The sequence below is a fragment of the Poecile atricapillus genome, chromosome 1 (genome assembly GCF_030490865.1).
Source record: "Poecile atricapillus isolate bPoeAtr1 chromosome 1, bPoeAtr1.hap1, whole genome shotgun sequence".
Taxonomy (NCBI): domain Eukaryota; kingdom Metazoa; phylum Chordata; class Aves; order Passeriformes; family Paridae; genus Poecile; species Poecile atricapillus.
The window spans coordinates 82820477-82892565 of NC_081249.1; positions in this window are offsets into that span (position 1 = coordinate 82820477).

A 72089-nucleotide genomic window follows, 5' to 3' on the forward strand; every position below is an offset into this window, starting at 1 on the left:
TAATATCCAGCCTAATTCTCCCCGACAACTTCATGCAGTTCCTTCAGGTCCTGTCATGAGTCAACAAAGAGAAGAGACTGGCGTGGGCCTCTCCACTCTATTCATCAAGAGCTTGGAGACCCTGATGATGTCCCTGCTCAGTCTCCTCTTTCCCTGGCTGAACACACTAAGTGGCCTCACCTGCTCCCTGTATGGCTCACTCTTTGTAAACTCCTTGAGATAAGGAAATCCTGCATATAACAGAAATACTTTTTGTGTGGCTGTGAACAACATGAAGCACCTGTACTATCATCTATATGGCAATAAAAGTAACTTTCCATTCAGGTGTAACAACATCAACATTTTCTATTACCATCAGATAAATAATCAAAAGTTTCCCATAGGTCTAGGTTGAGATAATGGGGGATTACAATACACAAAAGTAACTGTATTTTTAATAATAATAATAATAATAATAATAATAATAATAATAATAATAATAATAATAATAATAATAATAAAAATAGTGTTGTAATTGAGAATACCCCAACTAAAGCAGTACCCAGAGGTATTCTCACTCATTTCTGCAGATTTTATACCAATGTTGTAACCATTTCCACCACCTGGTAACCAAGACTCTCTGGCTACTGTGTTTCAGTACTGTGTGTCCCACAAGAAAGATGCTGGAACAAGTTCAATGGTGGTCCAAAAAGATGAGTGGCTCAGAGCACAGAATACAGAGAGGTTCAGACAGGAGTTTGAACAGCCTGGAGAAAACAGAATTCACCAGACAAAAAGTATAACAGGGGTGGTCAAGCACTGGAACGGGTCACCTGGAGAGGTTGTGGAGTCTCTCTCCTTGGAGATATTCAACACTGGACTGGACAAGGCTTTGGAGAACCTCATTTAACTGATTGGATGTAATTTCAGAATTCAAAGTTGTTTCTACTTTGACTAGGCATTGCACCAGACAACCACCAAAGATCCCTTTCAACCTAAATTTTTATACAATGCCAGGATTTTTCAGAAAATAATGATTTTAATATTTCCTTTTAGCCTGAAGGATTATACATGATATTTTCTTTTACTTTTCTTTTTACATTTTTTTTAATGCTATAAAATCACATTAGCCTAGGGAAAAAAAAGAATCTTTGTCAGTGTAATTTAAAATCTGAAAATATTTCCAACTTTCACACATTGTCCCTTTTTTTTCTTTAAAGATAAATTTCTACAACAGTATCACATGGAGTGATACTTTCATAGCATGGCAAAATATTCATAAAAACCAAAAATTTTTATGATAAAATAATTACAGAGGAAAAAAATGCCTCTCCACTTCAGGCATTGTTCTGAGTCACTGCAAATATTGGTATTCAAGTTTTTTCAACAGTCCTGCCAAAATGAGGAAACAATGAAAGATTATTTGTATAAATTATATCCTGCTAGGCTTAAGATAAAATGTAAACCAAAGAAACAGACTCCTGCAGAAAGAATTGCTTTTATGAATAAAGTTTTGCAGATTGTTCTAACAGTCAGTGAACTCCATTTCTGAACACAAGAGCAAATTAATGAGCATACAGGCCTTGTACCATTGCTTTTCAGAGAAACCAAGATCTCCTCAGGGAAACTGTGACAAGTCCTATATTTGAAAAGCATATGAAACACTTCCCTTAACTCCCAGATATCCCAAATACAGATTTCTATCCATGAACTGGTGTAGGAGGGAGAGTATTATCATGACCTACAGAAGCTTATTTAATGTAGTGGCCAGTGCCCATTGTAGGCTGAAGGCTGTTCAGTGCAGCCTGTAGATGTTGGGATCTTTCAGACATAGCTGGGGGCTCGAACGACACCAATTCTGATGGACAGAACAGAGCCCAGGGTGACAGGCAGCAGTTGCTGACTCCTGGGAAGGACTAAGCTGCAAGCAGGAAATAGCAGCAGCTGCAAGGAGAAAATAAAATTATTGACAGGAAAGAGCAAGAGAAGAGCCTTAATGCAATATCCACAGAGTTGCAGTCTGAGGTGAGCCCTGTGTTCTTTTTTGCCCTGGAGCTAGAGAGCCTTGCTGAGCTACCTAAATCTCATTAGCGACCAACGGTACAAATAATCAACATCTGCTGCACTACAGCCAAATCCTCTCTTTTCCAGGCTACAAAGGCTGCCCTCCTTCGTGCAGGCAACATTTAAATGGTAACCTCTTCCAGACCTGCACAGGACACAGCTTCAGTTCTCGTTAGAGGTGGTTTAATGCTTTTATTTAATGTTTATCTCTTAATTTTCCCAGTCCACCTAATGGTGGAAGAAAACCAAAAGCCATCTGAACCCCTGGACTCTGAGCTTGGCATGACATTAATGGTGTGACATTTATGGAGCACTTCCAGAAGCATCGGCCAGGTGAGTGCACTGTGTGATACAGGAGTGATCTCTGTAAAAGCTCAAGGGAGAGGAAGAGGGTAATGGAAGTCCTGACATTTCAGGACTCCCTCCATGATTTCCCAGCACTGGGCAAATCCTTGTCTGGGGTGGTGACATTTAGCTCCATCTGCCACAAAGCTCTCAGCCTGAGTTTCCATGCGCTTAGCCTGCTCTCAGTGCGAAGTCTGGAGCTCTGCCATGTGGGAAGGAGGAGCCCATTGCAGTGGGAAAATAATTTCCATATCTCCAGAAGCCAGCATTTCCCATGCCACAGGGAAGAACATTAGCTGTATCTGTTCCATTCATTATTTTAACTAAAGTAGAAATGAAAGGAGCTTAATACCCAGAATCCCTTTTTTACAATTACTGCCATTTTAATTGCCCAGTATAAGCCATTTTCTCTAGGTTGTTGTGGCCAAAGAAATTGAAAAAACAATGTGTAAAATAGATATTTCTGTTTAATATGTATTTAAATTAGAAAAAAATATTCTCATCTAAAAATAGTGTAACAAGTCAGTAATGGCAAAAACAGTGATGAAAAGAAAACATCATTTACTGATGTTTTGTTTAATTGTCTTTTCCTGCAGTCATGATGAATAGAAACCCTCCTTTAAAAGGAAAAAAGAGATCTTAAATCATCATCCATTTCCATTAGCTGGGGAAATCAGAAAAAAAATTGAATTGCTATGGAATAAAAGGGTCCAGATTCAAAGCAGAATATTAAGGGACAGGGTGAAAAGGAACTCTCTGAGTAATTTAGGAAAAAAAAAAAGTAAAGAGACTTTATTTGAAATGTTGTAATTCAAATGTGCCCAAGTCAAACAGCTACTTTTTTAGCTCAAAACACACTGAAGAGAGACAGAAAGTGCATAGTTGATGTCAAATGCTGCTGGCATCTTGTCATATTTATAAGTCTTAATTTACATATATGCACTTAGTTGCACTTTATAGGTGTGGAGGTCAATTCTTGCAAGTATAATTAACATCTTACTGCCAAAATTTGTTAAGCTATTAAGGCAAAATGAAGATTAGAATAACAGAGCATGATAACTAGATGCTCTATTAAAGGATGAGTAATAAAATCTTGGATCTGAAAATCTTGGCTCATTTAGAATATTGTTGCTTCCAAGAAAAAAATTATTTGACTTAGTAAAATCAGAAGTAGTAGAAATTACAGAATTCTGTAGCATAAAAAATGTGTGAAGCTCATATAAATTAGTATGAAACAAAATTAAAGTAAATGTTTCATGAAGAGGAGAAAGTGATGTACATCTCCCAGCAGCCAGAGAATGAGTGGGGGCACTCTCAGGGGCTGCTTTTCAACACCTGCAAGGAGGTAACCAAGAAGACAAACCCAAACTCTTTACCCAGATGCTCCGTGGGAGAACAGACAGCAGTCATCCACTGAATTGGGGGAGGTTCCATCTGGACCTCATAAGGGGGAAAAGAAGTTACTATGAAGTTAATTATGAACTACGAAGTTAATTAAGAACAAAGTCCAGTGAGGTTGAGGGATCTCAACCCTTGCAGGTTTTCAGGATATAACTGGATAACCCTGCTCTGATTTCAGCATTGTCCCTATTTTGAAGAACAGGTTGTACAGAGACCTCACAAGGTTCCTTCCACTTCAGCAGTTCTGTGGCACATATGGTGATGAGAAAAAATGAAATCCAATATGGAAATTTCAGTATTGAAAGAAAGTAGATGTATACTATGTGTCTGTCTTTAAAATAGAAGCACTAGCAGTATTTATAGTCACAACCTCTCAGAAATGGTAAATAAGCTCTGTGCTTGAAAGAGGAATAAAAATCAAAGGTTTGCATCTGAGATGCTGATTGAGAAGTGGGCGTTTAGGCAAATTAATTCCCATATATTCATAATATAACCATATCATTGTTATTGACTTTAAAAAGTCCTTAATAGCCATTAAAATCTTACAGTCTGAGAGAAAATATGAATAATAAGTGATTAAAAAAGCACTTTATTTTTTAAAAAAAAATAAAGTAAAGCTGAATTTAGGTCTGAATAGCTTTCCAACTCAAAGCCCCTTCACAAATTCAAAATGAAATTATCCATAAATTCTTGGTTTTGCAACTTTGGAAGAATATTTAAACATATCTCACATTTCTAGTAACCTCTCCCTGGCACCCAGCTCAATTATTTTGGGCAAAAGGATCTAACTGTGCTGAGAAATAATGAACACAAATTTTGTCATAAGTATGAAATTATAAAAGGATGTTAGAAGTATAAAGACTGATGTCATGAAAAAAGGAAAAAGGGGTATTGCTCACAAGACAAGGAAACCAATTAATCACTACAGTTTGGTGTTTTCAGAACATGAAATATAATGGAAAAAGTCTGAAAGTCTGGATGAATCAAGTGGAGAGATGTCTGTTCTGTACAAATTCATTCAGCTTTTACCAGTTGCTGCTTTGACTCCAATGTCACTTGGACTCATAAAACAGAAAAAGTGAAGATGCTCGTTGCCCCTGGTAGTTCTGAGAGAAAGGCCAGAATATATTTTTATATACCAGGCACTCAAAAACTTTTTTAGAGAATCCAGAGGAAGAACATGATTTACAAGAGCAGTTGCAAATCTTAATAGAGTTCACACATTCTACTATGAGACAGACTAAAATATGTATTTTCTGCCCTAACATCACTTTTTCAAGTAAACACTCTGTACATTTTCTGGCCAAAAAGATGATCTGAACAGCTGAACTGGTTCATTATTTTAATAGAGAAGTAGAATTGATAATTACTATGTGTTACCTTTCAAATGACAAAAACATTGACCTCTAAAGGTACATTAATAATGTTACAGTTATGCAGATAGTTATAACCACTAAAAAAGTCCATGTCTGGACACACTTTCCAGCTAAAGTCAAAGTTCCTTATCTATTTTGATATTAAGCAACTAATAAAATATTCTAAAATTGAGTTATAATTTTATCATATTATGGGTGCAGCTGATGTTGAGATAAGGAGCTATTGAGAACCTTTAGGAACATTGTAGTGGAATATGAAAGCTGCACAGCAACTCTGTGAGGGATCATTAGAAGCCTATTGCTACATCTGGTCCTTCAGAAATTTAGAAAAAGGCAATTGATAGAAACCAGAGATTCTCAGTTGAGCAAAAATTAAAGAAAACTGCTAACTACTTGCCCCAGATTTTGCAGAAAGCAGGTCTTCCTAAACCTGTTTGCATCCTCTGTATGACTTTGGCTGACAAAAATAAGAGTCAAATGTAAAATATTCAGGCTTCTGAAAAGCTATTGCACACGAAGCAGTTAGAAAGTTAGCACTATTAAGTGTCATTAAAGCATGGACTTAACAGACAAAGAACTGGCTAGAAGATAAACAAAAAAATAGTCAACAGTGGAGCAACATGATTTCAATTAAAAGGTCTCTCATGTAGGTTTGTAGCTACAGCAGCACATCTTACACTACTCAACCATTTAATGAAATCTTCTGAGACACATAAAAGCACTTCCGATGAAAATTTTGGATGACAACAGGACTGCTCAGGTTAGGAATACTAATGGCTGAGTTGTAGATGTCCATTCCTCCTAAAGGGATGGGATTCCCTGAACAAATAAAAGTGCTTGTTTTGTAAATATCTTTGGAAATCTGTCTCACTGTACAAGCCACCTGTTGGTTTTTTTCAGCCAAAGGACAGAAGTAGGCACTTTTAGATGCCTATGTTAGTTCAGATTAGTAACACCTTAAAAGTGCCTATTTCTCACCTCTGATCCTAAAGAAAACACAGGCTTACTCAAGAAAGTAGTTGAAATTACTCCTATTCAATATTATTATTTTTTTTTTCTTTTAAGTACAAGTAAATTACATATTTAGAACTAAAGAACATAAGTAAAGTCTACAGAAAAAAAGGTTGAATAATGGAAAACAGGGCCTCTGGAAGTAATGGAAGGCTTGTGACAGGTGAGCAAAGAAATTCCTGCCACGTTTATGAAACATGAAAACCATGACAAACTGGACATGACCTGACAACATGCTCTTGTAACCCAGAAAGACAAACCTCTCCTGGGCTGCCTCCGAGGCAGCATGGGCAGCAGGGTGATGGAGGGAATTCTCCTTTCTCTGCCCTGGTGAGACCCCACCTGCAGTGCTGCATCCAGCTCTGGGGTGTCAACACAAGAAAGATGTGGACCTGTTGGAGTGGGTCCTGAGGAGGCCATAAGGATGATCAGAGGGATGGAGCACCTCTGCTATGGGGACAAGCTGAGACAGCTGGGGTTATTAATTCTTGATGGGAGATAACTCTAGGGAGACTGCCTTTCAGTATATAAAGAGGGCTTTTAAGAACTAGGGAAATAAACTTTTTAGCAGGGCCTGTAGTGACACAACAAGGAGAAACAGTTTTAACTAAAAGAGAGTAGGCCTAGACTGGAGATCAGGAAGAAAAAATACATGATCAGGATAGTGAGAAAAATGTGGTGAAAGATGTTGCTTTTGAAAGAAAAGAAAGAGAAGCTGTGAACACCCATCCTTGGAAGTGTTCAAGGCCAGGTTGGATGGGGCTTTGAATAAGTCTGTCTTGTGGAAAGTGTCCCTGCCCATCATAGGGGGATTGGAACTAGGTGATTTTTAAATGTCCCTTCCAACCAAACCCATTCTTTGATTCTGTGATTTACTGCTTATTTTGGAAAAAAAATTAATTTAATTGCCAGATATAAATTTGAAGAGCAATAGATCCATTTAGTACAAAGGACAATACAGAAGCAATTTTATTTCAGCAAGCAATTTATTTTACAGAAGCAATTTTATTTACTAAACGATAACTGGTGCAGGGATACTACATTTACATAAAAGTAAAATGTCAACAATTTAATAAGGACATTGTAAATCAAGACGAGAAAAAGAAAATAATCAAATGATAGGGAAACATTTTCTCTCAGTGAAAGTATTAAAAGAGCAAGATGTTTAATTTTCATCATGTCAACTTTCCATCAGCTGACTGAGAAATTATTTGAGTGCAGTGTTTTATGTAATAGAAGACGCCATAACAAGAACCACTGACTGTAAACTATTGCTGGACAACTTTACTCTTGTAAGGTGGGGAAAGGAGCCAGCAGAACAAACTGCCCAAGGAAGTAATGGCTTCTCTGTTACCTGATACCTTTCAGGACAGAAGGCTTTGCAAAGAGATATAAACCTTTGAAATGTGAATATTCTTTATTCCAGTACAAGTTAAAGCTTAAGGAAATCTGACTAAATCTAATGGCTCTTCAAGCAGCTCCTCCTGGTCTTAAACTCCCTGAGTCTTTCTTCCTATGGATTGATGGGTGGAGAATAAAAATGAGGCAAGTACACATGTACTGCCTGAGTTTCACTTCTGCCACGAGATCTAGTGACACCAAGTCCTTTAATTTACATGTGAATATGTTGCTTTCTAAAATAATTTAAACAGACTGTGACAAACTGAAAATTTAGCAGCATGTGCCAAAGAGTAAACAAAAGAACATCAGAAATCTGCTGCGAAGAATATAGATGGATATGTGAGCAGTGTTTGGTTATGTGATCATCTACACAAACACAAAGGAGCACTTGGAACAGGGATAAGAGGCAAACCCCTTGAGTTTGCATCTGAGAAGACCTCTTAGATGGCCAGATCAGGAAGATTGGCAAGAAACTGCCATGGAGAGGCAGCAGGTGGAGATCACAATTCAGTAAATAGAAGTCTCTCCCTCCTCCATCAATACTAGACTAACATGTGATGTGATGCTAAGGACAGCATCAGAATTCCTTACACTAGCATGCTAAAAAAAATGAATAGCATTTTCTAAAAGGTTAGGTATTTTAATACCAGTGCCCTGGGTAATACTAATTTAAAATTTAAATTTCATCAGCTGATTTCCCTGACAGTTTCACTTATTTTTACTTCTTGTTATGAATTATACGTGCTGTTCAAATAGTTGATTGATTTTTCGTCAGATATCTGTCAGATGCTTTTCAGTGCCTGGAAAAGTTTTCTATATATACTTATGTCTCTCTAAGTTCTTGTGCTGACGACATCACCTGTTAGTATGCAGCAACTCAGAGAGACAACAGGAGATTTCAATCATATGTACTAGGAGGTAACCAGGAAAAAATAAGATGTGATTTAAATTACACACGAGTATTCAAACTGTTCGCTTCAATGAAAATGACATCAAAAGTTAATCATTGAATGTCTTGGATCAGAAAAGACCTTAAATATCCAACTCCTCTGCCATGGCCAGAATCATGTTCCAGTAGACCAAGTTATTCAAAGCTGCCCAAACTGGCCTTGAACACTTCCAGGAATGGGGCACCAACAAGTTCACTGGGAAGAAAATGCATAAGATTGATCACATACTTGCATAGATTTCTATGTTAATTATTTTCTATTGTGTATTTATTAAAGAGACTGGCTAATGAGAGTCCTGAAAATGTAGGACAAAGAGTTTGTCTATTTTATGGATACTAAAAACGAATGTGTGCAAAGAGAGGTGACTGAGAATAAACACCGAGTTCATGGCTCTCCAGTCTGCGCTTCCAGAGAAAAGTCATTTCAACAGAAAAACACAACACCCACCCCTTCCCCTGGCTGATGCCACCACCCACTCTGACTCGAGCCACACATTCCTCTTCTGCCTGACTGCCACATTTACTAGAAGATGATCCAGTTTCTTCCTTTGTAGCTCATTAGGTCTCATTAAGGAGAGGGGTTTTTTTCCCACTGATTCTCAAGAAATAAGCCCTTCAAGTTCTGTGCAGATAATTTTGTGCTTTCTCAGCTGGTATCAAAAAAGTGTTCGTTCATAGCACCAAACCTCAGAATTCATATGTGTGAAATATATATATAATATCGTTTATGTATTCAATCCTTACTGTTGCAGGATCTGAAAATAATAGCAACAGCTCACAATATATTTTTGCAAGCAATATTTGCTTCTTAAGCACTCAGTTCATTAAATCTGAAAGCAGCAGAGATAAAAAGCTTGTTTAAGAAAAAGGGACAAAAGAGGTTTATGAACTAAGAAATGGTTTCAGGGGAGAGAAAAATACGGCAATAGGACTAAGAATGAAGGACATTATAATATCTTCTCTAAGGAAAAAAGAAAGGAAAGGAAAAAACCTGCAAAAAATGCAGATCAGGAAAAGTGTAACATAAAAACGAGGTGAATACTGAAAATGCACTATACCATCTGGATAATGTTTGACATCAGCAAAAGCATACAAGAATCTAAAGGAATACATGTTCCCAGTTATAATGATACATAACATAGATAGCTAGCAGAATGAACACTTCTATTGAGGTTGGATTCTAATTTCCTTGCTATTCCCTACTTTTTCAGTCACTTGCAACCTTCTGTTTCCTTTTGGCAGCATCACATCCTTTCCCTCTGACTAATACATTAAGAAAGTTCCTCTCACTACTATATCCTGGAAGTGTTTCACACAACTGGAAGATCCTTTCAGAAACCACTGAAAAAAAAGGTCACACCAAATGAGAAGAAATCTTGCCCAATTCCACAAATATTGTCAGAGTATCAGCCTTAACATTTTCATTTCTTCTGGCCCATGTAACATTTATATATAAACTACACTAAAATCTCAGAGAGTTTGGGCTTATTAATTACCTCAGCTGTTCCTTAGTATCTGACATACCCATGCTAAAATAGTAATCCCAGATTTTTTGGCAGCAGCAGGGAAAGGAGGACGCAGTTAGGCATCCTGAGGTGATCAGTGGCCTAGACACACTAAAGGCTGGATGAAGGTTGCTGTTAGAATATTCTGTGTTTATGAAAATCATCTGAAAAGTGTTAAAACCTTTTTCCCATGCCTTGGAAGAGGGAACCACGTGGAGTTTTGGATTTAATTTATAAATTGGTCTAGCCACTAGGCTGAAAAGCTGTTATCACTAGTTTAATCTTGAAATCTCACTCAGGTGAATATTAAATTGTATCTCTTCACCAGTTCACCCCATATGTTCAACAGTAGTAAATCAGAAATAATTTATTTATCCTTTGGAGAATTGCTGGTGCGTGGTTTTTATGAACTTTCTCACTGTGAACAGACAGCACTCACAACTGATACATTGTGAGCAGCCTCCCAGGACTAAGAAGTCTGGGTGACATTTTGCAGTCAAACAAAATCTCATTCTAAGACAGAATGACACTAACAGAGAGCAGAAGCTTCAAATTAGCTGCTCAAAACACACTGCTGAGCTGCTTTGATATCTTTTCAGTGTAGAGGCTAAGATGAATATTGCTCTTTGAACATTTTAATGCACATTAACACGTGTCTTCTGTGACAAATTTGGACACCATCTTCCCCTCCCCTCTTATAATATATGCAGAGGTGTCAAAGAATATATGAATATGTAAATATACAGATAGAAGAACACTCAGTGTGCTGGGCATCTGTACAGATATATTACAGATATAAATGGAGTGTTTATTTAGCTGACAACAAACTTGTAAATGTAAGTATTTAGGCAGAATAGTATCAAATGTCTGAGTGAGCAGAAAAGGGATTGATAAGATTTTATCACAAGTTTTGGTCATAAGTCTGCCATAATCAATGTTTGTTGTTATTTTAATTATGGTATTTCAAACCATACAAATTCAGCAATACCCAAGTTCAATTAAATGAGAAACAACCTGCTCTCCAGAAAAATAAGTAGATGGGCAACCAATGTACTTAATCTGGGAAGATATTTTCATCAAAATCTAAAGCATAATTTATGAGGAAGATGAAAATATCAGGTATTGTCCATGAGTGGAGCAGCAGAACAGATTAAATAGTGTGCATCTGGTTGAAAATGTAACATGTTTAACAAGGCATTAATTAGAATTTCCAGTTGAAGTTCCATTTAGTTAAAACATTTAAGTGCATGGGATATGTGCATCTGATATGCATGCATTTCAAATTATTAGAGCAATTTTCATTAGCAGACACTATATCAGTATGCTCCAGAGTGCTAGAAAAGGCTTTCTCTGATGCCTTTTCTGTGTATCATTTGATGCCAGAATTATCATTAATTTCTTTTAACCTCTTCGCTTTCAAAACGTGCTTTCACACAGGTTTGCTTCATCACCTCTCCAGGGTGAAATACACATTTCCTTGACAGAGCTGAATATCAGTAGTGATAAAATAACTCAAGAATCCTGCTGTATGGCCACTAGTGGAATGAGATACATGAGTGGGCAAGGAAGAGCTGTGGGGAGTCAATTTGTCCTGGTTAGTGGTGTGGCAGGAGCTCTGGCTGTCTTAGTGCCACTGCAAACCCCTAACAGAGGTGTGCTTCTGCACACCTCTGGTGTGGAGCAGTTTCCTCCAAGAGATCAAAGAGAATAGGATACTTGATGTGCTACCATTTTCTGAATACCCCTTTTTAAAACAAAATATCCTTTCTAAGGACTAACAGGGCATTTTGTACCGCAATAGAGGTGTGGCAATAACTAAGGAAATGCTGGAGTCAGTGGAGTTCGACTCTTTACTGACTTTTTGGAACAATCAATGTCAGCACGTTAATATAAGGTGGAAACAAATGACAAGACTAGAATAAGCCTTCAGTTGGAAGGTCTTTATCTCTCCCTATGTAGTATGTATGAAAATCTTAAGCTTTGTGACAGCAGTGACTAATTTTAAGTGAGCAGTTTACCGCTAAACTAGCAAAGCAGCACCATTCAGCAGCACTCCACTGAACCTAGCTCAATGCAAACTGTAAAATTTATGCTTTCTCCACAAAACTATTTATACTTTCTTCACATCAAATGCCCAAGGACCCAAAGAAATATTCCTTTTAATCTGTGGGGTACTCCTACATATAAAAAGACATTTGTCACCTGGTAAATCTGGATTTAAAGCTGAAAGTTCACAAAATTATATTAGATTTGAAATTATTTCTCTTGTAAGACTCAGAGACACCACTTGTCCAAAGCCTTAAACTCTGCTTTTCATCATGATGAGCTGCAAGAGAATTGAGGCACAGACTTCTCAATGCACCTGATACAAAGAAGTTTTCATAACCTCTTAGCCTCACTATGATAAGAAAATTATCCAAAATTCCCTTCCTGAAAAAACAATTTAAAAAATACAAAAGCACAGAGATGAACTAATAGAAATTCTGTCTTTTTTATGAAGTTGACCTATTTTTTTCTCATGTTACTTCTGAACCTGCTTCCTCTGAATGACATGCTGTATTATGCCATTAGACCTACAGAGCCCCAGCATGTTAGGAATATCCATCACCATGCATATTTCTGGTACTCAGCCACCATAAACAGATGGTTTGTGCACACACAATGTCACTTTGTGCTCAAATATTCACAGAAAGTCTGGAAAGAGGAAGGGCTTCACTATGGTTAGAGCTGTTGGTCAACAGCTACATTTAGCTCAGCATCTTTCAAGAAAGCAAGCAACCATTTTCTCTTTCACCTGCAAGTGAAATCTAAGCTTTGTTTAGCCAAAGACAGGCAGTTCTAATAATCCATACAGTCACCTCTTTTCCCAGCATTTCCATTGCCATCCTGCTCTTCATTTGATTTCAGATTCTCAGCTCTGTAAATGAAGTGCAGTAGAAAATTTCTGCAATATAAGCTTGTAATAAGGATAAATTACAGGCTCAAGACAAATGCTTCAGGCATCAGATTAGATGATTTATAGCAGCTAGGTTTGAATAAGATCAAGGCTTTATTCATCCAGTTTGTCAGTTTCACAAAATTGATAATTGGATAAAGTTCAGGTCACAGTTAACATACTGTAAAACATCCTCTTTTTTTGGTTTGGTTTGGTTTTTTAACAGAAAGTTCATTAGTAAAAAGCTCTGGATTATTCTGCATTATTTCTCATTTCATCAGGTGACAGTCTCAAGTAAAGACAGCAGAAGAGCAAACCCCAAATTTTCCCTCTCCCATCAGAAGAATCAAGCTGAACTAAGCAAGTCCTCTACCAATATAAGAGATATATACTTTATATTTTATTATATTTTATTATATTTTTTATATATATTTTATAATTATATACTGATTTATCTTTTAGAACAGCCAGTATCTACACAGCGGGCAGAAAGAGCTGGTCTAATTTAAGAGCGTCTCTGAGCAATGCTCTGCATGCCTGTGAGGATACATATTTCTCTCCACTCCTAAGAACTGTTGCCTAACTTGCAACTGGGTAATCTCATCACTTATACAAAAACATTTAAAAAAAGAAAAAAAAAAAAAAAAAGCAAAAATACATATTCTAAGGGAATTATTTAGCTGGTTTGTGAATATATTATACAGCTATAAGCACACATTGCTTATTTTTAATATGCAATATTCCAGCCTGTTCAATTACATAAAATGCAATAAATCCTGGTGATATGATACCTCTTAACTTCCTCCAAATGTCTGCAGGGCATTGTAATATGGAGCACTATGCTGAAACTGTATCTTACTTTAAATATTTGTTTCACCAACCAAATACTCTGTGATACAGCTTCATGCTATTCTCTCCTAGAATTAACTTTGAAATGTTACAATATCTTTATTTGTAGCAATTTAGAAAGTATTGCAATAGCCTGTTTCCTTACATGACCATAGCCTGTGCACTAAAACCAGACCCACTGAAAAGAAAACCAGTTGATGTCAAGGACATGAGTTCTCATGTACCTTTAAAAATTGGAATTAGATCAGTTTTGAGTTCTTTGGTCCACTGATGCTGAAGAACCACAGACAGGCAGTTGAATCATTACTTCTTTGGGTTATTTAACCAGAACAAGAGATACCTGGCTGTGGCAGCGGCCTCAGGGAGACAAAGAGTTACATTGTCCCACCCCAAACCCCTTGTGAAGGGCGGCCCAGGAGTTCTGATTGGGTTTGAGTCCCTGGGGGGTTCTCCCTTGGTGTGTTTCTAATGGTCCCTGACCCTGAACTCCACCCTCAAAGGTGTAAACCCTCAGGGGTTCTGTCCCTCAAAAACCCCTGGTGTGCCTCTGTTCAGAGCTCTCTGTTCTGGACCTGAGTTTGTTCCCATGCTGAATAAATGGTTTCATGAACGGGAGCCCATCTCGGTGTTCCATGCTGGTCCCCAGAATCCTGTGGCTTCCTGGACGAGATCCTGAGGTTGCGGACTGCAACACCTGGCCACACTTATACTTAAGAAGCAATCTGTTTTAGAAGGTCTGAAAATTCACGGAACAGCAGAAACAATAGAAATATCCTGTGTACTCATTTTTCAGAAGAGTCCCTTTGCATGAACATGCTAAGCCTCCACTCACAAAGCCTACATTTTAGCTTGAGCAAATCTTTACTTGAAAAAAATCAAATAAGATTAACAAATAATGAGTTGCATCATATGAAGATGTAGGAAGGACAAGTTACACAACACCACTCTTGGGCATAGAGAACTTCTGTTTGCCTACTAACATAAACATCAAGCCAGGATGAAAATTATGTTTTGCTGCAGCTTACGGGGTCTCTTTGCATCATACCACCCAACTAATTCCTATAAATGAGATAGCACTGTTTTTATGCACAAAGCTTGATGTAACTATAAGTTTTATTTTTGCTGTCTTTTTAATGTTAACTTGTTCTGATTTTGTGGGTCTCAAGTACCACCACAACTGCACAGATACTGTAAGTTTTCACACACTGTTGCCACATAAAATCATTTGTCTTTAGATACCTGATAGATAATATAATAATACAGACTATTTCTTGACTGGACAGTATAATCCTTGACTTTTCAAATCTCTGAATTTTCTGCTGTCATCTGCTTCAAGACAGAAAAAATCCCAGTCTACATCCCCAGCTTTTCCTACCTCAACCAATAAAAGCTGCTCTCTGGATTTAGATGTGGTTCAGTCTTAGTCTTGCCGCAAATATTATTGCATCTCTATTAAACACATAAATAAGAAACCAAGAAGAAAGGAACTTCAACCAGTGGACATTATAGATCCTTTACTAAGCAAGCACTTTTTCCATAGGCAATTTATAAACACATTTTCCTTCTTTCTTTTCCTCCCTTCCCATAATTTCTTGGCATTGCTCAGTCTCACTTTTCTACACGTGGTGCATTTCTGTAGACCATTTTCACACATTCCTTTAAGTTTTTTATCAATCTCTTCTCCAATATACCCACTGACACTCTCTCATCCCAAGTTATCTTTCCAAACAGATACACAGACATGGAAAGAAAAGTCATCAGTGCTATTAGGAGGATAAACTAAGACAACTAAGGCTTTCCTCTTTGAGATCAATTACTCATTCAAAAGCCATCTCCTTCCCAGCAGCTAAAGAAGGCAAGTGCTGCATTCACAGAAAAACTTTGCAATTTGCTCAGCAATCTCCTAATTTTAACTGTTGAATTACTAGGAAGTAGCAAAGGAAACATTAAACCCTCAAAACATTAAAAAAAAAAATCTTAGAGCTCATGAAGTCATCTGTTTGAAAAGTTGTAGAAAAGGGTCTATACTCAGTAAGAATAGGGAAAATTTCTACCTGCTGATACCAGACTGCAACCATCTCCAAATTACACCAACGACCAGTGAGTCTTATTTAAAAACTTACTATGGATCTAGCTTTTCTTCTCCATTACTGCTTGGAATGGCCTTGTGAAAGCACCGTTAATTCATCTATAAAAGACTTTAAAATTAGTTATGGCCAGAAGAACCTAGAATAAGTTTAACTAACACACTTCCAGGCTGATGCACCAGCCCTTGGCCTAACGTGGGAACACAACAGTGGAAGAACTTTTCTTTCCCCAGAAGGTTTTTTCTGCAGTAGTAAAAGCAGTGCTAAAAAATACTTTAGGATTATCAGGGAGGAAGTTTTATCCTCTTTGTCCCAAAGTATCTGGTACACTATGGTCATGTGAAATTGTCCTTTGGCCACTTTCAGTATGTACTTTTGGACCCATTCTATAAGTGAACACTGACTCTTTTCCCACATGTTAGAAGGACCCAGATATTTCCCAAAAAGAATAAAACTGGGTCTTCTCAGTTCAGTTTCCCATCAGGTTGCCAGGAGTGGTACTTCATATATGACAGCAAAATATCCTGCAAAGCTGCTCCTTTATGATCTATCTTTAAAGTAGTAATTAATTTTAAAAGAGAAGTTGTTACTGCACCATCCCTGGAAGTATTTGAGGTCAGTCTGGATGGGACTTTCAGCACACTGGTCTTGTGGAAGGTGTTGCTGCCCATGGCAGGGAGGTTGGAATTAGGTGATCTTTGGGTTCCAACCCAAACCATTCTATGATTCTGTGATTCTGTTAAAAAATTTAAAAATTAGCATGTGTTTTTCTAATATGTTTTTGTACCTCTTCTGCCCTACTTCAGCTATTTTTATTTTTTTCTTAATTAAGAAACTGTTTGGGAGAGGGTCTGTCTTTTTATTCTGTGTTCCAATGAAACTGCTGCCTTGCACAATACCTCCCAGTTTTCACAACAGATATAAAGATAGCAGGGAAAAATATCTCAGTAAGAAGGAATAGATTTCTATACTTTGTTAACACTAGTTAATGAAAAATTCCTAATGGCTTGAAAAACAGATTTTAATTTTTTTTTCTTTTAAAAGTTTGGCTTTAAGATTTCACAAAAGAATGAATTTACCTGAATTCTAAATGCAGGTTATGTCAGAAAATATATGTCACTCAAATTTACTCCAATTCCTGTATTTCATTGCAAACATATCTGAAAGCTGCACCATTATTGACAACAGTATATGAGGAAAAAAAGTTTGTAGTATTGATTATTCCAACAGGCACTTGTCAAGATCAAGGAAAGAGAAGGTAAGATCTAAGTGAAATGTTCAATTATTTCAAAGTTATCAGAAAAAGTAGCCTGGTGCTGTAGGAGTCAAAATGAAGCAGAGGAGAGGAAAAGCTGAAACATTAAGAAAAACTAAACATTAAAAGTGACCAAGGTCTGTCTAGAAACTAGAGGGTGAAATTTTAAAGTTTGGCACCTACGATGTTCAGTCCTTAACATATAATTGCACTCTTCAAAATCAATCACTAATAAATTTCAATTAAAGTCACAGAATCACAGAGCTATAGAATTGCAATCTGTGTTAGAAGTGAGATGGAAGTGTGTACTATTGAATTCATTCTCAAAGTAGAACTTCAAGGTTGAATCAGGCATCTCATGGCCTATATTATTTTGAAATAATTTCAGGTCCTTATTATTTTAGAAAATTTTAAAAGGAACTTTGAAAAATTTAAATCCAGAAGTTCTGTGGGGTTTAAGCTGAATGCCAATTTGAGCTAAGAAAATCAAAATTATTTTCACAGCATTTCTAAGCAAAATGTAAGAATCTTGTTATTGGAAACTTAGTATTATGAGTTAAACTGCATATTTCTAAAGGGACAGAGGCTTTCAGAGGTCACTTAAAAGAGGCAGAAACCCTTGGATTATAGGGCAGAAATTTAGTATGAGCTGTATTTTGCTTGTAATTGCAAAGTTTAAATAAGTAACTAAGAAAAGAAAAAGCCCTTTAATTTTCAAATTCCTATGGCCAAAGTGAGCTATAACTCTTCTTAGATAAGTAGAATACATTGCAATTATGTGTGTGTTTGTGTGTGTGTGTGTAAAAATCTAAGACAGCTCATTCAATGATAATTAAAATCTCCAATAGCACTGAAGGCTATAGTAAAGCAGCTCTGCATATTCTATCTCTCAACAATATTCTGTGCCTTGTAGAAAGCCAAATCATAGCAAAAGTATAATTTTATCAATTTTCTTGGTACTCTCTGTTGCAACTAGAACAAATTTTATTTTTATTTAGTAGAGTTGGAATAAAGTCTCATAACAGATGCTGAACATGGAAAGATCGCTTAATTGTCTGGGCTTTATAGAATTCAAAGTCTTGATGTCTGAAATTTCTGCAGGCTTTAACTATGGATTAAACTAAACTCAGCCATTCTTCATTTGCAATTTAATCAGTAACAATGTGTTTTGTAAACAAGTGAAAAAGTGCTATTTTTCTATTATTGAGTTGAGTGCAAAAGACATTGTAGAAAAAATTCTCCCATGGTAAAATCTCATTCCCAAGTGAGTTAATCAGTTTACTCTTAATTGCTTCTTTTTGTTCTCTAAAATCCTCCAAGTTACCTACTGTTCCTATATATATTTTCATACTTTACTGAATAAAGGATCTGAATGAAAATGTGCTTTTAACTGGATTACACCATTGAGATAAAATTTTTAACCAAACATTTTCTTCTTAGAGACATAGACACTTGACGTTACAGTAAGGTCTACATTTCTATTGCACAAAGAAATTAGAGTACTCTTTTATATGAGGGTCCTATAAACACAACTGTATTATAAAGATATAATTTTAACATGATCACTTCCACCTTGGGAAATACTTTTTCAAATAACATACAAAAATATCCCCTTTGTAGCTGTAAACCTCCTATAAACATTTTATATAAACAATCAAGAGACTTTGAGTTCACTATAGAAAGAGCATTTATTTCTACTAACATGTGTTTCTATAATTTCATTATGCATTTCTAATAACATAATAACTGCTTCCATAGCCATTATTTAACACTTTCCTTGTTCTTTTCTGAATGGATGAATATTTATACTGTGAAGCAAAAAGAAAAATAATTTTGATCCCTTAATTGGAAAATGAATACATGAAAAAATTAGGTAGGACAGATGACTGAAGCAATTGCCACCAATGTAAAGTAAAAGTACTAGCAGTACATTTTAAGATAGAATATGCTTCTTTTTTTCAGAAAGACAATATCATGGCAATAACTATTTTATCTTAAGCTACAAGATGATTTTTGACTAATTACTGAATTTACGCTCAGAGATAAAATAATTACATAATTTCCAATGATCAGGGATATCCCAACTTTCTAACTTTAATAAATAATAGCATTTTAATGATTATTTATTTGCTTAATATTTAATCAGGATGATGCCTCCAGAAACAATATGTTTCTTAAGGAAAATTACCCTTAGATTCAAAAGTGCATCTGCGTTTCTTAACTCCTTACTGCTGTCTAATGATGATTTCATAAAATTATTTCAAGATTGCCTAATAACTTGAAAGATTACAAAGATTGCAGATTTTTGAGTCTTTAGCTTCAGAATTCCTGGGCCAGTCCTTCAGGGTTGGGAAGCACTTGTAGCTCTCATGATATTCCACTAAAGTTTACTTTAGAGTCATAGAATCTTAGAATCATGAGGCAGATGTTATAGGAACCCCATGATGGTCTCTGTGGATGTGGCTGCCTCCTGAAGGAAATATGGAGCACATTCAGCAGAGCAGTGAGGTTAAAGTTTCCTCCAGAAGCCAGGGTTAGCGGATGGTCAGGACCACATTGTCTGTAAAGGAGGCTATGGGAATTGAGGCTGCCACAAATATTCAGCACTTTTGGCTTAGTTTTCCAAGAAGGCTGGAAGTGTTTCCAGCAGCCTCACAGCTGCACAGGTACCTCTTGGAGCCCTCAGAATTTGCAGGGGTTTGTACAGAAGGATTAGACTGAAGCCACCATTGCTTCAGGAAACAGCTACAGACAAGTGGACAAAGTTTTACCAAATGTGAGCTAAAAAAGCCTGAACCAACCCCTCCTCCCTCACCCCCCCCTCCCAGTTTTAAAGTTTTATATAATGGAAATGACAACTGACCCAGCACCACAGAGTACAATTATAATTAACAGGAGACTTTTCTGAAAAACGTCTGTGCTGCCTTGGGGAACAATGTAGGTCACAGCATCAATTAAAAGCAGAACAAATTCTTCACTGCCTCCGTAACATTTAACCCCAAATCATCTTGTTGCTGTAAATTAATGCATTGCTGCATTACATCACAGAAGTGAAAAAAGGAAAAAATAACTTGTTTGAAAACTTATTTCAAGCTCCAGCACTCACTTTACCCCATATAACATAGGCAAGCAATATGGAATACTGATGTTACCAGTATTTTCCTCAGCTTTGTGGAGCAGAATTACTGCAGAATATACAGAACCTGTATATTCAGTTTTCTTTTACCTAATCCTAATATTCATATTAGACCTTTTCAGGAAAGCATGTGAGATTTACTTAATTAATGATCAAAACCAGCAGTTTGCATTTAATGCTGACTGCAAAGGAGATATAAGATTGTTTAAAATCCTAAAATTTAGTTTTGAAGCTATAATATAGCTATAGCTTTTCCCACATAGCTCTTCTATGTGGGAAGTGGAATATAGAAACAAATCACTTCAGGCAACATGTGTTTGCAGGGTCACTAGAGCTATTTTACCTAATTACTAATATTAATTACTCATTTTCTAATACTATATCAAAGATGACTGTCAAGAGAAGCTACCCAAAAAAATTTAAGGACATTCACTTTTAAAGAATTGTCCACAGGTAACGTCCTTTTTAAGATCAATAAATTCCTGTTTCTTAACAACAGACAATTTTCAGCAGAATTCAAGCCAGAAGAAAGATCTTTGCAATAAAGTCTCTCAAGTGTTGCTGACCTTTCTATTTGTTCATGTGGAGGTATTGAGCAATATCTTGGATGCAATTAAGTCTTTTGAAGTTTTATTATTTACTTGAATGGGAGGTGAAGCAAATTCTTCTCAGCTTGTGAGACTGAAAGGGCAACTACACAGCATTGATAAGATGGATTGCCTGAGCAGTATCTAATGAGGTTCATGAGAGACCACAAGGGAACATCAACTGACACAATAAACAAAGGGGAAACAAATTTACAAAGTGCACCTCTTCTACTACTCCTGAGTAATACCAAACAATGAAAGTGTACTGCAGGCAAAATTAAGACTTCCTGATGCCCATGCAGTACTTTCAGCTTAAAAAATTCCTCATAGAGAATACTTTAGGGGTATATAGGCAAAAGCAAAGACCCATTTTTGAAAACTTAGTAGTGGAAAATGCTAAATAGCTATGTTAGTTAATAAATATGTCTCTCAGTATTGTAAAAGGGAAGTAGGTTTGTACATCACAGAAATTCCATTTTAATAGAGCTAGGTTTTAAGACAAACTGCCTATGTTCTCATCTGCATTTTCAGATTCCAATAAGGGGTACAGGAGCTCAGTACCTTCTTCCCTGGTGAGATGCTAAGATTATGCAAAGAATGCCTACTTCTGATTAGCCTGTTATCCATAACATCTTGGTTATGGTTTCCAGTGTTAAGGACTGCAATTCCACTGTCGAAGGCTTTAAGGAAATCCAGAATGAAAAATGAGTGGCCAAGCTTTAGAGGTTCCAATTTGAGTGTAAAACAGGAGACAACATATGCACCCATTCCTCAACAGTTCTCATCAGGGTTTCACCAGAGTTTTAGACCCATCATTATTGAGACACTGAATTTCTTTTAGACATTAAGACAAAGGCAGACTTTGCCGATGAATTGAGAAATGCGGAGGAGGGTCACTTTTTCCCAGGGAATGATATAAGGTAAGTAAGGTGGGAAGAAGTGCAAATAATTTATTTTAGGTGCAAGTCAAAGCAGGAAGCTTGAAAAGACATGCTATAATGAGTGTGGGTGGGGTGGGACAAAACCAAACTCATTTTAAATATACTTACTCTAGGGGTTGGTAAGTGCACCTATGGATTTGTAGGTTAGGGGGTCTCTGTTTCTTTTTTCCTTCAAGTGTTCTAGAGTGTTATCAGATGAGAACATATCAGTCACTGCTCTGAGAACACATGTAATAGTAGTACAGTAATTAATTTGAAGAAAAGGTCTAATGACTCTTCAGCCACTACAATGTTTCCCAAAGCCCTTTGTAAAAGAAAGGAAAATGCTATTACTCTTTTACAGATAGCAAAACAAAGGGAAAGAGATTGAAGCAAGCTTCCCAAGATGACTCAAGGAGTTGAAAAAAATGTATCATATGTCTAGAACCTCATTTTAAAGGCCACACAAGCTTCAACCAGTTATGCAAAATATGACTGAGATGTAGATGGAAAACAGACAGCACTGCAAAACATCAAGCCCTCTCAACGAAACCTTGCTGTTTTAATCAAAATTTTGCAACTCCAGATTAAAAATCAGTGAAGGAAAATTAATTCAGAAGTTCATGATCTAGAAGAATTCAAACTTTATCCTCCACACATGTAGGCCAGGAGGTGGGTGTACTGAGCTTTTTTAATGAATTAAAATGGAAGAAAGTGGGAAGGAAATAAAAAGGAAATAAATGCTTTCATTAGGCCAAGTAATACATCTCCACACTTCTCCATTTGAGCTACTGACTGGGGAAGAAGGTGATAAAACATATTCTTTGAGTTGAACCTCCCTCCACAATACCATCTAACCCAACCTTCCTATGTGGAGGACATTTTTTCTGACTTGGCACCTCAAAAGCACCTCCAAGATGTGGAGTTTAAGGCACAAAGCACCATTGGATCACTGGGATCTAAATATGTAAGACTGACAACAACAGCTTGTCTTAAACACAAGCATGCACACCTATTTCAGGAAAGAACCTAATCCTGGAAACATAACAGTTTGTCCTATGTTCTCACTTTTAAAAACACCTGTCCAGCCTTGGTTTACTCTTACCCATTCTGGTTTTCTCTGCTACTGTGAAGAATCCTCTTATTCCCAGTCATCCCACAGGAATATGCTGTCATTAAGTCATGTCTCTCTCTGGAAGAATTTTTCTCCACTCTAGCCTCTCTTCTCTCTTTTGATATTTATTTATTATGTTTATAAATTACAGATGCCAAGACCTGGTGGTTTGGAACCTGGAAGTTTCCTTCCACAGTCTCACTGTTGCACATACCAATACAACCACCTCCTTAATCTTAATTTTTAGTGAGGGTTTTTACATTCAAGTTAAAAATACAAACCCCACTGAGCTGTCTGTTCTTTCCTCTGGAACATTCCTAGCATCACTTATGTCAGCTGCAGGGGTTCCTATGTGTATTATGTAAGGCTGCCATTGCTTCCTTTGAGAAGTGTAATACTTCTCTTCTAGAGACAGTTTTGACAATTTTGTTTGAATGACCTCTGTTTAAAGGCTAGACTGTAACTGGATTGCACTATCTGATTACTGTGTCCTCCTCTTTTTTCCTAGTGTTTCAATCATTGCATTATTTTCAGATTCTAAAATCCAAGAGTTCATGCTGCTTTCCAAAAGATTTGTAAAAATATTGAAATATGTTGTCCACGCCTAACTCTAAACTGTGGAAGACTATGGAGAGAGTCTATTTAGAAGAGGATGCAGTTACAGGACAAGGGGGAACAGCTTCAAACTGTCAGAGGGAAGGTTTGGAATGGATATTAGGAAGAAATTCTTTACTGTGAGGGTGGTGAGGCACTGGTACAGGTTGCCAGAGAAGCTGTGGACGCCCCATCACCCTGGGACTGTTCAAGGCCAGGATGGAAGGGGCTTTGAGCAACCTGGTCTGGTGGAAGGTGTCCTTATCCATGGCAGGGGGTTTGGAACTAGAAAATCTCTAAGGTCCCTTCCAACCCAGGCCATTTTATGATTCTGTCTTATAATTCAATGATCCCTCAAAATTTCTGTGTAAGGGTCATTTCTCATTGACTAATGCTTTGAGATGTGGATCTTCAAGGAATATTATTCTGATAAAGTATACTGTCATTTATTTCATACCAGATGAAACACAAAATTAAATTAAATGCCTTACAAAAGCCTAAACAACACCTAGGACCATTTGACAAGCAAATTCACACTCTGGAATGAAGTTTACCTAGCATAATTGCTTTTCTTTAAAACTATGTTGACTGTCATTAATTTCTTACTAACACTAATTTGGTCTTATGGTTGTTTTTTCAGTTAAATTCTCCTTAATCTTTCCAGTATTTTTTCCAGGCCCGAAATAGAACTAGCCTTCTCTGCAGCACTATTTCCAAAAAAAAAAAAAAAAAAGGTGAAAATAATAGCATGACACTCATATTCCAGAATTTTAAAAATTCTCCAACAGATCTTTTCAGCCTCCTTTTTTAAGGCTCTTAGGTGAAGTTACCAAGTAATGAGTTTTCTGCTTTACTTATTTTATCACTGGCAGATGTTGTTTAACATGCTTTGAAAGATTCAGTGCTGTTTGTACAGTAGGGACACTGGATCTCCTACCACCATATGGGCTTGCTAGGGAGCAAACAGCACTTCCCTCCTACTGTATGCCACTCAGTATTGAAGAGGTATCAGAGCTTTTGTTCATCTTTGCACAAATAAATGACACAATTAATTAAACAGTGATTGACTGCTATCATTTCTTGGTTTTGGCATTACAAAGAAGCAGCACAAATTAGTTAATTCATATACAAAATAAACCAAGCAATAAGCTTTGTTAAACTTTCCTCAAAATCTTAGGGGGTAGAAATCGAGTGTCCAGATATATACAGTAAGAGTTCTTGTCTGTACATTATGCTTGCCACTGAATTCATCCTAGGTTGCCACCTTAATCGTTACATATTTTTGGCCTTTGCATTAAGGAAAATTACCTAGACATCCTAAGCCACTACAAATTAATGTCCAGCTGGCAGAGAGCTGTGCAAGATCACTCAGAATCCTCATCTCTCCTATTTATCCCAGAGTCTTGTTAACCCTGGATAACAAAGGATAGCAATTAGGACATCAACAACATATCACTTTAGACTACTTTTATCAGAACTATCCCATTAGTGTGCATTATCTTCATATCTCAATCTGCCTTCTTTTTCTCCTGAGACTGCAAAGAACCCAGCTGGCAAACAGCCAGAATATCAAGTTTCTCACACATCTATTATCATAATGGCAGAAGGTCATACACTGAAAACTGAGCACACAAATGCAACATAAACTAAACTGAGTATTTTGATAACAGAAATTCATGGAGGTTACTATTCTGGTGAAATAGCGTCACTTGCACTTTTGTTTGATTTGGAGGGGTTTTTTGTACTTCTGGTTTCAATGACAACTCTTCTATTGGGAAAATTCTTTGATTAAAAAACAAGCAAGCAAACAAACAAACAAAACCCGAAAACAAATCACAAAAAGCCTCACACCAAATCAAACTTCAACAATGCTTTTTTTCTGTCAGGCTCTCCAGTCCATAAATATGCTTAGTCTTTCTGTCCTATATCCTGGTTTGGTCCTGTTACATCTCAGAGACTGATTGTGCCTCTGTTGGACCAACAGGCAATAAAAAGAAATATCAAAAAGATAAAGGTGAAATTTCCCTGACTGCTTGAGATACCAAAGTCAAGACATTTACACCTAAGTTATTAGACCATAAAGATGTCTAGACAATGGAGAGACAAAATAATTTCCAGGTCATGATCCCCTCCATCTAAAGGAGGCATCCAAATCATGTTAGAATTGTGATCAGGACAGGTCTCTATCATGGACTTCCTCAAATGACAAAAGTCAACTCAAGCCACATTGTTTTCCTAATAGCTTAAACTGTTTCCAGTGTGATCAGTATGTAGCTGAGGTTTCTTGCATGCCACAGCATCCTGAAAATTATTGAAACATTTGTGCAAATATATTTCTTTTTAACTTGAAATGAGCCCTTTTGGGTGCAGGGAAGCATTGGTGGAGAAAAATTGGAAAAACTATGAAGCAGCAATTCAGAAACTATTTGCTTTCCTCACTTACTTCTCACAGCCAACTTCACTACTCTCACCTGTGTATTAGTCCATTCCATTTCAGGAAAAGGTCCCAGCTGAAGGCCTCTACCTGTGGGATTTTCTTCCTCTTGTCCTTTCTGGAAGTACATAGAGACATCTACTCAGGACACGTTCCAAACTCAGATTTCTCATTGTCTTTGCATATGGTGCTTAGTTGGGTGGGTTTGCTTCCCAGGTTGTTTTTTTGGGGCAGTGGGTTCATTTATTCCCTTGAAGCTGTAAAATGGTGTTAATAACACGCTGAATTGCCCAGAGGCTTTATAACAAAAATAAATTGGCATCATATTATATAGTATTAAAAATGGGAGTGTATATTATTATTAATATCTATGAATTAGCTATTTATCACTGAAGGAAGAACAAGCAAGTTATGTATATTTTACAAGAACTAACACTGTACTAATGTGTTTAGGTTAATTTTTAGTATGCAATATTTACCAATCTCAAGTAACTATTAGCAAATGAAGCAAGAAGGCTACAAGGAGTAAATAAACATTCTCTTGACAGTCCACCTCTTTCTAGCTAAAATTGGAAATAACCCTGTTGCTACTAAATTTTAAAACCCACTCTAATTATCACTATGAATTTATGAAGTTTAACAGTAGGAGGTTATATATTTGCTTTTAATGAACGTCAGGTTTCCATTTTTTTGTGAAACAGAAAATCTGTAATGAATTCTGTCTCCCACATAGGCATGAGTCAATGCCATTGTAGAAAACACATGAGTTCTTAACAAACAACAACAATATGGAAGAGCCCTGCCAGTAAGAAGAGACATAAGGCAAGGATCTCAGTTTTTGTTGATAGCAAAGCTACCATATCTGTAGCTATGCATCCAACAGCATTTTTACACAATGTTTAATACACAGGGGACTGAAAAGCATTTTTACAAAGGCCATATTCATTATGATGCTTATGTAATTCTGATCTTCACCTTTTACTAGGTTACTTCAGAGACTTTTTGTTTCTATTTTAATAAAGAATACAAATTTTTAAAAGAATAAAAATCACAAATCAGTTTAGATGTGAAAAGAAATAAAAATCACATAGTTCCAACACCCCCTGCCATGGGCAGGGACACCTTCCATTAGACCAGGTTACTCCCAGGCCCATCCAACCTGGCATTGAACACTTTCAGGGATGGGGCATTCACAGCTTCCCTGGGCAACCTGTGCCAATGCCTCACCAGTCTCAGAGTGCAGGATTTATTCCTAATATCTAATCTACACCTGCCTTATGACAGTTTGAAGCCATTCCCCCTTGTCCTGTCACTACATGCACTTGTAAAATGTCCTTCTCCAGCCTCCTTGTTGACCCTCTTTGGGTATAAACCCACAACTTTTTATGTATAAAAGGTTACACTTTTTCACTCTCATCTGTAAGATTAAGTCTTTTTTAATATCAAGCATAAAACAGCAAGTAGAAAACCACTAGGCCAAGTCATTCAGGGAAGTCTCTAAACTCTGTTGCTATAAAGAATGTCTAATAACAGTCAAAAAAGCTCAGGGTGTAGCACTTTTCAGTATATAATCTAAGGAAAAGAGACTTCTGGCTCTGCTTAAAAAGATTAATGCTGTCATACAACAATATCTTTAAGAATTGAGGCTTATATTGATGCTGTCAGTCTGCAGGCATTTAGCTGTGTCCACTAGGAGAAGAGTCCTTTGAGACACGGGAAAATACTGAGAATAGTTCCAGACTAAAATTCCCTGAGTCACTCTGGAGGGTGCATTCCCACCTCAGTGAAGTGGGATGAATGGAAGTCTGAATATTCAGTTGAGTTTATACAGACAGGATTTTTTCATTTAAAAAAATCTAGAGTAACTTCTAGTACAGTGTAATGGGCGGCTGTGGATTCCCTAATATCAGCACCAAAGCCCACCAGGAGCAACCACAAGGCATTTTAAGGACAAGTCCACTGGAGCTGCTGCACTTTCACCACAGCAAGTTTCTCTGTACATGTATGTGGTTCTGGATACTTGTGAGAAGAAATGTGTAGGACCCTAAACACAGATAGAAGAAATGCACACCGAGCATAAGACAGAGGAAACATCAAAATCAAAAATACAAACTAAGGAACACCTCTGTTGAATCATTAACTAAGGAGGAGCCTAGAGTGATGTTCTTCTGCAAAACTGCCTTCATTCAAGATACAAAGAATTGTTGTGTATAAGGACAAGGGTTATAACTATTGTGCTGTAATAATTTATGATGAGAAACCAGCAGAACTGTATCACTTTGGGATACTTTGTTTTAAGATAAGCAATGAAAAAGCCAAAGAAAATCTACAGAAGAGGAATCTCACAACCTAGGGAGGACTGAAAACAGGATATTACATAGGGATAGTGATCAGTTGTTTCCAACTTAGAGAGAAACCAGGGAAATCACTCCAAATTTGCTGCTATGATAAAAACCTTTAACTGCTAGGGTGCTGAAACATGTCCTATAGGCTTTGGCTTCATGAGAGGTTTATTCCACAGTAATCCCAGCAATTTCAATTTGGAACCAGATGATTACTAACCAGCTAAAAGTGAAAGGCATATTCCTCTCTGCTAAGTTAAAATAAAATAAATACATGCTTGCTTCCAAGGTAAGATTTTACAATGGCACTAGTGGATGTAGTAGTTGTAGTAATGTAATCCTCTTCATAAAAAAGCATCTGTTGAATAAACTTTAACCAAATGCAAGTAAGGTAGCATTTAAAACAGCATTCTTCATAAGCATCAAAATGTGAGCTACAAATGTGGCAACAAATGAGACTGAGTTTCCCAAATAGAGCTGTCTCATGTCATCAGATGCATTAAGGTATCATTTTGTCTCCAGCTGCCTCTTCCAAAGGGAATGGGTTTCCTTCTGTCATTTCTGACAGCCATATGCACACCTCAGATCTTAGAGGACATCTAAAATAGCACTATATGCCTATTTTAGACAACTGAAACTTACCCCAAGAAAGCCTTTCCTTTATTTTAAGGAAGTCTTTTCTAACAGAGATTGTTATTCACATAAGCTACAATTAAATGCAAATATATAGTTAAAAAATATAAAATTTTGGGGGTTATTGCATAGAAAATTGAAATCTCCTGCTCATTAACTAAAAATAAAAAAATTAATCTCAAGTTTCCCTAAATGTTATAAACTACTGCAAATCCAAAAATCCAAAATCCAATAAAATTTTACACAAGATCTAGAGCCAAACAAGTTTCAGTGCTGAAGTACACCAATTTTAGAAGGATTTAAATACTCTTATCGTCTGGAAAGCCTTGTTAATCTGTAGATTAAGGAAGGATCAGTTTATTGCCATGGAAAAAAATTGTGCCTATTAAATATCGGGAAGTCCCACGGTCCAACAAATAATACCTTTATACAAGAACATCATGCAGTGTCATAAAAAGTCAGCCACACCAATAAAACTGAGGAAAATAAATATTTCCATTTAAAAAAAGTCTCCAAAAAGAGATGTCATGAAAATCTACAGGGTTCCTTCTAATCATGTGTAGAGGGCATTGAAGTACTGCTATGCAAAGTAACAGTAATAAAATATGAACATAGGGAGAAGAGATGTGCAAAGAAAATGGTGAGAGTATTTCTAAATTAAGCCATGAAAAATTGTTGCATTCACAGGCGCTTCAATATACTGAAGGGTATCTGTGATCACGGTGCTAAGTTCAAGTCTGTTCCTCATGCCAGTGATGTAACTACTATAGATGAATTCCACAGAATTGAGCATGAGGGGATGAACTTCCATGGTGAATAATTGCTTTTAAACTAAAAATTTCATTTATGTAAGATAATGATAGAAAGACATGTTTCAATTAAAAGCTCAAAAATATATAGAAGGCTACCATTTTCTTTTAAAATTTGAGTCATTCTTTTTATCAATTTACAACAGGATAATGAACAGCTGATAGCATATTGGAGACAAGTCCAAAAATACTTTTAAAACAGGCTTGTGAATGAAATGAAAATTCAGGAGCAGCAGATGGGTTTAACTGCTGTTAAATGTGGAGTGGTTTCCAAGAACATGTTGTATGTAATAATAAATAGCCAGAGACAAAGTTTCCCCAGCAGTTTAAATCCCAAGCATACAAGCTAAGTGAGGGCTTTCAAGCTTTGGCTCACTGCAACATCCTTACATTTTACCCTTGTCTACAACAGCAAAAATGCTTTTTATTAACAATGTGTGCCAGCAATGAGTGCAATTATAGCAGTACTGAGCACAGTTTCACTGAGCACAGGCAGGCAGGTTTAACATGGGCTTTCTGAAACAAGAATAGTTCTTGGCTCAGCTTGCAGGTTAATCACATTCAGCACCAGGGTATCCATTCTCACAGTGGGTAATTATGCCAGTGTACCCAGTGCCTCAATTTGTGCATACGTTTTACATAATAAACATGTTAGAAACTGCCTCCTCTTCCAGTTCTTGATCTGGATGGGGGCACTGGGATGACGTACTGCATCTAAGCTTTCTTCAGTCATGCTCTGACTGCCTCCATGTCTCATGCCCTCTTGGATTTAAGCAACAGTGAAATCCCAAACGCCCAGGAAAACAGGCAGTAACTTTTTTTTTGTACCTAAACCAGTTCTGGCTTCATCTCCTAATCCATCAAAAAGTGGCTTTATTAAGTGACAGCTATGATTAAGTTAAAGCTTCTAAAATTGCTACCATGTATTATTATACTTGACTGACACAAATACTTGTGACACAGAATGAAACTGGAACTTTTAAACTCACAGTGATGCACAGAGGCACAGACAGAGAAGGGTTCAGAAGAATGAGTTCAACTGGCAGAGAATAGAAATCTACATCAGGTTCAAACCCAGAAACCACTGCCTCACCTGTTAATCCAATTGCTTCTGTAACAACAAAATATTTGTGAGGAACTGTGGAGAAGAGCATCACTGGATTCAAAGAAGCCTCTGAAGTTCAGAGCAATCCTACACTATAATATAAGTGTGTTCCTGCTTAGATGATCCAAGGATGCTTCTGGTTAGCTACTCTGTAATACCAGTATCTGCTTGATACTGTCTCGGATGAACTGGAGGGAAAGGATTATTTAGGGAACAAATGATAGAAAAGGAAGGTGAGGAACCAAATGAAAGAACTCGTATCAGACAAGGAGAGATGTCAGACCTTCATGTGGGTTATCAAGTATAAACTTACACTGTTGCTAACCTTCTATTTTTCACTGCTGCTTTAGAAAATCCTGATTTCAATACTTTCATTGCAGAAATCATCCCCTTTTCCAACTAATTCTTTCCATAGGAAAAAATATAACTGTTGCAAAACCACTTCTCTCTAATCCTAATACTATACTTCATTCAAGAAATGGATAAAATTAAATCAGTCCACTGATGCTCATGAGGCATTCAGGGACTGTTTGTTTCCCAGAGATCTTCTAAGAGGTTTTTTGGTTTTTTTATCCTTTGTCTGATACCTACTGAGAGGCTTAGAAATGAAATTGCTTTATTGTCTGGAAAACTCAGCCATTAAAGTTGTAGTCCCCAGAGCATTCCTTTCATTCCAATCCAAATATTAATGGTCGGAAAACATCATACACGTGTAAGCTAACATCCTTTTGGTCAATCTAACAAGTACCCTTACTAGAGGTTGTTTGGAGATTTCCAGAGCCATGGCTTCTGTCCAACACATCTCAACTGAAACATCCTTGCTGTTGCTGTCAAATGGATGCAAACACAGTTGTTTTTGTGTGCTCCTGGTTCAAGCTGCACCCTGTTCTGGTTGGTTGGACCTGCTGCAATGCTGTACCAATGCTACTTCTGGAAATGGCTGAATCCCCCCAAGAAAAAGAAGGCTGAGGAACATGCTCAAGCCTGGACCCTCATTATCCTCACTGTTAGATGTTACATGAAGTCCTGGTTGTTCTGCATATTTCCAGCTGGCTCCTTCCACTACTCATGTAGTGTGGACATGAGTAAGCACCTTCCATTCCTCAGTGTAGACACAGCCAATTCCTATTGTGCACCAGAAGTGCACAGCACCATTACCTGAAGTGCAAGTACCCAAGAATTGAAATTATATCAATTATATATTTTTCTTTTCCCATTTGAAAGAGATTTTAGGGGTGGTTGTTGGCAATGCAAGGGTGTGTGTTTACAGGTTTCTCTTAATCAGAGCTATCAGCAGCAACCACTTCACCAGAGACACACTGGAATTTGAAAGTGGTGACAAAGGAGCACCACTGCTGATTGATTTTGCAGTGGTCATTCTGAAGGGGTTTTGTACATTGTTTTGACCAGCCATTTAGACAGGGAATTATGGGGATAAGAGATTACACAATTAGAACTAATATTCATTGAAAAGTACTTAAATACAAGCTCAATAAACTAAGATCTGTTCTCAGCTATTACTCAGCCTTTTGTACTATTACTCAGCCTTTTGTACTATTACTACAGAAATGGATGATACACATGATCTCCTCTTTCACAGAAGCATTTTCTGATATAGGCTAATTATCAAGCAGAAACATATGGGATTGTAGGGCTTTTCTTTGCCCTGAAAATGTCAACAAATAAAAGTCTAGGGTTTTTTTTTGGAGAGACTTATTTTTTTCCCTAACAACCATCATGAGCCTTTTTTGCATATTGTAAGGTGGTATATTCTGCAAGACTTCAATCACTGATACTGAAGCAAATTCAATGCATTTTGCACCTTCTCTCATGGGTTGTTCGCTCTAAATGACCTTCATTTTATTATATTTTTTCTGTAACATTTTGGACATGACTGTAACATCCAACTCATATCTGCTCCAGATACTTTGTGTTAAATATGTGCCACTGCCAAATGTAGTCATTTTCCAGTGTCTTACCTTGAATCTGCTCTGGCAGCCTCTGTGTATGTCTCCTCCGAGACAAGACTGGTTATTAAATTCCAGTCATTAGAAAACAAATTTAGGCTCAAGACAATATTTTCTACTAAACCTTTATCAGTTGCATGAATGACTTTGTCTACAAACAGCAGCTCTCACAGATTTATATGCAGTTCATGAGTCACAGATTTCACAACCAACAAAAAGGTTTTATTAGTGAAAAAGTGAGGATTTCTCAAAGCATCAGTTTGTGGTCAGTATTAGCTTAAATTGATTTCCCAGGAATAGGGGCATGAGATATTTGCACCCACAATCGAGTCGTCTTTATTATAGCCAACTGTTTGGTCCTTATCACCTGTACTGCCAAAGCCTTTTTCAGGCTTCACAGAGTAGAATAAGAGAATTGAAAGAAATTTTGCGTTTCAGTTACGGAGATAAGTGAAATAAGATCCTCTAATTCTCTCAGCATCCCAAACTGTGTAGTAAGACTAAAATATTAGTGTGTCTCTCTGTTGTTCTTCCCTCAGAGAAACCATGTGCATTGAGACACAGGTGTCAACGTGGATCAACGGAATGGGAATGAAGTACCAGTATACCCCAAAAGCAAATATAACAGAACTAGTTCAGCTTTGACCCATCAGCCCACTTTGTTCCAGAGAGTATCTGAAGCCTTCTAACCTTTCTTAGTCCTACTGCCTGTGAAGATATCAAAGATGCGCTTCCTGGAGAAAGATTTTGGTTGCCCAGCACAGCTCAAATGACAATAATAGGAAAAAATCTTCCAAGGGTGGAAAAAGCATTAATGTACTGTTCATCTAAAGTACCTATTGATACATCAAGCTCATAAAGTTTATCTGGCACAAATTTTGACTTAAATATGTTTCCCTTCTTTTTGTTCTTACCAAAGTATTAGCTTAACCATGCTTGTTCCGACAGTCCTTTGGGGGAAAGGATAATTTACTGAAATGTGTGAATGGGAGACTGGCTGGTCTCCACGTGTCTCCCAATGCCTCTGGAGACTATAACCATGCTCATCAGATAAGATGATGGTGTTTATGCCATTTAAGTAGCAGAGAGAACTGTCTGGCCCTCCGCTGTCACTGGAGAAAGTCACGGGAATGGTGACATATCAGCCACAGACATACAGGGGGATGACACTGAAAATGCTGATAAATGTCTGTGTCTTAGCAGGTTTTTTATCCCTGGAGTATATTTTTCCAACCTCCACTCTTCTTACTCCATTTTTAGGGGTCTTCTTGATGAGGAAAAGGATGTCCCATATTTTACACTAGTGAAAGAAATAAATTTTCCTTAGTACCATTATGAGCGTCTTCCAATGTGCCGATCATCCAACTAGTTCAACATTTTAGTGTGGGGATTCCTAAGCAAACTCTGCTCTTCAGAGAACCCTCTCCCTGTCTAGCTTTTACACACTGATGTGTCCACACCTCTATAACTGCAATAAGTGCAGCATTGAATTCTGTTACTACCACTACTAAATTTGCTATCCAGTATTTAAGGGTAGCAGTGAAAACAACTATTTTTGACAACATGTATGTGCCATGTCCAACTTTGCAACTGTCCCATTTACTTCCAGTTCAATAGTGTACTTATCTCCAAATGAACTGCTGCTCATTGTTCCTGTGAGGATTAATCTGAGCAACATGCATTGCGGCTCTTGCCAACTTTTGCAAAGCAACATAATCCATCCTCCTTCTCACATCTTTCCTTTAGTGACACCCAGTGAGTTGGCTTCTGTTAACTAACTCTGCTCCTCAAACTCCACATGCTTTTTGCTGCAGAGTTGTGATGCTGTACACAGCTCTTTTCTCCTACAGTGTGAAGGATCTCAATTAGGACATAATTGTCCACCCACTACTCTGAGTCCAAACTTGGTCCTTCCTTTTGTTAATCAAATTCTTACATCTTTCCTTTCAGAATTCTTAGTGATGCTCCTGAGCTTTGTTTACCCTCCCAGTCACAAGAGCAGTGTTGGGGTGTGACTTGGGCACGCTCAATCCCTCCTCCACTATTTTGTGCCACGGGAAGGCTAAGCAGGCTTGATGTGCTCTTGGAAGGGCTCCAGCTGAATGACTGGCAGAAAGCAAAGGCGGGGTGTACGTAACACAGAGCACAGAGTCAGCGCGTGTTAGCGGCGCACACTGAGCATCGGCCCCGTGGGGAGCACGGCAGAGCACACCCGTGTCTCAGTCTGCACGGAACCAACGGGACCTCTCACCAGAGAGTCAGCCCCCAGAAGTAACACTCACAGCTTCCACAGCCTTCTGTATCTCTGACTAAAACCATTATTCCATGCTTATGGGGCAGAGAGCATTCCACATCCTTCTTTGCTTCAGTTTTACAGTCTTTTTGTCTGGGGCAACAAAAATTATCAAATATATCAAGGATTTCAACCCAGCAATTGTTAGAAAAGGATCTGCATTTTGCTGGCATTCACAGCTTTCAAAACTAGAGTGGTGTCACTTTCGCTATCCTCCACCTTCCTGGAGAATTCTAGCCTTGGTGAGGCAGGCTTTGAAGTGTTTCACTCTCCTCCTCCGTGTATTTTCTCTGTTCCTTTTAACTCCTCCTCTGAATCCTGTTCAGCAATCCCTTTGTTCTGACAGCACTTGCAAGAAGGCTTTTTTATGCCTGGATTCATCTAGCTGGGAATAACCACAGAAACCTGATGTCACCTCCCCTGACCCAGAGACTGCATCTTAACTGAGCCCAGAGATATCCACTGGTTATATCAGAGAGGACTAACCTAAAAAAGGCTTGTCATTAGGTTTATTGCAAATATATCCGCCACCTGATCTTAAGGTTTAACTTCAAACCAGTCCTTCTAAAAAAATACAGAAAATGTAACTACAAACAAAAGAAAAGTAATTACGATGAAAGACATCTGGGAATTATAATTGTGCTGTATTTTCAAGTGCCCTCACGGGCATAAATATACATTTTTTCTTTTGTGCTATATCCAAGGAAATAAAATATACCAGTTCAGAATCGTGTTGGCAGGAAATCTCTACGCTTTTTAATTTTGGCAGGATGCTAAGTATTAGATGCTAAATATTATTTGACCTCATAAGTCACAGGAAAACAATGCATACTTAAAGCACAGAAATAATTGCTCCACTTCAGTATGTCTAGCTTTCCTATATTTAAAGGCAATTCACCATCTGAAGACATTTCCAAATTGAATTGTTCTAACATTTAATCCCACACCTCCAATGACAACAGGATGGAATTTTTCTGTGGTTTCTTTCTTAATATTTCTCAGTTCTCTTTAGATGAATTCTTAATGAGTTAATACTTACATCTGCTTTATATACTCACAGCTCTTCAACACAGTGAAAGCTAATTTCTGTCCTTAGGTTTATATCTTGGGGACTTTAGAAACCTGCAAATCTTTCTATTATTCTGTGTGTCTGCTCAGAATATATTTATACACACATTATGCTTATGCTATGGTTGTATAATGTCTCTTTTGACTTTACACAGCAGCTCAGCAAGAATATGGTCATATTCAGTAGATGCAAGGATGTGTATGTATTTTTATAGGAAAAGTTTTACATCTTCAGTTCTTCCCCTAAAGTATTAATCCTCCTTCCGAGCCACCACCCTGAAGAATTATGTCATTGAAAACAGAGTTAAAGGCAAACACAAGGAAAAAAAAATAATAAGCTGTAGTTTTGAAAAGTACCTTACATAATACTTGTAAAGCTCACTACCAGGAACACACCATTGATGGAATCTCATGATAGACATAAAAATGAATAGTACCCTTTAATGCCTAGACATGTTTCACAAGGATATGACATGTGGTGGGGTTTTTTAATCAAAAACTTTCCCTTACTCACTCTGCCTACAAAGAAAGCTAAAATTTCTTACATTTGATTTGGCCTCTTATATTAGATTTGGTCTCTCCCCACATCAGCACTTAACACCTCCCTCCCCAGATCATCAGGCTCTGAAAGAGATTGGTGGCTAATGGGGACATTTTGGAAAAAACTGAGCATGGGTGAGGTGGGAGAAGGAAATGAAGAGACTAAAAGAGTGTTTCATGGGAATGCCTCCTGGAAACGCCACTCCTTCAGGTGATATCGTAGGGTATCACCTTACAGTTACTCTAGGTCAGGACATCATGGGGACAGTTTCCCTATGTCAGCAGACCCCTGAACCCTCCATAATCCTTGATGGGTAGGCAAACAATGTCTAATCATCTTGAAAAAACCTTTATGAGTGAAATTAGCTCTGGAGTGTTAAGTGTTAGCATCAGAATGCAATGTGTAACCAAATGTTTGATACTAGTGAGCTTGCTCAAAAAAATGGATGCCAATTTCATCTTACTCGCTCTTGAGATTCATGGCTGCAGGGTGTCTGTCACAATCACAGCTAAAGCTGAACAGTGATAGATCAGATTTATGACAAGGTTCAGGCATTATGTTTTGGCAGGAATACTTATCAGACTGGACAGAAATTAAAAATCTCCTCTATGTTTTAACACTTGGCAGGAGAAATAGCAAAAAATAAATCACTTTGAAGATGATATTTCTGGTCTGATTAACATCTTCCTGACCAGCAAGTCCTAAAACACTCTGACCAGGATAATGTATGTTCCTATTTTACACAAACATACACACACAGTGCATACAGGCAACAGAGTTAAGGTTGCCATGGGAACTTTACCTCCAGATTTTTTGGGTTTGTATAATGAAAATAACACAAGTACAATGTTGTAATGATTCAGTTTTGCCTTGTAATTGATTATGTTCACATTTTCTTTGGGTGAGAACTCTTTATCTGATGGGTACAGCCCAATGTGATAACTTTATTCAACATTTCCAAAAGCTGGTTTTCTAAGCAGGAGATATTTTAAACTTGAGTCACTGTGACTACAGTGTAGTATAGAAAGCACTGCATCAGTGTTAAACCAGGTGGTTCAGCTGCCAGCAAGGTAACCCCCATAGCAGCAATGAACTCAGCATAAGCTCTGCCATTGCACTGCAGGCTGTGCCAGCTCTGGCATAGGCTGATGCTGAGATATGGAAAGAACCGGAACACTTCTGGGCCCTGATTCCTCCCCTCCAGCAGTACCTATCACCCCACATGTATTTAATTCACCATGGGGAGCACCAGCAGTCCCCAGCCTTGCTCACCAGGGTTGCCCTCAACTCACTGTTACTTGGCTTGTCTCTACTCTTTCCCTATGTTCTCTCAGGTCAAGTCCCAACTTCTCCCAGACGTTCTGAAAACTTGAGTTAGCTCTGAGCATAGGAATGCACCCAGACTCCTCGCTCTAAACTTAGGCTCTGGGTTTTCAGAAGAGCTGACCTACAAACCTCATTGACATTACCGACTGAAAGCATGCAGCAAACAGCCTTCATCAACAAATCATCCAGACAAGGGCTTTTGTCTCTTACAGAAGTTGCATGAAGTTATCAGAAAAGAATGGTTCTTGGAGCCCTTTGTCTTTTCAGTATAGGGACACTCAACCTTTTGTGCTATCAGCCTTTAGAGCAAGACATGCTATTTAAATAAGCAGCTGCCTTTCCTCCCCATTTGAACGTGTTGCTTCCTCGAGAGACCTGGACCTTGCCATCGGCTGTTTGCAAAGCAGAGGGTACTCACCCTGAGTGTGGAGAGATCATTATCGATCTAATTCCAGTCATGGGCCACTGCTGACCCCAAGAACATGAGCTTCAAAGCCTGCATTTTATATACATGTACAGAGACTGCTGTCAGTGCTGAAGACATGGAAAATGGGCTTTCTGAAGAGCTGGCTCATTTATTGAAGGGGAAAGGAACTAAAAACATTCAAGTTTTTGGTACTGTAATTAAATAATATAAAACATATATATGTCCGTATTGAGGAAGGAGTTTAGTTAAAATATTCAGTATAAGTCTCCTCCCTAAAGGGATAGCACTTAATACATGTTAAAATATAATTGTATAATTGGAACTCAAGTGTTTGGGTTATGTAAAAGGTGCTGTAGGCGTATCAGCTTAGACAGAGGTAATTAGATCTTGTATATTAACATTTTTCCCTTAAAGGGATAATCAGCAATACTTTTAGTAGTGGAGATGCTCAAGCCTAGAAGCTTGGTGGGAAAAGCTGCCTCCTTTAGCCCTCTGTTTGCCTTGTTCCTGCCTCTGTCACTGACTGGGCTGAAAGAATATTTCTGCAGTACAGTACTTACTTAATACAATCCCCTCTGGGTGCCCACACAATGGCAATACTGCCACAGCTTTTGGTGAAGTCAGCATTAAACTGAATCACCTGCAAGCATCAATCGTGGTGCCATAAATAGGACTAGGTAGTGGCATTAAATAATGCAATACCTGGCCTATATATGTAGTAATGGGTCATGCACTGAAGCCATAGAAGCCTATTCCTTCAGGCTAGGAATAGAATAAATGAGAGCTCTATTGTCTCCTTGAGTCAAGGGTTAACATTTTTATACAAATTAGAGTAAACAGTCACACACCACTGCTTAGCTCAGTCAGCCTGAAGGATACAATAACAACAAATATGGTTTTACTCACAGGGGGCTGAATGACAATCAATGGCACTACAGCTTTGGAGTATCCAATTGAAGCCCTTGAAAAATCAAGTGCGTGCACAGGAAGATGGGCTACTATGTCATCATAGGATGAATATAGGAGAATGTTATGGATTTCTTGGATTTTCAAGTACATTGTAAAGTTTTCTAGAGAAAAGGAGGTTTTTATTTTGAAAACAGAACACTGCATCTTTAGAAAGTGGAACAGCAGAGCACAAATTAAAGCTGGTTTTGGTTTTTAGAATTTTTCTTTTTAAGATAAAAGAAGAAATGTACAGTTCCAAGATAAAAGAAGAAATGTACAGTTCCTCAAGCCAGGAAAATAAAACACAGCCAAACAAACCACCCACACACAAGGACTGCTCCAGGTATTTTCTAATTTCATCGTTGTTATCCATGCTTGTCTTTCATATATACAAGAAAAACATTCCAGGAAAGAAATTCCAAGAAGAAAACCCAGACTTTCAGCTTCTCCTTGAAAAGTTCATATCAAACTTTGGAATCCAACAAAAATCTCAACTGAAATCAAGAGAAGGTTAATCCAAACTAAAAATATTTCCCTGGTTTCATATTTCTCCCTTCATGCCTGCTGAAGACCTCCCAGTCTCTATACTACTCATATGAGGCTTTTGAAAGAGTTTGAGAACGGTACAGATGCCTTGTGTCTAGGTGAGCCAAAGCCTCTCTTGGTACCTGAAGGGTTTTGGCTTTGTTCTTAATGTCTCAAAAGATAGGACTTGTGGATTGAAATAGCTGGGTAGCCTAAACAGAGATCTCTCGGCAATGCTTATCTGCATTGATATAAGAGGCAAGAAGAAGGGAAGAAGTGTCACCAAGACCCATAGAACAAGCTCCCTTGTCAATCCTTATTTTGACCCACACCATGTATCTGACAGAGATGGGCAGCCCATTTCCAGAGGCGTTCCCAGCAACAAATATCAAACAGCTCGATACAGTTTTTTCCTACGGATAATGACTAGAAGTTCTCAATACACTTGACAAAAGATTTTCTTAAATGAAGATATTTAGAACAAAAAAATATATAGCAACAGTTACAGAGCTCCTTAAAATAATTCCAAGCCTTTTCCACTTGCTGGCTTTCCAAAGTGCATCTCTTCTGAAGTGTGGGATTGCACTCGAACCTGATCTTTGTAGACAGCAGTCAAGCACAACAGTACACCTTGGAGCAGGGAATAGCAGCAAGTCAATGTGTCTCTAAGCAGTCTGCCCCCTCCTTAGGGGTCAAGTGGTAGCTCAGAGCAAACTGCTAAATGGTTGTTTGTAAAATCTCTGCAGGCAAGCAGAGTGGCATATCTACAGCCAAAGAAGGGATGAAAACAGCTGTAGTTGATAGCAAATGCTTCCAGAAGGTCACCACCACCTGGAGGGTGGTTGTTTCAAACCAAAAAGCTGTTGAGCTCAGGCATATCTCTGCTCATTTAGAGCATCTAATTATACCTCATATTTTTAGCATTAGTGAACACACATTGAAAAAAATAGAGTGTTTTTCTCTTCTTTTAGGATCTCACCTGCTAAACCACAAATATGAACCTGCAAGGTCTTTTTTCTTTTGGGAATGGCACTGCAACTTTAAGCATTATTATATAATCATGTGTTGGACATAGAATTATTCTGCTTGCACACCATAGGTTCAAGAACACTGTTATAAAGGGGAGAAATTCACTTTATTTTCAAAACTTCACACAGAGAAAATATAATTTGAAGAGTTACAAGTTCAAAAAATGTACAGCTCTTTCCAGTTTTCAACACCTTCTCTTTTGTCCTGCTACAGCTTCATTATTTTCTTACCCTTTGCAGTACATGGCAGTCTTTTGGAATGAAAAGAAACCCTTCCACATTAGTCACAACAGGAAAATGAATTTTGCTTTGCAGCTGGTGAATGAAGATTATCAGAACTTTTATTCACATGCAGAAGATAACAATATAATAGCTAAGGAACACTGATGCAATGCTGTGTTTACTCTAATTTATCACTTTTTCAAGCCGTGACTTATACTCAAAAGAGCTACCTAATTCATGACTGCAGTAACAGTTTTGTAAGTTTTGTGCTCTAAATTCAGCTAAAATCCAACAGATACCAGGGGACCACATGTAGCGTTATACTTAATACTCATTTGACGCTTTGTGGAGCTATTTTATAACAGGAAAAGCAAGAGAAGACATGGCCTTGTGCCCCTTAAAAAGGCAACAATATGTTCAGACCAAATAACCAAATTTCTTTAGGTATGAAATTTGACTGAGGTCTGAAAAAAGCATCTAAATAAAAAGCCCTAACCCTAATTTCTGCAGCTAAACTCTACCAAGGAATAGAGTCTTACTAAATGCTGTGCCTTGGTCTTTTAATCAGTCATTTACAAAGTTTAGCCAAATTTGGAATTATCAATATGGAGGTATTTCACTACAACACAATATCAATCGTAGTTTGTGTCTCTGCATCAGCTTCTCAACATCTAACTACAGGAATAAATTATGCAGGAAAATAAAAAAAGAATCTGCTCCCTTTTCTTGCCTTATTTTAATTTTATTTGTAATTAATTCAAGGAGTTAAAGCCTTCTTAATAAAGAAATGCTTAAAATACCTTAACTAGATTTAACTGATTAGGGTTTTGAAAACAAGTCATGTTATTATTTACTGCAGCATTCAAAGACCTGTTTGACTTCTTACTCTTGCATAAGAACTTTCAGGGATGTGACAACATGAATTTTCTATATAAGGCAAATAGACCTCTGCATCACAAACATTTCTGACACTTTCAAATGCAGTTTACAGCCTTAAACAGACATTCCACTTCTCCCACCCACCCACCATCATCCAAGGCCTACAGTCACCAAAGTTTCAGAATTAAGAGTGGGAGTATTAGTAATCTACCAGGTAAATGCAGAGTTTAGTGACCTGTTTGTTTGTATGTCCATATATATAACAGGGTATGGACACATATCCTTATTCCTGTCTGCAATTCTCTCTAGAAGTGCCCTCCTAACTTCCCTACCCAAACCAATCACATCAATTGACCGGGGGTCTAACAGTGAATTTTAAGTAAAAGCCAGGAACAGCAGAGAAGGCACATATGCATATTGGAGAAGTAAAGTAAAGCAAAGGAGGAAATAAGGCAAAGGCTGAATAAAGGAAGCACTGGAGAAAAAGCAATTCTGCATGGGCAGATCCTTAGGAGCTACTTAATTCCTGTCAAAAGCAAAGGGGGCTGGTACCTAATTATCTCAAGGATTTTCACCTTAGAGTCTCACAAACTCTTCCTGAACTTATTTAGAAATGAAAGCATAAAAGGTGGTGCCCTACCCCTGTGACAGAAGCCCCTACCATCCTGGTCCCTGGCAACATTCCCAGCTTTAATCAGCAGAGGCCAAATCAACTTCCTATATATGTTCTATTAGATCAATGGAGGAACAGGAAACATTCAGAACTTTCAACTTCCTTTCCCTAGTATTAAACCCTGAATTGTGCTTTCCATATATCCTTCTGTTTTAGCTGCAGTGATATTTCACCTAGGATTACTTAAATCCAAACCATTTCTTGTTTTGAGAGGTGTCCAGCTGCATGCTAAATCACCTCTCATTTCTCCTGCTTTCAGTGAAATCTGGATGAGGTCATTTATAGAGGTTCTTTTCAATCAACATTTCTAAGATTCTGTGATTACTTTGTATGTGTTCTTATAATGTGAGATGACCCATTCCTATTTGGGCTCATTTTTTTTATGGATAACTGAAGACAGTAGAAGAAAACTCATCAGACTACAGGACAACTAATTCTCATCTAATAACAGAAACTTTATTAACTCATGGAGGCCTATAATGTCCCTCCTGGTGAATAAAAAGCAGTCAAGAGACAGCTGGTGTTTGCACGCTGAATGTGGATTAGTTTGAGAGCATCTCTATTGCTCTGGCTCAGCACACAGAAAGTTTTTATTCCAATTGCACAGAAAAGTAGTAGTTGCTAATGCTCTGGGGGAAAAGTGGTGCAATCTAGTATCAGTAAGAGATTTATACATCAGATCCATTCAGATTAGGCAATCATAGACAGCAAATTAAACCTCTGTTTTAGGAAGCTGCCTCCAACACAAGGAGCAATAGCCTGAGGTTCAAGTCCCAGCTCTGTGAAGATGTTATTCCCCTGTCCCTACAACTGTACTGACATGAGGAAGCAAGCCTGAAGGCCCTGTAACAAAAACATTTTCAATACAAAACCTCTTGCTTCATAACCAGATCTTGCAATCCTCTGAAAGTTTATCTCACATAGCCTCCATTCCCTCTCGCTGTCTCTGCACTTCCAACACCTTTACATGGCTGCGATCGTCAAGACACTGGAAAGACATATCCTTAATGCTGAAAAATTAAAGACCTGCATGTCTGGGACTCACATGGGGCGTTGATGCATATAGTAAAGAGTGCAAAACACCAGGGCTTTGAGGAGGTGGTGCAACAGTCTCCTCTGTAATACGTACATACACACAAAATTAGACCCGCAAGTGCATTTTCTAGGTCAACTTCTCCCTCCTCTGCTCTCACCTCCTCCCTTGAGTTTTCTTAATTGTTCTGGGAAGGAATATATGTTTCAAAATGTATCACCAAACTTTATCTCATGAAAACATATTGTCCTGGTTATTTTATATCCCAAACTAATGTGTATGGAATGCTAGTCCTCAGTTAATTTTGCCAGTGCAAAAATGGCCTACGCTTTCTTATGCTATCAAGTGTTTAGTTCCTACACAGCTAATTTATTATCTTTCTTAAGCTAAGGACCAGGAATCTGAGCACAAAGACTAACGTAGACAAGGAAAGAAACAAGTAGGAAAAGTATATTTTATAGGTACAGTTTAAAACACTGCTACAAGAACACTGAAAAGACCTTCCCTCACAGCTCTGCAGATTGTTGTGTCCTGAATTTTATGTGACTCCACAGCACTTTCCTTAATTTATTGTAGACTGCAGAACCTGGAATATAATGTGCAGTTTGAGAGCCATATGGCCCTCTGAACTGGGCTGAATGTCCCTCCTAGCGATCAGCCTAACCACAATTCCTGAACACTCACAAGATTTGCATGACGCAGTTACCAATTTGCCTCCTTGCAACAGGTGTAAGTTCATCTGCTTTTCAGCTTCCTTCCTCGTGTATCATCATCCTATGACTATTTTTAAATAATCTTTGCAAAATAAAAACTCAACCTGAATTCTGGAAATTGCTTCTTCCTTTCAACAATTTTATATAATAAATTAGACAATAGTAGCACTATCTTGGATGGGTGGAGATAAGAGCCTGTCAGCACTTTCTTTTCAAGCCCACTTTTGCAGGAACTTGCGATTCATCTACAACAATTTGATATGAGGAAAAAAGAGGGGATGTGAAACCTCAGACCTGGAGGAAGAACCTCAAAAAAAAGGATGAATAAATAGTATTTCAAGTATACCTGAAATAAATATTGTGGAAAGAGGGACACACAGTAAAAAAAAAAGGAGATACTTTGATTTTCACTAATGTCACTCATTTTCACTTATATCCTCTCCATCTTTGCCTAACCATGGCTTTATGTTGGTCCTTAAACCAATTTTGTTTACACAGTTCATTTAATTTCAGTGCTGTTTACACACAATAACTATTAATTCTCAATACTCCTCTGAGGCAGGTATTACCAACTTGATTTTCTAGAAAGAGATGCAAGGCACAATTTTCCTCAGGCCACAACAGGAATCTATGTGAGAGCCAGGAATAGAAATAAGGAGTTCCCATTCCCTGTCCTAAATCAAGGACACAGAACCCTCTCTGGCACAGGCTATTTTCTCAATGTTTTATGGAGGTGACTATCATGCTACGGAACTATGCTTTATACAGACTGGGATTTCCCTGGGATGTGTACAAAGTTCTAGTCATCTCACTGCCAGCTGACAATGCCTCTGATAAATAGGGTAAGGGCCAGGATTAACACAGTTTAACAACATACTGTTCACAGGGCAATGTTATAAGCCTTACAAGGTGATAGGCAAGCATGCATTAGTAATTTAAAAGCCTTTTTATCTATGAAAACTTTACAGTCTCTGAATTTAAACTCCTCTCTTACTTGAAGCACCTGTGGCTGGTAAAGGTTAGGTAGCTAAGATGGGAAGTATTTGAGGATGGAGCACCTCTCTGTGCTGGACACGGGGTCTCTGGTTTCAGCACAAGTTTCTCACAGTTTTGGGCTTGGACCTCTAACCCAGCATACCCGAGTATATTTCAGGTGGACTGTCATATGTGTGGTGGTCACAGGACCAGACAAACCCAGCCTGACAGAACTGTTATGGTTAGATTAAATCTGACCTATTGGTTACATTTTTCAAGATCAGAGTGGTGGATTCATGATTGAGACCTTATGCTACATCAACCATGCTAAACCCCTCTGTTTCTCAGCATGACCCTTGGTTCTCAGGCTAAGTGACTGGGAGAGGCCCACATCCACATTGCTAATAAAGTAGCATCTTTAACAAATGAACCCAAGATGTGTTTCACGCTCTCAAATATCTCCAAAAGGCAAAGGGCAGGGGTGGGAGGTGTTTGAAGATAAAGAGGTTTGGCTGTAGGCTGCAACTAATCTTCCCTGATGCAGTCTCATCCATATTCCCTCTTGGAAGAAGTTCCTGGAGTGAACAACCCTTCAAGCCACATCTACAAATTGTCTTGAAAGAGCTTGGGATCGTCATAAAATTCAGCCAAGGAAAAAATCTAACAGTTTTTCAATATGGAATGTCAAGAATTGAGTACTTGAGCATAATCATTAGTCCTCCTTTACTTAAAAATATAGGTGCATTCTAAATATTTGCAGGTGGTCCAAGGCCTGAAGTTGTAGGCCTATTTCCATAGGGGATGAGCTCATATCCTGCAAATAAGTGATGTGTCTACACTCCTTCTCAGGCAACTATGTGTTGGCACAGGCTCTTTACCACATTAGACACATCTACAGAGTCTCCAGGTGGTTCACTGTGTGGCCTTTGGTGCTGATAACACCTTACAACTTTCTGAACATTCATATTTGGCATATTCCATCTTAATTACACCAAACAGCTGTCAGCATCTCCTAAAGGAAATCACCCCAAAATTATCTGTCAGGATTCTCAGAATCAAGGTTTCTGAAATGTCAGTTTAAGGAAAAATAAAAAGCTTTCCTGTTTACTGAGAGGCAGTATCCCAGAAAACCTGCTTTTCTGGCTTGGTTGGGGTCATTTAGGTACTTAACAGGTGCAATTCCTCATTGAGTTGGGGTGAAGATTTTTGCTTCCCAATGATATTCTCAGATCATTCAAGAGCCAAGTTACTCAAAAGAATAGCTCAAACTGCCTTAACACTTCATCAGATCATTCTGTGCCATCTCTCCTGGGATTACAGATCATTAACTTCTACAGGGAGTCAGAGGAATTCCCATCAGTAATCTTTCTTCTCATTCAGGTTTCCATTACACTCAGCACAACCCCCAGCTGGCCTTTCTTGAAAAATCCTGTCCTTCATGTTTATTAATACTATAGCAAATGCTTAAAGCTAGAGGAATTACAATCAGAAAAGTGAAAGCAATAAACATATATGTTTTAATAATGAGGATATTTCTGACAGCTACACTGGAAATATAAAAGCTACTTTTCAAAGGCCAGAAGAACTGTTCAGTGACAGTTTTCAGTTCTATTGCTATTATCACTTAAATATATTTATATAACACTTCTTTATCATCATTCTCTTCTATGACATCTCTTACAGCTAAGATGAATGTCTATATATATCCCTCTCTTAGTCAATAATTAGTTTGCAAAATCAAGCAGCTCATGTAGCTGAGCATCAAGTCATTTCTATTTGAAAGTACCTCATTTTATGTAATTATTATGTGTAATTTAAAGCAAAAATATATTAAAAAATGTGTCTGAGAAAATGATGAACTTCTCCTTCAATATGTTCAGTAACCTTTAGCTATGTTCCTCCTGCCCTATTTTTTTCCATAGGTAAACTTTATTGAAGTACTTATGAACCACAACAAGCAGCTCTTCTTTATTGCTAGCTCAAAAAAGAAACCCATTTCCCACTGTGGCTGTATGTTCAAAGGTACAGTACAGAAGGCATTCATGGTGTCCTTTAGCTCCAGGTAAAGTAATTTGGAGTGGTGAATATCAGACTCCACTACTGCACTACCAGAAAATGTTCTTGTGATGACAGAAGCATGACAATAAGATGGGGCTGGAACCAGGTGATACTTTAAGGTCCCCTCCAACAGAAACCATCCTATGATTCTACGACAGCAAGCACTGTGAGCCATCCAGTGCAGAGCCCAGCTGCTGATGTCAGCTAAAAGAAGATATTCTGGAAAAATGTGGAATAAAAAGCCACTGATTCAAAATTATGTAGGGATTGAGGATCTCAGCTTCAACAGAACTTTCTCTCAGCATATAAAACTTTTAAAATCCAAATCAAGACACCTTAATTAAAAAAAAAAAAAAAAAAAAAAAAAACAACAAAAAAAAACCCCAAAAAAACAAAAAAAAACCACTTTCAGTTTTCTTAATTAAACTGTCTCAGGGAATCTCCCAGCAGTCCATCTCTGTCACAGTGTACAGGGCAGTGGTGGAAAGTGAGATACAATATTCTCACACAAACAAAAATATTTTTAACACCTGACCTTCATACTTTTCAAAAAATACCTTGGCATTTCCCTCCCAGATGTTGGCCAGTGCCAGTGGGTGACAGCTGGCAACTGAACTCACTCCAAATAAGAGAAAATGATCACCCTAACCAGTGATCGAGTAACTCCTGTGTGATTGAGGGCATGGACCCAAAATTTTGGAAGATTCATGATACAACATGTTTACCCTTTACAATCTAGCCAAACCTCACCAGCTTCCTTTTCCACTTGCCTCCTCAGGACCCTTGCCCAGACCACTGCCTTCTCATCCTACCCCTAAGTTGCTGTCTCTGCATCATCTTTCCTCTTGCTTTTTTTCCACCTGCCCCACCTGAACCCTCCTGCTGCTGCCTCCTACCTCTCCTTAGGCTTCTGCCAGCCTGTGTCTCCTGTAATACCGATTTCTGCAGCACCCAAGCTGAGTTCAAGATAAGAAACTCAGGATCATTTACAAAGTCACAGTCTACTCTTCTCTGATAGCAGAGTTCTTCTCAATGCTCCTCAGTGGTGAGGAACAAGAAGTTCTGAAGAGTAGGATCCACTTTATACAATTTTTAATGCTGGGAGGAGTTCCTGATAGGGTCCCACGGCCTCATAAACTGCTACTGGTACTCAGAAGATCTCAGACTGTTGGCCTTCGACTAAAATGTGTAGCTCCTATTTTCCCACTGTCATTGATGATGAGTGGGAACTGCTGGAGAGTTTTAACTTCTTCTTCAGCCAGAAGTGTTAAAGTGCAAGGGGGTAGTGAATACCTGACAGAAATAAAAATATACAGCCAGGTAAATTTGCTTGGGCTTACACCCCATGTCCAGCTTGCATAAATGTAATGCCAGAGAAGAAAACTCTCCCCGCCTTGAGCGTTGTGCACTAATGCACAAATCCTCTGTGACTCAAGCGATCATACTCAGAGCCTCTTGCCAACGGCAATGCTGCATGTCTTCTGCAGCTCCTTCTATTGCTGAGCACTTTTATTTAAACACCACAGTAGCCTAACAAGAATAATATGTGGAAGTAGGTTTCTCAGAGCCGCTTTCAATGCTATGCATAGCAAGTGGCAGCAATGTTCCAGCTGACTTACTCTGCTGATTGTCCATGAATAGGCAGCAAACTCTTTCAGAGGGGTCTGAAATATACCAGGATACCTACACAAAATACCAGTCTCTACAGATGGATTACAGAAGTCAGCATGACCATGGTTATATTGTATTTTTACATGTCTCCAGTTCTGGCCCCAAAAAATCAAAAATTAAATATGTCAATGGAGTCAGGTTAGGTACACATCAGCAAGCAGCACTAACAGAACCACAGAATGAAGAGCTGGTAAGAAGGGCTCAATCACAGCATCACACCTGTGTTATGGGTTTTCCTTTGAAATAGTGTTAATCTGCTTTTATAAGCAGAATATATGTAAGATTTTGCAGAATACTTGGTGTGTTTCTGGAATTAATCTTTCTGCTTAGTTTCACCAAAAAGGCATCCTGTTTCCACACCCCAAGCCTACTCTGTAAGGCAAAATAAAACAGGATATGTGGACAAGACTGGGAGATTAATGTCATTTGGAATCATTTGGAATTTGAATGAGTGCTCTATCTAGTTGCATCCATTGCACTTGAGTTCATGGGGTTACATCAAGAAGCTAAAGCATGCAAGGCCTTGAGCAGGTCTGCTGTGTATCATACCTAGTTGGAGAAGTACTTTCCTGTCATCTCAAACAGCTGCTCCTTACAATAGACAGGTCTAGATTATGACAATAGAGACAATATTCTCAATTAAGAACTAAGCAACATACCAAAGTTCTTTCAAGAGACTAATAATAGTAGAGAAAATGACTAGTTTTCTAATAGTTTGATAATGATAAAAATAATAAATACGAATGTCAAGATATTCAGTAATACCACTTGCTGTTTGTTTTAATAATGAAATTTGCATTCCAATAATTTTTCAAAACATAGAAGTTTTGGCAGTTGAAGAAACAAGTGGGTTTAGTTGCATCCTCACCCTGGATAGTGGAATATGTAACTATTTGGCTGTTTCAGCTAAAACTGAGAAATAGTAGGAAAAAACCTTAACAAAACCAGCAATTTTGCTGGAGGACTGGTTGTGATAAATGTGCTAGGAGGAAAGAAAGGAGACGGGGATGAGAAGTATATGTTATCCCTTTAAAAAGAAATTAAATTATGCTAGGACAGATATAAAAATAAACCTAAATCAAAAGGAAAGTAGGATTAATCAAAATAGCTGGTCAAGGTCAACAAACAGAAAAGTCAATGGAATCTCCTCAATATCTATTTTCAATATATAGAAGTAAAATTAAGTACGGCAGAATAACACTTCCATCTGAGAGTCAGAGCTGTGGCTGAAATATAATTTAAGAACCATGTCAGTCAACCTGAAATCCCTTCCCAGCACTCTTAATAAGAGCAAAATGAACAGGATATTAAGAGCCAGGAGATATTCAGTTTGCAGACTCTTCTGCAATACTGAACAAACAATTCAGCAAAGTGAGTAAGCACATACTGACATTTTAACATGCATTTAAGTTTCAGCATCTTCAGTGAGAATCTGGCATCTGCCTGTTCACTCCTCTCAGTGGAGATCCATGAACATCGGTCTGTCTTACTCACAAGCCTTCCTTCAATCTCTGGACCTGAATCTGTCCGGTAGCTGTGGAGCTTCTCATGGACTCAGGGGAGAGAAAGTCATGTGCCAACCCTGCAGAATTATGAACAAGACAGTTCTGCACAGCACCTCCTGGTACCTGAGGGCCGTATTTTACAACCTCATTATCCTCCTTCTGCTTCAGCTCTGTACTGCTGTGATGGGAATATGGGTCCTTCCCTACTAGAAACTGACAGAGTGCTCAGATGTGTTAAAATGCAATTGTGGCAGTTCAGGTAGACATTGACTGGTCTTTCAAATTAAGCTGTTCTGAATTCTTTGTTGTTTCAAAGTCAAGGATCACTAAACTGGACAGCATCGAAAGGAAAGGTCCAGGACAAGTGCAACTATCAAAATCTGGGAAATGAAGCTGGCAAGCAAAGCTTCCCACAGACACAGTGAGAGCTCCTCCACTGACCTTCTTTGCAACATATGGTGTGGTAAGATGTGCACCCTCATCCTGCCCCACCACACTAATTCCCCATCACCACCTGCTAGGAATGAGATGACTGTAAAACTATTGCATGGGAAATCAATAAAAATGGGTGTGACAGTTCTGAGGTGGTGCATTTCTCTCACTCCTCTGACCATAGGAAAGAGAAGTCTGTATATAACACAAAAGTAAAAACTGTAAATCAAGAGTGTAAGCAATACTGCGACTTGCCCTGTCCTTTTGAAAGGAGTCAGTTAATAACATTTTAGCAGTTGGAAATATTTGCCTGTACTTTGAATTCCTCTGTTGTCTATTGCACTACTTAAATTTTATATTCTGAGGACCTATTTTCTCCTCTGTCACCCAGAATATAAAGTGTCATTTCAGGATATTACACTCTTTCCTGAGTTCAAGAACCACGTGATTCTAGAAATCATAATATTATGAGCATGCTTAGATCCGTGACTTCATGCCATATGACTAAAACATCTCCTAAAAAGAAACCGTCTTAAACTTCTTATTCACACTTCTTTGGTTGTTAACAGTGGATCTGCACCCATAAATCTTGAAATATAATCCTACATGTCCAGAGCAAAAAGTCATGAATTCATATATGGGCTGCGGAACAAACAAAACTGAGAAAAAGGTATTTGAAGTGAGGTGATTTCTGTACATTTACCACTGTAACTCATGCATGCTTGATGGTAGTATCAAAGGGTACTAATCGGACACGTGTTGAACCAGCCCAAGGTACATAAGTTCACTTCTGCTCCTTCTCATCTCCCAGAAAAAGATCACTATCCCACACATCCACTTTTCATTTGAGAAGTAGTTCACACAACCACCACAAGAAGATAAAACATTGACTGTGACTAATGTAATGAGCCTGAAGCACTAAAGAAAGATGAGGAAAAAAAAGTTTGAAATTTATGATTTTTATTCTCTTGCTTCCTCCTAACAGGATCTGAAAATCTTGAAAGAACTTCAGTGCATCAAAGAATATCCTTTGAAAATCATGCTTACAGGCAGGAATACAAATTGGACACTAGTCCCTAGGCCACTGGCCTACCTTTATAGAAGGGTGGCTTGCATTTAATTTCTAACTAGCAATTAGACTAACAATTCACCTTTATTAATTAGAATTTAACATTTGAAAACAAGAGGATTAAGGGTTTGAGAGTTAAAGTAAAAAAAAAAAAATTTGTTATGAAAAAAATGCAAATTAAAAAAGCTTCTGATCTGACAAATTCTTAATGCTATTTATATCACTAGTGGCATCATGACACAGCAATTAAATTATAACCCTTTCACTAATAGAACGTATTTTTGCCTATTTAAAAGAGAAGGGAAGAAACAAGAAACTTTAGTTCAAGAAAGTCTCAAGTAACCAGACATATAGGCAGGCCATAGTTGGGGGAAAAGCACAAGGTACATGAACAATTTATGTTTGACTATAACCAAGTTTGTGTTAGGGTATGATATGAAGCAATACATGAGTTGTCATTAACTTCTAGTTGATACATGTTTAGGCAGCATTGGGTCATCTATAACCTATTCCATAAAGTCTTTTCATTTTATTTAGGCTACTCTGTCACACGGGAACTCACAAAGCATACTGTGTTCCCTAGTTTGAGGACTATATAACTAAAATTTTATTTTTGCAGCTTAGCTATTTTTGAGGATTAGTAAAGTTCAAGTACGAAGTTAATGATTTAAAGTAATTACTGACACTACTTTTTTTTTTTTTTTTAATATATAACTGCTCATTTCCTAGTGTATTCAGACATAGAGGAACAGTTTTAATATCATCCAGTATTTAAGGAGAGCAAGGAAACGGAATGGGACAAAATAGATACCCCCCCCCCCCCTTGCAAAATCATTATGATTGACCCAGTGATCCAAGAACAAAACTTTTTCCCCAAAGATGGTAAGTTTTAAAAACATGCCATCAGTTCAAAATTATTTCAGTAAAATAACAAACATCAGTTATACTCAAACATCAAGCCAGGATGTATGTGAGGGAAAATATAGTCCAATCCAGCACCATTGTTAAAAAAAATTGGGATGGGGATGCATTACACAGCCAGCAAAAAACTTCTCTGGCTAACTGCGCCACCTTATGATTTAAATTTAAATGGAAAATTAAATTATTGTCCAGTCGGTAGAAGAAAACACTTACTTAAAGATATTCCTCTAGACCTAAAAATGGGATCAGGAGCTTACTTTGTTCCTTCTTACAGAGAAGTGCAGGGTTGTATACTTCAGTATTGCTCTTCTGGTTAAAAACCATGTCAGCAATATAAATGGAAAAAAATACATTCAGTCTTGCTGGATTGTGTTTTTGTAATAACAGTATACACATCCAGATCAATAAAGCCAGGCAAATAGCAGAGTAGTGGTTTAGCAATCTTAGCACTGTTAGCTAAGTATACAATCAACTCTAAAACAAATGCTTCATAATCCGAAATTCTCCTGTGTAAATCTCTACTCCTACAACCCTGGGAAATAAGAAAGCTTTACTTCTGATTTTTTTTTCTCTAACGTTTAAATCATGCCGGCTGTAAGCCCTAATTTATAGCCAACGGATCGCAATTTGCACTGAAATCTCTAGTCAGACACGAAATTAAACAGCACAGATATTCAAAGGAGTTACAGCATGCATTTAAATACATTAACCACATCCTACCTTGCATCCAAACATCAACGATAAAGTGTTGTTGGTGCATGCAACTTTGCAGTGGCAAATCATTGGTGTAAAGCAGTCAGGATTTTTAACAATAGGGCACATTCCTTTAGTGCTGCAGTAGTGGCAGCCTACTGAAGGCTGAAAACAAGTAGCTAACACAGCACATGGAGTGGCAACATATGCTGCTCAACAGCTAGCTTTCCTCTTGCCGGTCAGAAGCAGCCTGCTTGAATCTCTACCTGGGTCCCATTCAGCCATCCCCTTCTTTGTTGGTGAATCAACGATGCAACAATGATCACGGATCTCAGGATTTCCCTTCCTCTGGGAAATTAGTTTTTACATCGGGGGAAAAAAAAAAAAAAAAAGGTAAAAAAAAGGGAAAAAAGAGAGAGAAATGGAAATGAGGGGAACTAGCAGGTGTGGCAGTATTAGCATGTAAAAGGATGTAAACGCCTACTCATAACAATCACATAAGATTGTCATGCTAGCTGAAGTGGGCTGAAATTATTCCATCGGAAGAAAAATACTGCAGCTCCTGATTTGGTAAAAAGCCAGTGAGTTGCTGCAATACATAGTCATAGTGTGGAGAGAAGAGGAAAAAAAATGACTTATCTAAGAAGCCAGGATCCTCAGCCTTTATCAATATGCATTCCAGTAAGGATTCCCTTCCCAGCGCCTCCCCGTGAAAAAGAATCAAATCAGTTGCAACTCCAGAGAAGCGATGACCTTTGCTTTCCCCAAATAGATGAATCTCAGCAGGAAACAAACTGTACTCAGTGCTGAAAATCACAGATGCTGGGAGTTTGTAATAAGAGAAATACAAGCAACATTTATCCAATCCTGGCTTGCCACATGGGAGCTTTCTCCAGGCACAAATTTACAAATAGACAGGTTGAAGGATTGCAGGAGACACTGAATAAAGATATGAAATAACACAGAAAATGCACCAGCATGAAGCTAAAAAGCCAAGCCTTCTTAAACTCTGCTTTGGAAGCAATGTAACTACTGACTCCAGCTAGTACTGCTATCCTGCAACCTGCAAACATCTTGCTGTAAACCAGAAAAGCAATAATTAAAGAAGTTTGGGAGCATAATGCTGGTTTGGATTCTGTTACAGCTGTCGCTGCTCCTTCAGTTAAAGCAACACTAGCTGAAAATGCATAATAAAGCACTTGGATGAGAAAACCACTAGCTGTGCTTTTTAAGAGGATTATTTATTTCAAAAGTTGGATTAATGTATCCTCCAGGTTTAGGTTTGGTCATGGCAGACACAAATACAAAATGAAAAGGCCATGATATGGAAAGTGATGTCCTTAATGATTTCACAGCTGATAGCAAAGTAAACCAAGCAGTTGTTTCACAGTGCCCTGACCCTGCTTTTCTGTGACTCACTAAGCTCTGCCCATCAAATTAGAAACACTTTCTAAAGAAATGAGAGCAGCTTGTCTCCCTGGCAATCGCAAGTGAGTTCTTAAGTCACAACTGAAACACTTTTCTGTAATAAATCCAAAGTAGAAATTTGTTATACAACAGAGCAGAGAAAATGGCAAATGGAGGTCCCAGTGTGAAGCCAGATCAAGCAGTACATAGGATGAATAGCACAGGATTATTTTAAAAAGATGCCTGAGATGGCAGACCCTAACTTAGGCATTAAGATTTTGTCTTAATATAAAGTATAGATACACGTGTGTGTTGCGTGTATGCATATATCTATAAGTAGAATTTCTTCAGTATAATTTAATCTTGCTTTGCAAAGTTCAAAACCATAAATGAACCAATTTCTTAAACATCTTTGTTCCTACTCTTGCATCATACAATAACTTTATTTTTATTCAATTTTAGTGTGCAGTTAAATTTCAGCTTGGAATGATGTTTTCTGATTATTGTTTCTCACTCTCTATTTTTTGCACTTAGCACTTGCAAGAGCCCAGGCTCAGTAAAATTGCAGCAGTTTCTAGATGGAAGTGGCAGATAGAGCTACTCCACAGTTAGAGTTACAACCCAGTTCCATTTCTGAAGATTTCTTTTTTGCAAATAACAAGCTCTTACAACCCATTCTCCTCAATTCACTTAGCTCACACTTTTCTCCTGACCAACCTGGATGTGAGCCCATGTGCCATGGGAGTTCACTGCGTGGATGCCCTTCAGTCAGCTGTTCAATAAACTAAGTTTGTGTGACCCATGAGCCCAAAGTGACATCGCAGCAGCACTTCTCTGGAACAGTGACTGAGCCTGTTTAGAAAAGTACTGTGGTGACAAACAGCAGCTGTAACATCGCTGAATCTTTGATCTGTTTATTCCTTGCTTGCCTGTCTTGTTATTAAGCTATATATTATACAGATTTTTCTTTCAAGCACTGTCTCTCGCATAACCAGCACTGGTGTAAATATAGAAAAGTGTAGTTTCCATGACAATACATTCCATAGTTACAGCCAGCAGCCACTATCATTAAAACATGAATCACAGTGCTACCTTAAGGTGTGAGCACACTACATCATTGGCCTTAGAAGCATTAATTTGGGATGGGGGTGGCATGGCAATATTTTTAGGAGACACTACTATAAAATGCCAGAAAACTGTGCTATTAAACTATTTTGGCCCTTCTAATAGCCACCCATCTTAGAGATTTCAGTGATCAGTAATTCCCAATCTGTACTAATCATTAGCATTTCTAAGAGAAGAATGCATCACATCTGTACTTTTCAATGTTTTAAACACGATGTCCTGATTGAAAACTCAACTCAATCACACAAATGTGATTTCTGATTAATATGCATATGGCCTAATTTAAATCACCTGCATTTATTTCCAAATTGCAATTTCAAAGACAGAAAAGACAATCATTCAGTTACCTTCTTGGACCATTTGGATCTTACTGCATTCAGCTGGCTCACGCTTTCAAAAGGGAGGACATATCTGTTCATTAAAATTCCCACTTCTTTCCCAGCTCCTGCCACTATTGCAGATTTTCAACCAGAACAGGTTTCACCTGTAATTTCATTTCAGTGTTAAGCTGCACCAAACAGCAACCACCCTTTGCAAGGCACGAAATTCATCCCTTCACACTTCAGCTAATCGTTGCTTTCAAGTGAAAAACAGTTACCTGACACACAGTCATTTGGGAGAATCTCAGAAAAGGAAGATTTATTCCAGTGACAGATTTGAATAATAATTCGTGTCGCAATTGGCCAACACATTTATTTCCATTAAGTGACAATCACATATAGAAAAATGCCATAAGAAAGCATTTGCTCAGAGTTCCTTCTCTATCTTTTTTTTTTACAACAGCACTCATCACATACACAAGTATGTGTATACACAAGTACATACTGCCACTTACCAGGAAAGGCATTTAAATCACAGTCATACTGCAGGAGCAAGGATTCTTGGAAATCTATGCCCACATTTTTGTGCCAATGGCATATGCAGAAGAAGACAAATTGGGGGTGTTACTCCAAGGATCAGTTTTTTGAGCCCTCCAGCCTTCTTTGGGCTTAAGTGCATTGATCCAGCCACTTGCTCACAGCCACAGCCTGGTAAGGCCTCTCCTGCTCTACCAGCCCCTTTGGAAGCTGCCAACCTTTAAGCTCCAGGTTTTCCAAAGATGTCTGTCTGCCTTTCACATTCCACTTTTTTGTGGAAATGGATGAATTAACTTGGAGCAACTGAGTTGCATTTCAGGAAGTATTATGAGCATGTTTGCATGGTATTTCCTCACTTAATATGTATATATCTCCTCCTGTACTGGAGCTATTTCAAAATAGCAACGCTTAGCTTTGCACTTAACATACAATGTGAGAAACAAGAATATCAATGTAAAAAAAATTAAAAATAAATAAAAATGAAAAAAATTTACCTGGAGAGTCACAAAGAATTTTTAGGTGAATTTTAACCTTTGACTATCTTAGGATGCTTAATTTTAGGATTTCTTAATTCTCTGCTGTTTCTGTTGAGAAGATTGCTTAAGTCTTGGTACTGTGGTGTAGATTTATGCATTTCCCCTTCTCTGCTTTCACTACTCCACTTTTTGTTCCATTTCTATGCCACTAAAAATTCCACTAACCCTTACGACATCCATTAGATATCAGATCATGATGATCTATAAACCCTTGGCCAAGGTATATGATTATTAACTTGCTTTTAATCTTATGTTAGAATTCAAAGCCATCTTTTTTGCTGCTGTTCTCTGAAGTCCCTGAATACTAATCAAGCTGTTTAAAAACTAAACCTGACTCTGACAGTGATTAAAGAGAAGTTGTCTTCTTAAAGAATCAGATAAAAGAAAAGGCAAAAAGGCTTGTTGCACCACAGGCAGCACATACAAAGGGAAGCAGAGAACATAAATATGAAACAAACCTGAAAGATCCCCCATCAAAATAGAAATGATTGCACACAACTGTCTCACATGTTCCTTAAGAACAAAACAGTCTCACACCTCTAATATAAACCAAAGTTTTTGCTGCTGTTCTGTCTTTGGAGAGGCTCCACTTAGGGTGTTTCAAGGACCTGAGCTATGTGTACACTTTCTGAGAGCTGGTCATTTTGGGGTACACAATGGGACGTCAAGCCTTCATTTTGCTGATTTTGTCTATTGGTGAGTATCAGAAGCCTGGGTTTATATCTCTCTTTGGAACAGTAATCACAGAATGGTTTGGGTTGGAAGCAACTTTTAAAGGCCATGAAGTTCAACTCTCCTTCAACAAGCAGGGATGTTTTCAACTAGATCAAGTTGCTCAAAGCCCTGTCCAACCTGGCCCTGGATGTTTCCAAGGATGGGACATCCACCGCCTCTCTGGCCAACCTGTGCATGTGTTTTACCACCCTCACTGAGAAAAAAAAATTCCTTATATCTAGTCTAAATATAGTCTCATTTAGTTTCAAACCATTACCCCTTGTTCTATCTCAACAGGACCTGGGAAGATTTCTGTTCCCATATTTGATACAGGTCTCTTTAAGTAAAGAAAGTATGAAAAGCAGCAGTAAGGTCTCCACAGAGCCTTCTCTTCTCCAGGCTGGACAATCCAAACTCTCAACCTTTCCTCACAGGAGAGATATCCCAGCCCTCTGATAACTTTTGTGTTTGCTCCAATGGGTCCATGTCTTTCCTTGACTGGGAATCCTGGAGCTGGATGCAGCACTCCAGGGGGAGTCTCACCATAGTGGAGTAGCTGGGGAGAATCGCCCAACCTCAACCCACCGGTCACAGTTCCCTTGATGCAGCCCAGAAGATGGCCCCACCTTCTGGGCTGTGAGCACACATCATTGAAGTCTGCCCAGGAAAGACCCCACAGTCACAGATAACAGCTCAAGAGCTGCTAATTTATGATCTTTCTACACCTCATGCAAAACTTTTTAAGCTGGCTTCAAAGACTGAACTTTCATACACACTTTTAGAAATAGGGATAAGGCAATGGTTTTTTGCATGTCCAAAGGCTCAAGGAGCAGATAAGGTCTGGGCTAGTCCTGCTGGTTCACTTCACCTAGAGATGACAGGGACATAGAAACAGAAAGTTCTCCTCAAGCACTTTGCAATGTGAGCATGGAGGAGAGAGACAGAGGATAGAGTGGATGCTCTGGAAAAAACCTATGCATCAAGAATTCAGATATGGTAGGCAGCTTGGAAAACACATGACTCAATCTCCCCACCTGAAGATGGAATTAATGCCTTCCAATTAAATGCCCACATCTCTAAGTATGCTGTCCTATAACAGTGATTTTTTAAGTTGTTAGGAATACTCTTACAAAAAGTACTCATGTTCACAAGTGTTTACACATTCTAAAGTGCCACATTCCCAGCACAGTTCCACATTTGTAACTAGTGAAAAACTGTCTGAATTATTTATGAAAATAATTTTGATCTGTTAAATCATTTACAAAGTCACCAGCTGCATACAATTTTTTAAGTAACTTCTACAGCCAGGTATAAATTTAAAACAAAAATATGAGAGAGGGGAGAAAAAATATTCTAATTAAATATTAGCTTGAAAGAAAAAAGCAAGCATACTGCTGCCAGTCCTCAACAGATACTAAACAGCTCCACTTACCTGAAGATTCCTATTTATATCTTGTATTAGCATTTTTAAGGTTTTCTGTGACAAATTAAAGAGAAATGAAGGCCTGATCCTGCTGGCACAGAGTGGAAACATGCACACAGAATATTTAGAAAATACATACCTTACTTCAATGTCACTATGTAGACCTACTGGTTCCTTCAAGTGTTTGTCTTGTAATACACATGCATCTAAAAGACCTTGAAATGATCAGTTTAGCCCCCACAAGCTAGAACTCACCAGGACTAAGAGCTGCAGTACTTACCCAGGCAGCTGGGACAAAAGAGGGGCTAGTCTACAAAGAATTTTGTGTTGATATCCTGTTGCTAGCACTAAACTGTCCAGCTCTGTTTGTCAATGTGAAGTTATTGCACCACACACACCTTTGCTTTGAGTGGAGGCATCAGCCTGGCCACAGTCCTCTCCTTGTGGCCACCAGCTCTGCACACACATCCTATGCGAGCCTCCCTCAGTAAGAAGCAGTAGGAGTTGGTAGGAATTTTCTATTTGTTTTCCTGCCTCCCCCTGAATCCATTCTACTTCCATAACATCCATTGATGAGAAGATTTTCTGGCCTTCCAATTCTACCTTTTTTTGTTTTTTCTGAATCTTGGCCCTGATATCTTTACCAGCTTTCTCAAAATGTTGCAATGGAAGGAACAGTTATCTTCTATTCGTCTCGATGTCACTCGTGACTTTATAAATGAGTTGTGCATCCTCTCTAACTGGTCTCTTTTCCATTATGAAAAGTTGTAGCTTAATAGATCTCAGTCATTCCTACATAAACAGCTTGTATGTATCTGAAGATTATCATTGATTATCCCAATCTACTTCATTCTTTCAAACTTCACCATAGCTCATACACTATAAAACCCCGAATGTCCTTGGTGTTTTCCTCTAAAATCTCCCCATCCCTCTCAAAGTGTGCATCCAAAAGGTGATACTGCCTGGCAGAATAATCCCTCCCATCTCTCACTTACAGTAATTCTCTAAATATAGTCTAAGTTTTTTACACTAGCTTTGCAACAGCCTTTCATTTTTCACTGAGACTCACTCTGGGATTCATTTCTACACCATCCCACCTTTCCCTGCCTCCTGGCTGATCAATACACATTTGGTATTTGTGCAATTGGATATCCCTTACTACATGCAACACTTAATATTTGTACTTCATGCTATTGCTTTCAAGTCATTTATTTATGTTGAGCTTTACACATGCCATTCCTCTGACAATTGCTGGTGTGCTCAGGGGATGGACTTCAATAAAAAAGCACTTGGAAGCAATTCTTCCTGGGACTTAGACTAGCTGGAGCACAGAGTGTTACACTGCCAAAAAGAGCTGGAAAGAGGAAATCCACTTTCAAGAAATGTATCTCTGGTTTCTGAGGAGTTACATACACTACTTAGACCTCACTGCCTTTTGATCACACAGAATAAAAATGTTGGTGATCATTAATGGCCCGCATAGATGGGAAGTTGACAGGAACTATACCCAGCTGATGGCAAGTAAAGAATCTATCTTCTAAGAGTCATGTGTGAAATCCTTTCATGATCTAAATAAAAGTTAAGAGGCAGAAAAAAAAAAAAACCACAAATTCAAAACCAAATTAATAGCCCCCAAAAACCCCCACAAGTAAAAAAAAGACATTATTATTACCTTGACCATTTCCTGGGAGTATTTTGTAAGGCCCTGGATTAATTTTCAAATGTGGTTCCCATAACTGTCTTTTAGTGGAAAACCAGTGTCTCTACGACCATCCCTTGCACTGAGACTTTCAGACTGCCCCTGACAGCCTCAGAGAGGAACCACCAGAACCCAGCCTTTATTTCTTGTGTCATATGGTACTACTATTTAAAGAGAAATAATAAGCATAAAGGAAAAGTGCTTGATGAAAGCAGAAATAAAAATAAAATCGATGATACATCAGAATTCATGAGAAGGTCAGACTATTTGACAATTTGGAGAAGTCAATTTTCCACATTACTGGCATTTTGAAAGAAAATCTGTTACCCTGATTGATGTAAAATAAATAAATAAAACAAACAAATAAATAAATAAACAGGCCTAAATCTAATGTTCTAAAAGTCTTACGTTACTTGCCCCTTATTATTGTATTCAAGATTTGCTCTAGCTAAGGGTGCAGGCACCCTGGCTGGGAAAAGCAGACACACATTTCATGCCAGAGTTGAACCCAGGCTGTCATCACATGTGCTAGAAGCAGGAGAACACCTTTGGGTTCCTCTGAGAGATTTTCCTCAGAAATTCTCCCTGACATACAGAGAAGGAAGTTCTGATTACCAGATGTTTGAATTTTTAATTATTTTTTTTTCACAATTTTTTCTATGCATAAATGTATCCATCTTCCCAGTTGCCATTAAAAGTGAGCATTTTCTCAGCAGTCAGGAAGACTGTCAGTGATTTCTTTCAGATTCTTGTAACAGGAAATTCTGTTCTCATTTCTGGCAAATGCCACTATCCTCACAGCTTTTAGTATTTAATGGTTTTTCAGCTATGAAATTCTTATTCTGTGAAAAAAACCCAACGCAAATCCAAGAAAAACTCACAAATAAGAAATGCAATTGTGGTCGCAGCTAAATTCTATATCAACTTTTCCATCAAAATTGTGGCAAAAACATCTGTATGACAACATCTACTTTGGCTCTCTGTTTGCTGGCATTTCTAACCTCACCATGCTAAGGACAGGTCTTGCCTCTGGACACAGTGGATACACAGGATCTCCTTAGGTGTAATTAGGGGAACAGAGGTTGCACATCCCTCTATTAAATATAACCATCTGTTTCCCACATCTGGGAAACAACCACTGACAACAAGGAAAAGAAACATCAACGCTTTCCATTGGCTTTTTGGAGGGAGAGCTGCCCTTGACTCCAACCCACACAGAGGTGCCACCTGGCTGAAGAAAAATACTTCTGAAAGACTTTTTCTTCTCTCAACAGTTTCTGTGTGTCTTTCTCTGTAACCTGCCCAGTTTTTCACAGCAGGAAAAGAAGAGGTTACCCAGAGAAAGCCAGAAGTGTGTTTCTTTTTTGTGTGGCACAGACAGCAGCTTCTCTTGATCTCCATGGGCTGATGCCCATTGCCATGGCTTTAACAGCAGGCTGTAAAGCCTTGAAGCTCACAAAAAAAAAAACAAAAAAAAAAAAAACAAAACAAAACAAAAAAAAAAACAAAAAAAAAACAGAGAGAGGAGAAGTGAGTTTAATTCTGGGTTGCCTGGGAATCCTATCAATTCTCTCATTCATGGGAGCTTCTGAACTAGGCACTCTAAGTCACAAAGCACCCTTGGTGCTCACGGTTCTGGCTTGACCCTCTTTGCAGGGAGCAGCACAGGGCTAGTGACAACAATCTTTCCCCATCAGCACTGGCCACTGGCCCTTTACAATGCCTTTCTCTTTCTAGCATGCCTTTTCAAGCCAGGACAGGGACTTTTCACCCTGACAGCACTTCCCTGGGGCTAGGGGGTACAAACAGAGTCTGTTACCATTGGCCAAAGGGAACGGTTCTGTTAATGGAAGACATTAAAAGGAAGGGCACACTTCCAATTCTGTTGGTTGGGAATTTCTCCTACCTCCAATGCTCTACCACCCAGGGGAAGGGGAAAGGCAAGACCTTCCTAAAATGACGTTACACAGAGGAAATGTGTCCTCCAAAGAGTCCATGGGAATGATAAGGTACAATAAAGACAAACTTAAGAGAGTTATTGGAGGCCCCAGTGCGCAGTCCTCTACAGATGACATTTTTAGTGCCTCAAAGATGAGGAGCTTAGTGGAAAATCAATGCGTTTTTGAGGGAAAGGAGCCAACAGAGCTTAAACTGCTCCCAGTGACTGCAGGCCTACGAGAGCCTGCAGAACTCTCCTGAGCCAGCCCCCAGCTCTTTGTGGTGGCTGAAGACCATCTCCTCACCCAGCACAGGCTGAAGGAAGGGGCTGCTGCCAGGCACAGCATGGCCCCATGATCGTGGTGCCACAGGCAGCTCCCATGTCACTCAGAAGTGCCTTCACAGAGGCAATGCTAAAACAAAGGAACAAGCACAAGCTCAGCTCTGGTTATGGAACAGGAGTCTCCCTGTCCTCCTCATAACTGAATTCATGCCAGTAAGCCAGGAAAGGAGTGCAAGAGAGCCCAGGCCCAGAGCTGTTTGACTCTTGCCTGCCTGAGAGCTGTTGTGAGTCAGCCAGAGAGACGGACGGAGAGGACCATAATTCTCAGGATGGCAGCATCCTTGGTGCTGTCCCGTCCAGGTGTGGGAATGAGCAGCTTTGGGGCAGTGGTAGCTTACCTGGGGAGAGCTGCCCTCCTGCTTCTGCTCAGTCTGCAGTGCAGCTGACTTGTCTGGAGCAAGCTTCCAGGAAAAACAAAAAAAGCAGGCTGGGCAAAGTCTGCTCACAGGCTGTGCTGCAGCAGGAGCATCCATCTTAGATCCAGTGGAGGAGGAGAGCTTGGACCAGCTCCCTTTTTAAAGCAACAGTGCTCCCACTGAGCATGGCAAGGAAGGGGAGTGCTATGCCCCAGCATTGGTTGTCCTGGATGTCTGCATATAGGTAATGCCTATAAAGTGTCTGCAGAGCACTTTATAGGCATTACCTAGTTGATCTTTGCAAACTCCCTTCCAGCAATTAAACAACACCTTTCAAGATTTACAGGTCCAGAAAATAAGCTGAGCTAATGCCACCTGGTGCAGAAGTAGCCATGATTTTAGGGTGCCTGGACCAAAAGTCTTTTGGCCTGATTTTGTTGGTGCATCTACAGGTTTGTCTGACTCTGACAGCACAGAACATCTGTATTCTGCTTATAAATAAGAGTGAACATCTGCTTTTAAAAGCCAACCTCAGGGGTATTTTGAGTTGGAAATGCTAAAAAGCAGGCACACCAAATCACTAACCCTAAGGATAATGATAGCTTTTATGACTAAAGATATCTGAGAAGTCTAGAGTCAGGTTTAATCAGATTTTGTCTGTCTGCTCCTTTTTATGCATCTAGACAGGCTGTGGCTTCCCCATGGATTCCTGTGGACCTGCTGGCAGAGAGACAGGCTTTGAAAGGAAAAATAAAACCTTCCTTGTCCAGAACCATGTAGTCTGCATGATCTGAAGGACAAGATGGGACACCCTGTCTGGATCTATCACCACCCTACAAAAACTGCCATTAGCAAAACAGAACATTTGTCCTGAGTTTATCCCTCTGTGGTCACTGGCCACTATAAAATGGAAAAATGAGGAATGCAGGTAGGAAGCAGGGACATGCCACATGGTTGGGAGCTGATATTAACTGAGTGGTACAAGAGGTTTGTTTGGTTTGGTCTTTATTTTCTTCAGGGCATATTTTTGTTCTATGGTAGACCCTTAATAAACACCACACTTTTTGCTCTTAGTGTGCTTGACCAAAGAGCTGTTAAAGAGACCTCAGAGGCTGCCCCTCTGCCAGGTTGTTGATGCTGTAGCAATACTCAACCAAGGCCCAGATTTTTAGTTAGATAGATGCATTCTGGTACCTCGTGAGATTTTGCCTTGTAGGCTGAACAAGTTTGAAATCAAAATAAAAAAACAGGGCAAGTAAGAACACCCACTAGGGCCTACTTGTGATTGTAGCACATAAAACTCAGGTTTCTCTCATGTAGTCTCCAAACTGGAGAATTCTCTTCCCTTACAGCTATAAGACAACAGCTGAAGCTCCTGTTGTCCTTCAAATTGTGCTTCAAGGTACATCCATGCATTCAGGCAGCCTGTTTTTTCCTCCAAACCTTCCAGATGTGTGAGAGCTACAAGCTGAGTATTCCCCAAAGGGACAGGCCTGAAGGAATTCAAAGTCCTTCGTTAGGCACTCTGTCAATGCTGTAAGCATCGCTATTTAATTGATGTACTGTTTTTATTATACGTGCCCTAAGGGAGTGTGCTGACCAAAGTCTCTTGTAAATTGAATAAATGAACAAATACATAAGCAAGCATCATTGCCTTGACCAGCTCATGGTGTGACAGGAAAGTCCACGTGGTTTAATGTGGTTTTACACAACAAACAATCCAGCTGTCTGGAATGGCTTGTTTGATCCTCATTAACCCTGGCAGGCTCTTCCAGCTCCTTCCTCTACCTCAGCAAAGACAGAGGATGCCACTCTTACTTTTCAGATTTCTAAGGTCACTTTGCTGATTAAATATGTCATTTTAAAAGCTTCTTATAATGTGAAAACTGCCAATTTCCTTCCTTCATCTGGAGAAAGAGTGAAGAATTTTGTCATTTGCTGTTAAAAGGAATTAAATAGTATCCTTCTACTCCTTTTCCCCTGTTGTTGACCTGCCCCACTTCACAGCTCTGCAAAGTCACGATTTCTTTTCCTTCTTACTTGTGTATTTTTTGGACCAAAGTATTTCTTAAGTGTATCTTTTAACAAAACCTTAGAAAATACATCTGCACCAGTCAGAGTCAGGATTACAGTGCAAATAATAAAAAAAAAAGGTATCAGCTGGGGAGATAAGCCGGCTGAAAAGAAAGTGTAGAAAACAATATAGACATGGGAGCCATTACCCAGTAAGGGCTGGCCACCCAAAGCCTTGCACTGCTGCTTGAGCAGGTTTTGCAGCCTGTGCTCATTGCTGGGCTGCTTTGGAAAATGCACTATCAGTGCCCCAGCTGGCTTGTACACACCTACAAGAACTGAAGCCACATGCTGACTGCAGTCAGGCCTTCATGCTCATGAATGTGAGCATGTGAGAGATTTTACAGCTGTGAGTCATCATCTTACCTACACTCATGTGCTCCTTTCCACTCTGGAAGGAAAGCACTTTCATTCACGAAAAGAAGAAATAAAGGTTTTAAGACAGATCATGATACAATCACACTCTTATAGTGTTCAGCTTCTCGTTATGAGATATGATTCCCCTGAGGTATGACTATAGAGTGCAGAAAACTGAGTTAAAATGGAAAACAGATTGTCCCAGCCACGCCTCTATCACTGCCCAAATCACATTCTCTGACTGTAGACTTCCCTCCTGGAGCTGCTTAAAGTTTTCAGGACAGTTATCCTATATTGTCTTCACACTGAAATGCACTTAAGTGTTATTAGGATAGAAGCTCTTTATTATAGAGCTTAAAGAGACTGAAGAAATGAAGATGGACTGAACCAGAGACTGAACATAGTCCATGTGTGTCCCAGAACTCTGTGCTCTTTTCCCTTAACCACGTGGTAAAATTATTTTTGGGCAGTGTAGGTGCCATAGTCAGGTTTTTATGTGAGCCAAGCAAAAAGAAAACAATGTACCCTATTTCTCCCAAACACGTGAGGCCTCTGTTGTCCTTGGGGCAGATATTGGCCAAATCTAATTGAGATAAAATCAAAATCAGGAAAAATGTCAGAGAACGGGTATTTCTGAGGGGACATTTGCAGAATCCTTCAGTTTGAATATACACCTAAAATTGCTTCAGAACAGGAAAATCAGGTGGGATGCCTACTTCTCTCCCATGAAAAACTGGAAATGTTTGACCTTAACATATGATTAGCTGTTAAATGACTTTCAAGGAGACTTTCCTAGGATAATCTACTTAGCCTTTAGCACCCATTTATCACTTCATAGTGGAGATTAGGGTTGATTCTCGAGAACAGCATTACTTAGAGTATCAACTACATTTTTTTTTTTTCAGTTAAGTAAATTATTACTTTATGGGAATAATGAGAAAATTTTATGTCCTCTTTTCCTGTATTTAATGTATTGTTATGGAACAGGTGACCATGAAAGTCATTTAAGGAATTATGGAAATGAAACACTCTAGAACTGAGGAAAAAAATCACCAAAAGAACTCATGGACTTGTGGTCACCCAAAAGGTTCTTAAGATATTTCTGAATTATGGATATGGTGCTTGTCACTTTTTTTCTACCAGGTATTGGCTTAGACACTGGTTCTAGGTAGAAATTAAAGAATCCAGACAAATTCTTAAGTAATTAAATCAAGGCGAAACTCAGTGTCTGGACAATGAAAAAAGATTGTGCTTAAGTTTATGATTTCAAGACATGCTCTAGTTACTTACAAAAAAAAACAAAAAAAAAAAAACAAAACAAAAAACTGCATCCAACTCAGGCCAAGAATTTCAGCATACCTCATAATGAAACCTCTTCAGGGCTCTTCCCCTGCAACTCACACAAGCCACATCCACAGTTCACAGCACTTGATCTTGGTTTTCCATGACACTGGAAATCCATGTTTCTTCTGTGTATGTCTGAGGATACTAAACATCCTGGGATTGTGTTGGACAACTGTGTAGTTTCCAGACCATGCACTTTCTTCTCTAGAAATTGTTTGTGTCATATGCTCCAGAATGTTTGTTTGGCTCCAAAAGGAAGTGTGAATCCAAAAGGACAAGTAAATTTACATTATGCAGCATGTACAGCGAGAGGACGAGGCCCTTTGAATGAGCTTGGGAAGCTAAAGTTATACGTGGAGAGACTGACACTGGATTTTTATGAAAATGGGTCCTCATACATAAGGAATTGCAATCAAGTCCTAGGAGGCAGCTGAGAGATGGCAACCAGAATCTTCAAGATTAGAGAATGGTGTTTACAACTAAACCTTTGCTTAAAATGACATAGAACAAAGGGTAATGGTTTTAATCTGAAGGAGCCATAGTTTAGATGAGATGTAAAGAAGATTTTTACAAAGAGAGTGGTAAAACTGTCACAGTTTTTTCAGAGACATGGTAGATGCCCCATCCCTAGAAACACTCAAGATCAAGTTGGAGAGGGCTCTGAACAACTGGGTTTAGTTGGAGATGTCCCTGAACACTGCAGAGGGGTTGGGCTAGAAGGTATTTAAAGGTTCTTTCCAACCTATCCTATCCTATCCTATCCTATCCTATCCTATCCTGTCCTGTCCTGTCCTGTCCTGTCCTGTCCTGTCCTGTCCTGTCCTGTCCTGTCCTGTCCTGTCCTGTCCTGATTCTGTCATGATTCTGTGATTCTCTGACATGACTCTCTTCTTGTTCTGGGACTTCCAAACACCAAATGCCCTCTTCAGCAAAGATAGTTTGCCAGAGCACCCTGTTGTGAATGCTTTCGTGTTTTAAGCCTGAAAACACTCAAGGTTCAGGTTGATTGACAAATTACCTTAATTTAGCAATTGATTTCACCTCAAATGAATTGTTCCCATATGTTTACTCTTAATCTATTGTAAACTCCTCTTTTACTGGAAATTAAATTAAATTGGCTCACATTTTTCCTAGGAAAAGAGCACAGGCACAGTCAATCACATTCTCAACAGACATGTGACATCACTTGACCATGAGTTCAAATATGTAGGTGAAAGTGCAGGACAGTCATCCTTATCTTTTGTTATTATTACTACTGTTTCAGCATTATCATTTAAAAGATCTTTGTCCTCTCATAAACACCTCCCTCAGGTTATTCCTGCCACTTTCTACCATATGAATTTTCCTATATTTCTTAAAGGTTAATGTCAGTGTACATCCAGCCAATGCTAGATTCTAAATCACATTTTTTCTCTCCGTTGTTTAGTGATTGCTGTGAATTAAATTTGTGCTATACTGCATGAGATGAAAATACCACCCCAAAAGCTTAGTAATCAAAGTCAGACCACTAAAAATTGTACTGGAGAGGTGAAAAAATATATGTATTTACCTATATATTAATTAAAATTTAAGTAACTCATCTTCAGGTATTATTGAAAATTACAGTGTTTTTCATTATTCAGCTGTGAATATAAATACAGTCTTGTTTTACTCTGGATGAGTAACAGAAACTGAATTGCTGGAATTCTATTATTTTAATAGGAAACCACTTTTCTGAATAAGATAAACTGCCAGCCACAACCAATAATTATACCTTTTTTTCCCTAAGGATATTCAACAGTGGTGTCTATTTTAGACTACTGCATTTTCAACCATAGGAAGGAGCTAAAGTTACATAAATTTCCTAGAAGAGTACTTAGACAGCTGTTTACCTGAGACTGTGCTTGTTTCTGGCATCAGTCTGATATACAAGTTATTTTATAGTTGTGGTAGAGAAGTAATAAAGAAATTGCTGACCCATTAGTACACAATTTATGCTCACCTGTGTACCTCACAAAAAGATGCTTTTCTATTTTTTGAAGAATATTGCTAGTGATAACACACATATAAGGCTTCAGTTTTACTTCCCTCACTGAATCTTTATGTGCAACAACAGATTTAAACAATTTAGCACATGAGAATAAATATTAAAAAGAGGCATTTATGCAGCTCCTCAGAGTTTAAGCATGCTCACACAGTTGAATCCTGTGTTGATGTACCAGGGACAAACACAGCTACACTTGGTTTTAATGGGAAATACTTGTGTTAATATTCCATGTATCAATGCCAGATTGAAATTAAGTGCTGTCTAACTTTAAAGGGTGCTATTCTATAAACTGGAGTTTCTAGGCTGAGCCAGGCACATGCTCGTGGGATGACAAGAGTCAAAAGGTGGGAAACTGCCTCACCACTAAGGCAGAATGGCAAACTACAGCTGAACCTCGCTCTAACATCCATATAAGATTTCTGGCTATGGGTAAAAATTACTTTTCTAGGATGAACTGGTTGCCCCTAGGATTCCTCACCACTTCATGTCCTATATTTGGATAACAACCATCTGGGAGGTCTTTACATCTGTAAACTATCTTTAAATCTGACATCTGAGTCATCTGAGCTGTCTTTAAATTAAGAGAACTATTTACAGGACTTCTGTAACTGCAGGTGATGGTGCAGTCACGTGAGTGTAGGTTGACATCCTGAGGCTCTGTCAGCTGTTCCTTCCTGCCACCTGTACCTATCCCTCCATGTCCCAGGCAGTCTTCTCTTCCCTCTCTGCTGGCACATCCCATCTCTGCCAGAATATCATGAAGCTTGTGTCAGATCTTGGCACAGAAAAATAAAGAGGAGAAGCTGAACAGGATTCAGGAGCTGTGGGAGAATTATATCTACTACTGTGGCTGCTGATCCATTATGAGTATCACAGGCAGAAGCTCCCATCTGGAGTCTCCCACCAACTGCTCTTGGGCAGGTTTCCATGCAGTGGTATCAACATGTTGAAACTTGACCCTAGAGAGGGGTTTAAGCAGAAGTGGAAACTCTACCCATAATCAGTCCCTCTTATCTGAGATCTCAGGAGGCACATGGGTCATATTTTAAAGCATTTTTATGCAATTAGGTGGGTTAGAAACATCCTGTAAGAAGGGTTATGTTACAAACATCCAAAGGAGGGTTGATTTTAATTTCCACCACTCTGTTCTAATGAAAACCCTGAAAAATATCTTGAGACAGAGGAACATAGTTATGAACTGACCATTCCTGATTCTAGATATTTCTGTAGAGGTTTTTTACAGCTATCTTGCACAAAGGATTATATTGCCATTTTTCAGTAAAGACACATTTCTCATACCATGAGAAAATCTGACAGTTCTAAGAATGTTTCTTTTTTTGTACAGAAAGGAAGACAGAAGACGGGTGTTTTTACTTGGAGCAAGGAATGTTCTATGCCATGCATTATTTAATGATGAAAAATGTAGATCACAGAATCTCAGGATAATTCATGTTGGAAGGAAACTTAGGCAGCCCTTGGTCCAAACTTCCCCTCAAAGCAGGATCACCTATGAAGGCAGAAGAGGTCATTCAGGACTTTTTTCAGTTAAGCCCTGAGAGAGTCTAAGGATGGAGACTGCACTGTCTCTCTGGGAAACCTGGCCCACCGCTGGGCTGATGCAGAATGAACCATGTCCCCTTATGTCCAATTTGAACCCCTCTCATTTCAGTCTAGGACAATTACCTCTCATCCTGCCACCATGTGCCATTCAGGTCAGTGATTAGCTCCCCTCGAAGCCATTATTTTAAAGGCTGAATGAGGCTTGGTCTTTTGTATCCCCTCAAAGGGAAAGTGCTCCAGCTCTGACCATCCTAATGGGCATCTTCTAACTTGCTTGTATTTAATAAACATCTTAGTACTGGAAGATGCATGGGGTTTAACAAGCGTTGAGAAGAGGAAAGTAATCACTGCCCTGGATGGCTGTCTCTGCCGCTGTTCATACATGTTGAATTTAATGAAGTTTGTGTTGGCCTTATACTCCAGACCATCGAGGCCTCTGTGGATGGCAGCCCTGCCTTTAAGCATGTCAGCTTCTCCCTGCATTGTGGTGTTTGCTGACCTGATGAGCACATGCTCCTCACCCCCAGACAGTG